This window comes from Triticum aestivum, chromosome 6D (assembly GCF_018294505.1).
Source record: "Triticum aestivum cultivar Chinese Spring chromosome 6D, IWGSC CS RefSeq v2.1, whole genome shotgun sequence".
NCBI classification, from domain to species: Eukaryota; Viridiplantae; Streptophyta; class Magnoliopsida; order Poales; family Poaceae; genus Triticum; species Triticum aestivum.
This window is the reverse complement of record NC_057811.1, coordinates 179,253,211-179,325,299: the sequence shown is the minus strand read 5'-3', so window position 1 is coordinate 179,325,299 and position 72,089 is coordinate 179,253,211. Positions and strand designations below refer to the sequence as shown.

General features: G+C 47.3%; 1 protein-coding gene and 1 long non-coding RNA gene across 2 annotated transcripts; one reads left to right on the top strand and one right to left on the bottom strand.

Annotated features, from left to right (window-relative positions):
* The first annotated feature begins 39,413 nt into the window (after positions 1-39,413).
* Positions 39,414-44,837, top strand: LOC123144381 (uncharacterized). Its single transcript, XR_006471400.1, has 3 exons — positions 39,414-39,648; positions 40,117-40,300; positions 44,610-44,837. It is a non-coding gene; the product is annotated as an uncharacterized lncRNA (long non-coding RNA).
* LOC123144379 (receptor kinase-like protein Xa21) lies at positions 44,140-47,796 on the bottom strand. Its single transcript, XM_044563498.1, has 2 exons — positions 44,661-47,796; positions 44,140-44,492 (listed from the first exon to the last, which is right to left on the bottom strand). Exons 1-2 carry the CDS (start codon positions 47,794-47,796, stop codon positions 44,266-44,268), a joined length of 3,363 nt encoding a protein of 1,120 aa, XP_044419433.1. The 3' UTR covers positions 44,140-44,265.
* Positions 47,797-72,089: the final 24,293 nt, after the last annotated feature.

The window sequence follows — 72,089 nt, the reverse complement described above, 5'->3', positions numbered from 1 at the left end:
ATCCATGTATGAAAACGAAGTATGGACTTTGACTGACTTGCCCGATGATCGGCGAGCCATAGAAAACAAGTGGATCTTTAAGAAGAAGACAGACGCGGATGGTAATGTGACCATCTATAAGGCTCGACTTGTCGCTAAGGGTTATCGACAAGTTCAAGGGGTTGACTACGATGAGACTTTCTCACCCGTAGCGAAGCTGAAGTCAGTCCGAATCATGTTAGCAATTGCCGCATACTATGATTATGAGATATGGCAGATGGACGTCAAAACGGCATTCCTTAATGGCTTCCTTAAGGAAGAGTTGTATATGATGCAGCCGGAAGGTTTTGTCGATCCTAAGAATGCTAACAAAGTATGCAAGCTCCAACGCTCAATCTATGGGCTGGTGCAAGCATCTCGGAGTTGGAACATTCGCTTTGATGAGATGATCAAAGCGTTTGGGTTTACACAGACTTATGGAGAAGCCTGTGTTTACAAGAAAGTGAGTGGGAGCTCTGTAGCATTTCTCTTATTATATGTGGATGACATACTATTGATGGGAAATGATATAGAATTCTTGGAAAGTATAAAGGCCTATTTGAATAAGTGTTTTTCAATGAAGGACCTTGGAGAAGCTGCTTATATATTAGGCATCAAGATCTATAGAGATAGATCAAGACGCCTCATTGGTCTTTCACAGAGTACATACCTTGACAAGATATTGAAGAAGTTCAATATGGATCAGTCCAAGAAGGGGTTCTTGCCTGTATTCCAAGGTGTGCAATTGAGCACAGCTCAATGCCCGACCATGGCAGAAGATATAGAAAAGATGAGTGTCATCCCCTATGCCTCGGCCATAGGGTCTATTATGTATGCCATGCTGTGTACCAGACCTGATGTAAACCTTGCCGTAAGTTTGGTAGGAAGGTACCAAAGTAATCCCGGCATGGAACACTGGACAGCGGTCAAGAATATCCTGAAGTACCTAAAAAGGACTAAGGATATGTTTCTCGTTTATGGAGGTGACGAAGAGCTCGTCGTAAAGGGTTACGTCGACCCTAGCTTCGACATAGATCTGGATGACTCGAAGTCACAGACTGGATACGTGTATATTTTGAATGGAGGAGCAGTAAGCTGGTGCAGTTGCAAGCAAAGCGTCGTGGCGGGATCTACATGTGAAGCGGAGTACATGGCAGCCTCGGAGGCAGCACAGGAAGCAGTCTGGATGAAGGAGTTCATTACCGACCTAGGGGTGATTCCCAATGCGTCGGGCCCGATGACTCTCTTCTGTGACAACACTGGAGCTATTGCCCTTGCGAAGGAGCCCAGGTTTCACAGGAAGACCAGGCATATCATGCGTCGCTTCAACTCCATTCGTGAAAGTGTTCAAAATGGAGACATAGATATTTGTAAAGTACATACGGACCTGAATGTAGCAGATCCGTTGACTAAACCTCTCCCTAGGGCAAAACATGATCAACACCAGGACGCAATGGGTGTTCGATTCATCACAATGTAACTAGATTATTGACTCTAGTGCAAGTGGGAGACTGTTGGAAATATGCCCTAGAGGCAATATTATATTTCTTTGTTCATGGTAATTGTCTATTGTTCATGCTATAATTGTATTGTCCGGAAATCGTAATACATGTGTGAATACATAGACCACAACGTGTCCCTAGTAAGCCTCTAGTTGACTAGCTCGTTGATCAATAGATAGTCATGGTTTCCTGACTATGGACATTGGATGTCGTTGATAACGGGATCACATCATTAGGAGAATGATGTGATGGACAAGACCCAATCCTAAGCATAGCATAAAAGATCGTGTAGTTTCGTTTGCTAGAGCTTTTCCAATGTCAAGCATCTTTTCCTTAGACCATGAGATCGTGCAACTCCCGGATACCGTAGGAGTGCTTTGGGTGTGCCAAATGTCACAACGTAACTGGGTGACTATAAAGGTGCACTACGGGTATCTCCGAAAGTGTCTGTTGGGTTGGCACAGATCGAGACTGGGATTTGTCACTCCGTGTGACGGAGAGGTATCTCTGGGCCCACTCGGTAATGCATCATCATAATGAGCTCTATGTGACTAAGGCGTTAGTCGCGGGATCATGCATTGCGGTACGAGTAAAGAGACTTGCTAGTAACGAGATTGAACAAGGTATTGGGATACCGACGATCGAATCTCGGGCAAGTAACATACCGATGGACAAAGGGAATTGTATACGGGATTGATTGAATCCTCGACATCGTGGTTCATCCGATGAGATCATCGTGGAACATGTGGGAGCCAACATGGGTATCCAGATCCCGCTGTTGGTTATTGACCGGAGAGGCGTCTCGGTCATGTCTGCATGTCTCCCGAACCCGTAGGGTCTACACACTTAAGGTTCGGTGACGCTAGGGTTGTAGAGATATGTGTATGTGGAAACTCGAAAGTTGTTCGGAGTCCCGGATGAGATCCCGGACGTCACGAGGAGTTCCGGAATGGTCCGGAGGTAAAGAATTATATATAGGAAGTCAAGTTTCGGCCACCGGGAAAGTTTCGGGGGTTACCGGTATTGTACCGGGACCACCGGAAGGGTCCCGGGGGTCCACCGGGTGGGGCCACCTATCCCGGAGGGCCCCGTGGGCTGAAGTGGGAAGGGAACCAGCCCCTAGTGGGCTGGGCGCCCCCCATGGGCCTCCCCCCATGCGCCTAGGGTTGGAAACCCTAGGGTGGGGGGGCTTCCCACTTGCCTTGGGGGGCAAGGCACCCCCTTGGCCGCCGCCCCCCACCCTAGATGGGTTTGGCCGGCGCCCCCCCTCTCCCAGGGGGCCTATATAAAGGGGGGAGGGAGGGCAGAAATATCTCAGCCTTGGGCGCCTCCCTCCTCCCCTGCTACACCTCTCTCTCTCGTAGAAGCTCGGCGAAGCCCTGCCGGCATCCCGCTACATCCACCACCACGCCGTCGTGCTGCTGGATCTCCATCAACCTCTCCTTCCCCCTTGCTGGATCAAGAAGGAGAAGACGTCGCTGCACCGTACGTGTGTTGAACGCGGAGGTGCCGTCCGTTCGGCACTCGGTCATCGGTGATTTGGATCACGGCGAGTACGACTCCGTCATCCACGTTCATTGGAACGCTTCCGCTCGCGATCTACAAGGGTATGTAGATGCACTCCTTTCCCCTCGTTGCTAGTATACTCCATAGATGCATCTTGGTGAGCGTAGGAAAATTTTAAAATTATGCTACGATTCCCAACATGAGGTTGTTTCCTCGGAAAGTGTATCGTATGCTCATTACCATTAATATGAAAAGTGACATTGCCTTTGTTGCAATCAATAACAGCCCCTGCAGTATTCAAAAATGGTCTACCAAGGATAATCGACATACTATCGTCCTCGGGAATATCAAGAATAACAAAGTCCGTTAAAATAGTAACATTTGCAACCACAACAGGCACATCCTCACAAATACCGACAGGTATAGCAGTTGATTTATCAACCATTTGCAAAGATATTTCAGTAGGTGTCAACTTATTCAAATCAAGTCTACGATATAAAAGAGAGAGGCATAACACTAACACCGGCTCCAAGATCACATAAAGCAGTTCTAACATAGTTTCTTTTAATGGAGCATGGTATAGTTGGTACTCCTGGATCTCCTAGTTTCTTAGGTATTCCACCCTTAAAAGTATAATTAGCAAGCATGGTGGAAATTTCAGCTTCCGGTATCTTTCTCTTATTTGTAACGATATCCTTCATATACTTGGCATAAGGATTCATTTTAAGCATATCAGTAAAACGCATACGCAAAAAGATAGGTCTAATCATTTCAGCAAAGCGCTCAAAATCCTCATCATCCTTTTTCTTGGATGGTTTGGGAGGAAAAGGCATGGGTTTCTGAACCCATGGCTCTCTTTCTTTACTGTGCTTCCTAGCAACAAAGTCTCTCTCATCATAACGTTGATTCTTTGATTGTGGGTTATCAAGATCAACAACAGGTTCAATCTCTACATCATTATCATTGCTAGGTTGAGCAGCAACATGAACATTATCATTAACATTATCACTAGGTTCATGTTCATCACCTGATTGTGTTTCAGCATCAGAGATAGAACTATGATTGGGGTTCTCAGGTGTGTCAGCAACATGTTCACTAGAAGCATGTGCTACCTCTTGAGCACTGCGTTGGTTTTCCCTTGAAGAGGAAAGGGTGATGCAGCAAAGTAGCGTAAGTATTTCCCTCAGTTTTTTAGAACCAAGGTATCAATCCAGTAGGAGGCCACACACGAGTCCCTCGCACCTACACAAACAAATAAATCCTCGCAACCAACGCGATAAGGGGTTGTCAATCCCTACACGGTCACTTACGAGAGTGAGATCTGATAGATATGATAAGATAATATTTTTGGTATTTTTATGATAAAGATGCAAAGTAAAATAAAAGCAAAATAAAAGGCAATGGAAATATCTTGTTGACGGGAGATTAATACGATGGAAAATAGACCCGGGGGCCATAGGTTTCACTAGTGGCTTCTCTCAAGAGCATAAGTATTTACGGTGGGTGAACAAATTACTGTTGAGCAATTGACAGAATTGAGCATAGTTATGAGAATATCTAGGTATGATCATGTATATAGGCATCACGTCCGAGACAAGTAGACCTACTCCTGCCTACATCTACTACTATTACTCCACACATCGACCGCTATCCAGCATGCATCTAGAGTATTAAGTTCATAAGAACAGAGTAACGCTTTAAGCAAGATGACATGATGTAGAGGGATAAATTCATGCAATATGATATAAACCCCATCTTTTTATCCTCGATGGCAACAATACAATACGTGCCTTGCTGCCCCTACTGTCGCTGGGGAAGGACACCACAAGATTGAACCCAAAGCTAAGCACTTCTCCCATTGCAAGAAAGATCAATCTAGTAGGCCAAACCAAACTGATAATTCGAAGAGACTTGCAAAGATAACCAATCATACATAAAAGAATTCAGAGAAGATTCAAATATTGTTCATAGATAAACTTGATCATAAACCCACAATTCATCGGTCTCAACAAACACACCGCAAAAGAAGATTACATCGAATAGATCTCCACGAGAGAGGGGGAGAACATTGTATTGAGATCCAAAAAGAGAGAAGAAGCCATCTAGCTAATAACCATGGACCCGAAGGTCTGAGGTAAACTACTCACACTTCATCGGAGAGGCTATGGTGTTGATGTAGAAGCCTTCCGTGATCGATGCCCCCTCCGGCGGAGCTCCGGAAAAGGCCCCAAGATGGGATCTCACGGGTATAGAAGGTTGCGGCGGTGGAATTAGGTTTTTGGCTCCGTATCTGGTAGTTTGGGGGTACGTAGGTATATATAGGAGGAAGAAGTACGTCGGTGGAGCAACATGGGGCCCACGAGGGTGGAGGGCGCGCTTGGGGGGGTAGGCGCGCCCCCCTACCTCGTGCCCACCTGGTTGATGTCTTGACGTAGGGTCCAAGTCCTCTGGAACATGTTCGTTCCGAAAATCACGTTCCCGAAGGTTTCATTCCGTTTGATATTCTTTTTCTACGAAACTTTGAAATAGGCAAAAAATAGCAATTCTGGGCTGGGCCTCCGGTTAATAGGTTAGTCCCAAAAATAATATAAAAGTGTATAATAAAGCCCAATAATGTCCAAAACAGAATATAATATAGCATGGAACAATCAAAAATTATAGATACGTTGGAGACGTATCAGCATGCAAAGTCCTATCATTTTTCTTTTTCTTCCTTTTAGAAGGACTAGGTGCATCAACATTAGTTGTCTGAGAATCTTGCTCAATTCTCTTAGGGTGGCCCTCAGGATACAAAGGTTCCTGAGTCATTTACCCCCTCTAGTCATAACTCTAATAGCATTATCATTCTTCTTATTATTTAATTCATTGAGCAAATCATTTTGAGCCTTAAGCACTTGTTCTACTTGAGTGGTAACCGTAGAAGCATGTTTACTAATGAGTTTAAGTTCACCTTTAACTCTAGACATATAATCACTCAAGTGCTCAATCATATAAGCATTTCGTTTCAATTGTCTACCAACATAAGCATTGAAGTTTTCTTGTTTAACAATAAAATTATCAAACTCATCTAAGCATTGGCTAGCAGACTTATAACGAGGAATATCACCTTCATCAAATCTATAGAGAGAATTTACCTTTACTACCTGTGTCGGGTTATCAAGACCATGTATTTCTTCAACAACCGGCAAATTAAGACCATGTATTTCTTCAATAGGAGGTAAATTCTTAACATCTTCAGTTTTAATACCTTTTTCTTTCATAGATTTCTTTGCCTCTTGCATATCTTCAGGACTGAGAAATAGAATACCCCTCTTCTTCGGAGTTGGCTTAGGAGTTGGTTTAGGTAGTGTCCAATTATTTTCATTAGTCAACATATTATTCAATAGCAATTCAGCTTGGTCAACTGTTCTTTCCCTGAAAACACAACCAACACAACTATCCAGGTGGTCTCTAGAAGCATCGGTTAGTCCATTATAAAAGATATCAAGTATTTCATTTTTCTTGAGAGGATGATCAGGCAAAGCATTGAGTAATTTGAGAAGCCTCCCCCAAGCTTGTGGGAGACTCTCTTCTTCAATTTGCACAAAATTATATATTTCCCTTAAAGCAGCTTGTTTCTTATGAGCGGGGAAATATTTCGCAGAGAAGTAATATATCATATCCTGGGGACTACGCACACAACCAGGATCAAGAGAATTAAACCATGTTTTAGCATCACCCTTTAATGAGAACGAAAATAATTTAAGGATATAGTAGTAGCGAGTTTTCTCATCATTAGTGAACAGGGTGGCTATATCATTTAATTTAGTAAGATGTGCCACAACAGTTTCAGATTCATAGCCATAAAAAGGATCAGATTCAACCAAAGTAATTATATCAGGATCAACAGAGAAATCATACTCCTTATCAGTAATGCAGATAGATGAAGTATCAAAAGTAGGGTCATATTTCATTCTAGCATTCAAAGACTTTTCTTTCAGCTTAGCTAACAATTTCTTAAGATCATTCCTGTCATTGCAAGCAAGAAAGTCTCTAGCAGTTTCTTCATCCATAACATAGCCCTCAGGCACAACAGACAATTCATATCTAGGGGGAGAATCTTCATCATCACTTTCATCAATATTATCAGTTTCAATAATTTCATTCTCTCTAGCCCTAGCAAGTTGTTCATCAAGAAATTCACCTAATGGCACAGTAGTATCAAGCATAGAAGTAGTTTCATCATAAGTATCATGCATAGCAGAAGTGGCATCATCAATAACATGCGACATATCCGAATTAATAGCAGAAGCATGTTTAGGTGTCACAAGCTTACTCAAAACAGAAGGTGAATCAAGTGCAGAGCTAGATGGCAGTTCCTTACCTCCCCTCGTAGTTGAGGGAAAAATCTTAGTTCTTTCATCTTTCAAGTTCCTCAAAGTGACCAGCAGATATAAATCCCAAGTGACTCAAAGAATACAGCTATGCTCCCTGGCAACGGCGCCAGAAAATAGTCTTGATAACCCACAAGTATAGGGGATCGCAACAGTTTTCGAGGGTAGAGTATTCAACCCAAATTTATTGATTTGACACAAGGGGAGCCAAAGAATATTCTCAAGTATTAGCAGTTGAGTTGTCAATTCAACCACACCTGGATAACTTAATATCTGCAGCAAAATATTTAGTAGCAAAGTAGTATGATAGTAGCGGTAACGGTAGCAAACGTAACAGTAGCAGCTTTGTAGTAATTGTAACAGTTGCAACGGAAAAGTAACTAAGCGGAGAACAGTAGGTGAAAAGCTCGTAGGCATTGGATCGGTGATGGAGAATTATGCCGGATGCGATTCCTGATGCAATAGTTATAACATAGGGTGACACAGAACTAGCTCCAGTTCATCAATGTAATGTAGGCATGTATTCTGAATATAGTCATACGTGCTTATGGAAAAGAACTTGCATGACATCTTTTGTCCAACCCTCCCGTGGCAGCGGGGTCCTATTGGAAACTAAGGGATATTAAGGCCTCCTTTTAATAGAGTACCGGACCAAAGCATTAACACTTAGTGAATACATGAACTCCTCAAACTACAGTCATCACCGGTAAGTATCCCGATTATTGTCACTTCGGGGTTAACGGATCATAACACATAATAGGTGACTATAGACTTGCAAGATAGGATCAAGAACTCACATATATTCATGAAAACATAATAGGTTCAGATCTGAAATCATGGCACCCGGGCCCTAGTGACAAGCATTAAGCATAGCAAAGTCATAGCAACATCAACTCAGAACATAATGGATACTCGGGATCAAACCCTAACAAAACTAACTCGATTACATGGTAAATCTCATCAAACCCATCACCGTCCAGCAAGCCTACGATGGAATTACTCACGCATGGTGGTGAGCATCATGAAATTGGTGATGGAGGAAGGTTGATGATGACGACGGCGACGGATTCCGCTCTCCGGAGCCCCGAACGGACTCCAGATCAGCCCTCCCGAGAGAGATTAGGGCTTGGCGGCGGCTCCGTATCATAAAACGCGATGAATCCTTTTCTCTGCTTTTCTTCTTCCCGAACGTGAATATATAGAGTTGGAGTTGAGGTCGATGGAGCACCAGGGGGCCCACGAGGCATCGGGGCGCGCCTAGGGGGGTAGGCGCGCCGCCCACGCTCGTGGACAGGGTGTGGGCCCCCTGGCCTTGAGTCTTTCGCTAGTATTTTTTATTAATTCCAAAAATATTCTCCGTGAAGTTTCAGGTCATTCCGAGAACTTTTATTTCTACACAAAAATAACACCATGGCAATTCTGCTGAAAACAACGTCAGTCCAAGTTAGTTCCATTCAAATCATGCAAGTTAGAGTCCAAAACAAGGGCAAAAGTGTTTGGAAAAGTAGATACGACGGAGACGTATCACGAGGCACTGGACCCCGTACCGTCAGCGCGTAACGCAGCTGACCGACCACCACGTGGCCGGGACAAAACGACAATTCAGGCCGAACACCAGCCCATACCACCTCGCCGTAAAGGTAGAGATATAACAGCTCGGGGATATACATATGACCTACGGCAGGACCTGGACAGTAGAGCAGGTCAGACCAGATCGATCTACAGATCGCGGGGGGGCGCCCCGACGCGCGAAGACGGCTATCTAGTCGGACACAACAAGCATAATCACGCCCGAGCCAAAAACTGCAAACGGACTCCATCCGAGCTACGTCGCGACTTGGCCCGATATAGAGGCGCCACACATCCCCTCTGCTTCACTGATGAAGTAATGGAGCACGAAATCCCAGAAGGGTTTAAACCCGTGAATATCGAATCATATGATGGAACAACAGATCCCGCGGTATGGATTGAGGATTTTCTTCTCCATATTCACATGGCCCGTGGTGATGATCTTCATGTTGGGGAACGTAGCAATAATTCAAAAAATTTCCTATGTGTCACCAAGATCAATCTAGGAGATGCTAGCAACGAGAGAGAGGGAGTGCATCTTCATACCCTTGAAGATCGCTAAGCGGAAGCGTTACAAGAACGCGGTTGATGGAGTTGTACTCGCGGCGATTCAAATCGCGGAAGATCCGATCTAGCGCCGAAGGGACGGCGCCTCCGCGTTCAACACACGTACAGCCCGGGGACGTCTCCTCCTTCTTGATCCAGCAAGGGGAGAGGAGAAGTTGAGGGAGACCTCCAGCAGCACGACGGCGTGGTGGCAATGGAGCTCGTGGTTCTCCGGCAGAGCTTCGCTAAGCACTACGGAGGAGGAGGAGATGTATGAGGATGATGGGCTGCGCCTTGCCAGGGGTGCGGCTACCCTCCCACCCCCTCACTATATATAGGGGGAAGGGGAGAGGGGGCCGGCCCCTCTAGATGGATCTAGAGGAGGAGGCGGCGGCCAGGGGAAACCCTAGATGGGTTTGGGCGCCCCCACCCCCTAGGAAACTTGCCCCCCAAGCCGGGAGGGGCGGCTGCCCTAGGGGTGGCGCCCCCACCTCTCCTGGTTACGTGAGAGGGGTTGGGAGGGGCGCACAGCCCCTTAGTGGGCTGGTTTGCCCCTTCCCCTTGGCCCATAAGGCCCCCAAACGCTTGCCGGGGCCTCCGAAACCCCTTTCGGACATGCTGGCCATAGCCTGGTACCCCCGGAACAATTCCGGACTCCAATACTCTTCGTCCAATATACCGATCTTCACCTCCGGACCATTCCGGAGCTCCTCGTCATGTCCGGGATCTCATCTAGGACTCCGAACAACCTTCGGTAACCACATACTATTTCCCATAACAACTCTAGCGTCACCGAACCTTAAGTGTGTAGACCCTACGGGTTCGGGAACCATGCAGACATGACCGAGACACCTCTTCGGCCAATAACCAATAGCGGGATCTGGATACCCATATTGGCTCCCACATGTTCCACGATGATCTCATCGGATGAACCACGATGTCGGGGATTCAATCAACCCGTATACAATTCCCTTTGTCTATCGGTATGTTACTTGCCCGAGATTCGATCGTCGGTATCCCAATACCTCGTTCAATCTCGTTACCGGCAAGTCTCTTTACTCGTTCCGTAACGCATGATCCCGTGGCTAACTCATTAGTCACATTGAGCTCATTATGATGATGCATTACCGAGTGGGCCTAGAGATACCTCTCCGTCATACGGAGTGACAAATCCCAGTCTCGATTCGTGCCAACCCAACAGACACTTTCGGAGATACCTGTAGTGCACCTTTATAGCCACCCAATTACGTTGTGACGTTTGGTACACCCAAAGCATTCCTACAGTATCCGGGAGTTGCACAATCTCATGGTCTAAGGAAACGATACTTGACATTAGAAAAGCTCTTAGCAAACGAACTACACGATCTTGTGCTATGCTTAGGATTGGGTCTTGTCCATCACATCATTCTCCTAATGATGTGATCCCGTTATCAATGACATCCAATGTCCATGGTCAGGAAACCATAACCATCTATTGATCAACGAGCTAGTCAACTAGAGGCTTACTAGGGACATGTTGTGGTCTATGTATTCACACATGTATTACGGTTGCCAGTTAATACAATTATAGCATGAACAATAGAAAATTATCATGAACAAGGAAATACAATAATAACCATTTTATTATTGCCTCTAGGGCATATTTCCAATACTTCATGCCATCAAATACCTCCCGCTAAAACTCAAGGGACCAGCTCGACACTGGTTGAACAGCCTGCCTGAAAACTCCATTGGCAGCTGGGAGGACTTGGAAGACGCCTTCCGCGATAACTTCCAAGGTACATAAGTCCGACATCCGGATGCCGATGACTTAAGTCACATAGTTCAACAGCCCGGAGAGTCAGCCAGGAAATTCTGGACTATGTTTCTAACTAAAAAGAACCAAATCGTTGACTGTCCGGATGCCGAAGCCCTAGCGGCCTTTAAGCATAGCATCCACGACGAATGGCTCACCCGACACCTCGGCCAGGAAAAGCCGAAGTCCACGGCAGCCCTCACAACACTCATGACCCGCTTTTGCGCGGGCGAAGATAGCTGGCTAGCCCATAGCAATAATAATTCAAGCAAACCAGGCACCTCTAAAGCCAGAAGTAGCAACGGCAAGCCCCGACGCAACAGGCACAAGCGTCGAAATAACGGTGACAATACCAATGACACGACGATCAACACCGGATTCAGTGGCTCCAAATCCGGCCAGCGGAAGAAGCCATTCAAAAGGAACAATCCGGGCTCATCCAGCTTGGACCGCATACTCGATCGTCCATGTCAGATCCACGGCACCCCCGATAAACCAGCCAATCATACCAACAGAAACTGTTGGGTCTTTAAACAGGCCGGCAAGTTAAATGCCGAGAACAAGGAGAAGGGGTCGCAGAGTGAGGACGATGACGAGGAGCCCCGTCCACCGAACACAGGGGGACAGAAGAAGTCCCCCCCAGGTTAAAACGATGAACATGATATACGTTACCCACATCCCCAAGAGGGAGCGCAAACATGCGCTCAGGGACGTCTATGCGATAGAGCCAGTCGCCCCAAAATTCAACCCATGGTCGTCCTGCCCGATCACTTTTGATCGCAGGGACCATCCGACCAGTATCTGTCATGGCGGTTCAGCCGCACTGGTCCTTGACCCAATCATTGATGGATTCCACCTCACGCGAGTCCTCATGGACGATGGCATCAGCCTCAACCTGCTCTACCAGGATACAATCCGCAAAATGGGCATCGATCCATCAAGGATCTAACCCACAAAATATACCTTTAAAGGAGTAATACCAGGTGTAGAGGCCCGCTGCACGGGTTCAACCACATTGGAAGTTGTCTTCGGATCCCTGGACAACTTCTAAAGCGAAGACTTGATCTTCGACGTCGCCCCTTCCGCAGTGGCTATCACGCACTACTCAGACGAACTGCATTTGCTCGATTCAACGCGGTGCCACACTATGCTTATCTCAAACTCAAGATGCCCGGACCACGCGGTGTCATAACAGTCAATGGAAACACGGAGCGCTCCCTCCGTACCGAGGAGCACACCGCGGCCCTAGCAGCGGAAGTACAGAGCGGCCTTATCAAGCAGAACTTTAATTCAGCGGCCAAGCTCCCGGACACTGTCAAACGAGTCCAGACTACTCTGCAGCACGACAGTCCAGCTCGTCAGGAGTTGGACTAGCAATTCGGCCTACGTCTCAATCCCGACCAAATGGTGGCATACGTACCACGCATACATAACTACGCACTCAAAATAGCATGGGCAGAGACGGAGGCACAACTAGATGGTGGTCCATAATACGGCTTAACCTAACCTGGGCACACATGCTTTTCCTTTTCCTTTTTTTTCTCTTTTCAGGCTTCTTCTCTACAGGCCCCTCCCTACGGCCTGATCATCGGTCCTTTCGAAGGATGGATATACCAAGGCGGCAGGCAGCACAGACGTGTGGGGGAATCTCTAGATGTTCTTCTCGACGATCACTCTACCTGTTTTGAGGACCCGCACGCAGCCCCCCCTTGGTCTTGGCATGATAGCCTTATTGCTTATCGCACTATTTGTATGAATACGCTTTTATGTATTAATCAAATTATAATGGAAACAGTTTGCGGCCCAACTTATGTGGCACTAGCTTACTACTTCATTTTATTTCGCTATTCTTATCGATTGCACCCGTACACTTTGGTACGCTTTAATTCGCCAGGGGCTTCATTGTGCTCCATACTATGGCAATAAAGTCCGAACACTTTTTACAGTACAGTTCGGCACCCTGAAGTTAGCGTTATATGCATCGGCTCCGAATCATGTCTTTGGTCAATAGTTGGGTTGCCCGGCTCCTGTGCTTGCTACCTTACGTTCCGTCCTATCGGCTAAGGTAGTAAAGGGAGAACTACTGCGATTGTGTTTCTAGTTTATCCGAGCAAACACCTCAGTAGAGAAAGCCGAAAACTGACTGTCATGATGCGGCAAGAGCTGGTCAGCTATTCGGAGGTTAAAAATCTTTTGCGATTTTTTCCGCATTATGCGACGATTCGGCCTCTACCCGATCAGGTGTCTACAACACCCTAGTCCGGACTAAATACCAACTAGGCGCTGCACCTACATTTCTATTGTCAAACTCCTATGGCTAAGTGAGGGTGATAAAGCCATATAGTCCGATCGCCTGGTTCGTTGCGCTAAACACCTCCTTCAAGGGCCAAAATCTTGGATCAAGAGTGTTTATATTCCATCCCGAACACCCCCGTACTACCTACGTGGGGGCTGAAGCCGACGACTTGCCAACTCTCAGATTTAACAAAACGGCCGCACAAGAGGTAAAATTTAAAACAACAAATATTATATTACATAACGGCTTTGTTTCATAATACAGGAAGGGATAACATGAATGACTTCATTCAAAGATAATGTCTTCTGAACACTGGCCCTCTACAATACGGGATCCCTTCAGGACATCATCAAAATACCGCTCGGGCGTACGGTGTTCCTTGCCCGCGGGCAGTCCCTCGGTCGCGAGCTTGACGGCGTCCATCTTCACCCACTGCACCTTGACACGGGTGAAGGCCATTTGCGCACCTTTGATGCAGACCGACCGCTTGATGGCATCAAGCCGAGAGCAGGCATTGACGAGCCGCTTCACGAGCCCGAAGTAGCTGCTGGGTATGGTTTCGGCAGGCCATAAACGGATTATCAAATCCTTCATGACCAGTTCGGCCACCCTATGCAGTTCGGTCAGCTGTTTCAGCTGATCGCTAAAGGGCACTGGATGCTCTGGCGCAAGGTATTGTGACCAGAACAGCTTCTCTGTTGAGCTCCCCTCTTCGGCTCGGAAGAACTCCGCTGCATCAGCAACACTGTGCGGCAGGTCCGCAAACGCTCCTGGAGAACTCCAAATCGGGGTGAGTAAGAGGTACCTTTTCTTCACAAATTTGCTCTTCATAATAAAGGCCTTACCCGCCGCGATGTTCCTGGCCTCCTGGATTTCCTGGAGGGCTCCCTGGGCTTCAACCCGGGCATCTTGTGCGCTTTGGCGGGCCTTGGCAAGTTCGGACTCTTGATCTGCAATATTGCGCTCCAAGGACTCGCATTTCTTTACGGTGTCCTGGAGCTCCTGTTGGACCTCACCGACCCTGGCCTCGTGTTTCTCGCGAGCGGCTTGTTCCTCTGCTGCTCTCTCGTGGGCTTCGGCCAGCGCCTTCCTGAGGGTCTCCACCTTGGTCGCCGCACCTACAAAATACAATGGCACTATGGTCAACACAAATCATTCATCCTTTCTGAATCTACACAAGGTCATTGCATACCTTGATTGTCCTCCAGCTGTTTTTTCACACGGCCGAGCTCTTCCTCGGTCTGCTCCAGACTCTGCTTCAGTCCAGAGACTTCGGCAGAATGGGAGGTCGCAGCCAGCAACGACGCCTGCTTATTCACATAGACATGTATGGTTAGTCTCCTACAAAAATTATTTGATCCTCTGTCCGACTTTTCTTTCCGAACACCGGACTGAGTCTCAGGGGCTACTATCTATACTATGGCATTCTTTTTGCATAATTACGTTGCATACCTCAAAGCCTGTTAGAAGGCTGGTGCAGGCTTCAGTCAGTCCGCTCTTAACGGACTGAACCCTCTCAACCACCGTACCCATAAGGATATGGTGTTCCTCAATGATGGAAGCGCCTTGCAGCGCTTCCAGTAGAGTATCCGGTGCCTCTGGATATACAGAGGTCACCGGCGGAATAGGCGCACCTCCTTCTTTCGAAGGAGGCTGCTCGCCTGATTTCGGAGCCGTATGGGTCTCCGAAATTGTATTCGGCTGGGGGCCGAATTGGATATGGCCCCCATCGCCAGTCTCCATGGGGATCTGCTCCCCCATGTGTCCGGAGGCCGAGGTTTCACCTTCTGGCACCACCCTGACGGCCTCCTGCGTCTCTCCCTGGCCTGGGGAGGTCCTTCGGGACAGCACCTCGGTGTCATCCATGGACTTGGGAGAAGAGGCCGCCGGAAGGGACCCGCTGTCCATCACCTTCGGATCCAGCGAATTCCCCGAAGATGAGGATCGCTGGAGGTCGGAACGAGCCGGACTGCAGCGCATGATTCAACATGTCAAAACCATGGAGTAAAGGAGCTGGATACATGTGCGTGTCTTTGAGTACTTACGATTCGGCTAGGGGCTTATCCCTGGGGCGCCACTCGGAGCTGCTATCGATGTCCCACGCGGAGTTATCCGCGAGGGAGACCTTCCCCTTCTTGGATGCCTTTGCCTCCAGATGCGTGGAGGCCACCCTTTTCTTCCTTCCCCCCTCCGGGGGAGAGTTGGTTTCTTCCTCCTCGTCGTCATCCTCGGTGGGGGAGGAGTGGGTCTTGGCGTCTTTGTACATCACGTCCGAAGTGCCCTTACGGCGGAGGCCACTCCTGGTCTCCTTGGCCTTCTTCTCCGGTGCTTGGTAGGGCGCCGGAACCAGCATCTTCGTCAGAAGCGGGATTGCTGGGTTTTCGGGCAGCGGAGCTGGACACTGAACCCGCTCCGTCTTCTTTGTCCAGCCCTGAAAAAACAAATAGGGAAGCTTAGACATCTTCCTTGAGTATGCAAGTAAAGGATACACCTTGGAATACGAAAAACTTACCGGATTGGCATGATGGGTCAGGTTGTACCCATGATCCTCGGTCGTCTTCGGCCATGTCTTGTTGGCCTTGAAAAGTACCTTCCAGATGTCTTCGTGTGTAGTGCCGAAGAACTGTTGCAGGGTCTGGTACTCGGCCAGATCGAACTCCCACAAATGGAAAGTCCGGCTTTGGCACGGAAGGATCCGGCGAAAAAGCATCACCTGGATCACATTGACAAGCTTGATGTTCTTGTCTACCATGCTCCTAATGCGCGTCTGAAGCGCGGTCAGCTCGTCCGACGAAGACCAGTCCAGGCCCTGCTACCTCTTGAGCACTGCGTTGGTTTTCCCTTGAAGAGAAAAGGGTGATGCAGTAAAGTAGCGTAAGTATTTCCCTCAGTTTTGAGAACCAAGGTATCAATCCAGTAGGAGACTATGCTCGAGTCCCACGCACCTACAAAAACAAATAAGAACCTCGCAACCAACGCGATAAAGGGGTTGTCAATCCCTTCACGGTCACTTACGAGAGTGAGATATGATAGAGATGATAAGATAATATTTTTGGTATTTTTATGGTAAAGAGTAAAAGTAAAGAAAGCAAAATAAACGGTAATAGAAATAGCTAGTGATTAATATGATGGAAAATAGACCCGGGGGCCATAGGTTTCACTAGTGGCTTCTCTCAAGATAGCATAAGTATTACGGTGGGTAAACGAATTACTGTCGAGCAATTGATAGAATTGAGCATAGTTATGAGAATATCTAGGTATGATCATGTATATAGGCATCACATCCGTGACAAGTAGACCGCTGCATCTGCTACTATTACTCCACACATCGACCGCTATCCAACATGCATCTAGAGTATTAAGTTCATAAGAACAGAGTAACGCTTTAAGTAAGATGACATGATGTAGAGGGATAAACTCATGCAATATGATATAAACCCCATCTTTTTATCCTCGATGGCAACAATACAATATGAGCCTTACTGCCCCTGCTGTCACTGGGAAAGGACACCACAAGATTGAACCCAAAGCCAAGCACTTCTCCCATTGCAAGAAAGATCAATCTAGTAGGCCAAACCAAACTGATAATTCGAAGAGACTTGCAAAGATAACCAATCATACATAAAAGAATTCAGAGAAGATTCAAATATTGTTCATAGATAATCTTGATCATAAACCCACAATTCATCGGATCTCGACAAACACACCGCAAAAGAAGAGTTACATCAAATAGATCTCCAAGAGAATCAAGGAGAACTTTGTATTGAGATCCAAAGAGAGAGAAGAAGCCATCTAGCTAATAATTATGGACCCGAAGGTCTGAGGTAAACTACTCACACATCATCGGAGAGGCTATGGTGTTGATGTAGAAGCCCTCCATGATCAATGCCCCCTCCGGCAGGACGCCTGAAAAGGCCCCAAGATGGGATCACACGGGTACAGAAGGTTGCGGCGGTGGAATTAGGTTTTCGTGGGCGCTTCTGATGGTTTGGGGGTACGTAGGTATATATAGGAGGAAGAAGTAGGTCGGTGGAGCCACGAGGGGCCCACGAGGGTGGAGGGCGCGCCCTGGGGGGTAGGCGCACCCTGGGGGGTAGGCGCACCCTGCCTCGTGGCCTCGTCGGTGATTTCTTGACGTCCACTCCAAGTCCTCTGGATCACGTTTGTTCCAAAAATCACGTTCCCGAAGGTTTCATTCCGTTTGGACTCCGTTTGATATTCCTTTTCTGCGAAACACTGAAATAGGAAAAAAACAGCAATTTGTGTTGGGCCTCCGGTTAATAGGTTAGTCCCAAAAATAATATAAAAGTGTATAAATAAGCCCATTAAACATCCAAAATAGAATATATAATAGCATGGAACAATAAAAAATTATAGATACGTTGGAGACGTATCAAGCATCCCCAAGCTTAATTACTGCTCGTCCTCGAGTAGGTAAATGATAAAAACAGAATTTTTAATGTGGAATGCTACCTAGCATATTCCTTAATGTAATTCTCTTATTTGTGGTATGAATATTCAGATCCGAAGATTCAAGATAAAAGTCTAATATTGACATAAAATAATAATACTTCAAGCATACTAACTAAGCAATCATGTCTTCTCAAAATAACATGGCCAAAGAAAGTTATCCCTACAAAATCATATAGTCTGGCTATGCTCTATCTTCATCACACAAAGTATTTAATCATGCACAACCCCGATGACAAGCCAAACAATTGTTTCATACTTTTGATGTTCTCAAACTTTTTCAATCTTCACGCAATACATGAGCGTGAGCCATGGACATAGCACTATATGTGGAATAGAATGGTGGTTGTGGAGAAGACAAAAAAAGAGAAGATAGTCTCACATCAACTAGGCGTATCAATGGGCTATGGAGATGCCCATCAATAGATATCAATGTGAGTGAGTAGGGATTGCCATGCAACGGATGCACTAGAGCTATAAGTGTATGAAAGCTCAACAAAAGAAACTAAGTGGGTGTGCATCCAACTCGCTTGCTCACGAAGACCTAGGGCATTTTGAGGAAGCCCATCATTGGAATCACTACAGGAATCAGCTATTTTGCCGTCTGCCACGGCGGACGGCAAAGGCATGAACGGCGGACGGCAAAGGCCTTTGCCGTCAGCCGCGGACGACAAAAGGCTCCGGCAAAGTAGGCTACGGTAAAGAGCTACTTTGCCGTCTGCTTCCTGGCGGCTGACGGCAAAGGGCCTTTGCCGTCTGCAGCGGACAACAAAGAGAGCAGACGGCAATAATTGCGCTGTCAGTCCGTTAAGTGGCTAACGGCAGGCCTTTGCCGTCCACCGCTGACGGCAAACTTTCTAGTGTCTTTGCCGTCTGCCACTGTAGGCAAACTTTCTACTTCTTTTCGTTTCTTCCTTTCTTCTTCTTCTACTTCTTCTACTTCTTTTCTTCTTCTTCTTTTTACATCTTTTTTGTACTTCTTTTCTTTTCTTCCTTTCTTCTTCTTCTACTTCTTTTCTTCTTTTTCTTTTTTCATCTTTTTTCTACTTCTTCTCTTTTCTTCTTCTTCTACTTCTTCTACTACTTCTCATTCTTTTCTAACACTAACACTAACACAATCTAGCACTAACAATTAAACAAAAAATGATAAAACAGAAAAAAAAGCACTAGTCCCTCACCGGAGCAATGGGACGGTCGGCGGGGGGGGGGGGGGGGGGGGGGGGTGGGGGCGCCGGGCGGCGGGGGCGGCGGGTGGCAGGGCGGCGGGGCGTCGGCGGGTGGGGTGGGGGCGGAGGGGTGGGGGGCGACGGGGCGGCGCCGGGCGGCGGGTGGCGGTGCGACGGGGCGTCGGCGGGTGGGGTGGGGGCGGAGGGTGGGGGGCGACGGGGCGGCGCCGGGCGGCGGGTGGCGGGGCTGCGGGGGCGGCGCCGGGCGGCGGCGGCGGCGGTGGGGTGGGATGTGGTGGCGGGGCGCGTCGGGGAGGAGAGAGGGAGAGAAGAGAGAGTAACGGGCGGGGGGGGGGTAGGGGCCGTTAGTTAGTCTCCTCTTTGCCGTCCGCCAATCTTTGCCGTCCGCCTTTATGTCTCTTTGCCGTCTGGGCGTTAAGTTTTTCTAAACGGGCGGGGGGTGGGGGGGTGGGGGCCACCTCTCTCTTTGCCGTTAGCCAGCGGACGGCAAAGATTCTTTGCCGTCTGCTGGCTGACGGCAAAGAGCCGGCAGATGGCAAAGACCTGTTTTGTCGTCTGCCATTTCTTTGTCGTCTGCTTTTGGGTAGCTGATGGCAAAGAGCTTCTTTGCCGTCAGCTAGCAGACGGCAAAGAGCTGGCAGATGGCAAATTAGCTGATTCCAGTAGTGAATATACAAGGCAAGTTCTATAATGTAAAATTCCCGCTAGTATATGAAAGTGACAACATAGGAGACTCTCTATCATGAAGATCATGGTGCTACTTTTGAAGCACAAGTGTGGTAAAAGGATAGTAACATTGTCCCTTCTCTCTTTTTCTCTCATTTTTTTTATTTGGGCCTTTTCTCTTTTTTATGGCCTTTTTTTTATATTTTTCATCCGGAGTCTCATCCCGACTTGTGGGGGAATCATAGTCTCCATCATCCTTTCCTCACTTGGGACAATGCTCTAATAATGATGATCATCACACTTTTATTTACTTACAACTCAAAAAATACAACTCAATACTTAGAACAAAAATATGACTCTATGTGAATGCCTCCGACGGAGTACCGGGATATGCAATGAATCAAGAGTGACATGTATAAAAATTATGAACGGTGGCTTTGCCACAAATACGATGTCAACTCCATGATCATGCAAAGCAATATGACATGATGAAGCATGTCATAGCAAACGGAAGGTGGTAAGTTGCATGGCAATATATCTCGGAATGGCTATGGAAATGCCATAATAGGTAGGTATGGTGGCTGTTTTGAGGAAGGTATATGGTGGGTGTATGATACCGACGAAAAGTGCGCGATATTAGAGAGGCTAGCAATGGTGGAAGGATGAGAGTGCGTATAATCCATGGACTCAACATTAGTCATAAAGAACTCATATACTTGTTGCAAAAATCTATTAGTTATCAAAACCAAGCACTACGCGCATGCTCCTAGGGGGATAGATTGGTAGGAAAATACCATCACTCATCCCCGACCGCCACTCATAAGGAAAGCAATCAATAAATAAATCATGCTCCGACTTCATCACATAACGGTTCACCATACGTGCATCCTACGGGAATCACAAACTTTAACACGAGTATTTCTCAAATTCACAACTACTCAACTAGCATGACTATAATATCACCATCTTCATATCTCAAAACAATTATCAAGCATCAAACTTCTCATAGTATTCAACGGACTTATAAGAAAGTTTTTACTAATCTTGGATGCCTATCACTTTAGGACTAATTTCTCAATTTAAGCAAATTACCATGCTGTTTTGTAGGACTCTCAGAATAAATATAAGTGAAGCATGAGAGAACAATAGTTTCTATAAAACAAAACCACCGCCGTGCTCTAAACGATATAAGTGAAGCACTAGAGCAAAAACTATATAGCTCAAAAGATATAAGTGAAGCACATAGAGTATTCTAATAAATTCTGAATCATGTGCGTCTCTCTCAAAAGGTGTGCACAGCAAGGATGATTGTGGTAAACTAAAAATCAAAGACTCAAATCATACAAGACGCTCCAAGCAAAACACATATCATGTGGTGAATAAAAATATAGCTCCAAGTAAAGTTACCGATGGACGAAGACGAAAGAGGGGATGCCTTCCGGGGCATCCCCAAGCTTTGGCTTTTTGGTGTCCTTAGATTTACCTTGGGGTGCCTTGGGCATCCCCAAGCTTAGGCTCTTGCCACTCCTTGTTCCATAATCCATCAAATCCTTACCCAAAACTTGAAAACTTCACAACACAAAACTTAGCAGAAAATCTCGTGAGATCCGTTAGCGAAAGAAACAAAACACCACTTGAAGGTACTGTATTGAACTCATACTTTATTTATATTGGTGTTAAACCTACTGTATTCCAACTTCTTTATGGTTTATAAACTATTTTAATAGCCATAGAGTCATCAAAATAAGCAAACAACACACGAAAAACAGAATCTGTCAAAAATAGAACAGTCTGTAGTAATCTGTAACTAACGCAAACTTCTGGAACTCAGAAAAATCTACCAAAATAGGAAGCCCTAGATAATTTGTTTATTGATCTGATGAAATTGGAATCAATATTTTATCACGTTCTGGTGATTTTTAACAATTGTTTTCGTGAACAGAAAGTTTCTGGAATTTTCAGCAAGATCAAATAACTATCATCCAAGAAGAGCCTATAGGTTTAACTTGGCACAAACACTAATTAAAACATAAAAACAAATCTAACCAGAGGCTAGATCAAATATTTATTCCTAAACAGAACCAAAAAACTAAAAACTAAAAATAAAATTGGGTTGCCTCCCAACAAGCGCTATCGTTTAACGCCCTAGCTAGGCATAAAAGCAAGGATAGATCTAGGTATTGCCATCTTTGGTGTTGGGGAAGAAAAGAGAAAATTTATTATCTATAGCATTTATCTTTCTATTTTGATAAATCACGTGGCCATTAATGGTGGACGAAAGATTAAGCAAGCTACGGAAATTTGCATCTAAGCTAGTTTTCATCTTTTCATAGGTATCTATGGGATCCCCTTCAAGAAAACCCTCTTCAAAAATAGAATCTAAAACTTGCTTGAACGAAGCGGGCAACCCAACATAAAAGCTTTTTAGATATACCTCAACTTGATATTGGGGCACATAACTAGCTCGGATCCTTAAAAGCCTATCACACGCATCTTTCAAAGACTCATCAAGTAAATAACAAAAAAATCCGGGATCATCTTCATCGAAATTATTCAAACCCTCATTGATAACCCCGGTAGGTCTTTCCATAGCATCATTATTTATGAGCTTAGAGAGGACAGAGGGGCTATCCAAAGTAAAACCCTGGAGAGAGCCCTTAGCCCTTTTTGATTCGGCCATGGCAAAGGAAAGGCGAGCAAAGAGAGGGCAAATAAAACGGCAAGGGTGAAGTGGGGGAGAGGAAAACGAGAGGCACATGGCAAATAATGTAATGCGAGGGATAAGAGTTTGTGATGGGTACTTGGTATGTCTTGACTTGTGCGTAGACTCCCCGGCAATGGCGCCAGAAATGGCTCGTTGTCGGGAGAACAAATCTTGACTTGACTTGGCGTAAGCCTCCCCGGCAACGGCGCCAGAAATCCTTCATGCTACCTCTTGAGCACTCGTTGGTTTTCCCTTGAAGAGGAAAGGGTGATGCAGTAAAGTAGTGTAAGTATTTCCCTCAGTTTTGAGAACCAAGGTATCAATCCAGTAGGAGACTACGCTCGAGTCCCACGCACCTACACAAACAAATAAGAACCTCGCAACCAACGTGATAAAGGGGTTGTCAATCCCTTCACGGTCACTTACGAGAGTGAGATATGATAGAGATGATAAGATAATATTTTTGGTATTTTCATGGTAAAGAGTAAAAGTAAAGAAAGCAAAATAAACGGTAATAGAAATAGCTAGTTGACGGAAGATTAATATGATGGAAAATAGACCCGGGGGCCATAGGTTTCACTAGTGGCTTCTCTCAAGATAGCATAAGTATTACGGTGGGTAAACGAATTACTGTCGAGCAAATGATAGAATTGAGCATAGTTATGAGAATATCTAGGTATGATCATGTATATAGGCATCACGTCCGTGACAAGTAGACCGAAACGATTCTGCATCTACTACTATTACTCCACACATTGACCGCTATCCAGCATGCATCTAGAGTATTAAGTTCATAAGAACAGAGTAACGCTTTAAGTAAGATGACATGATGTAGAGGGATAAACTCATGCAATATGATATAAACCCCATCTTTTTATCCTTGATGGCAACAATACAATACGTGCCTTGTTGCCCTTGCTGTCACTGGGAAAGGACACCGCAAGATTGAGCCCAAAGCTAAGCACTTCTCCCATTGCAAGAAAGATCAATCTAGTAGTCCAAACCAAACTGATAATTCGAAGAGACTTGCAAAGATAACCAATCATACATAAAAGAATTCAGAGAAGATTCAAATATTGTTCATAGATAATCTTGATCATAAACCCACAATTCATCAGATCTCGACAAACACACCGCAAAAGAAGAGTTACATCAAATAGATCTCCAAGAGAATCAAGGAGAACTTTGTATTGAGATCCAAAGAGAGAGAATAAGCCATCTAGCTAATAACTATGGACCTGAAGGTCTGAGGTAAACTACTCACACATCATCGGAGAGGCTATGGTGTTGATGTAGAAGCCCTCCATGATCAATGCCCCCTCCAGCAGGACACCTGAAAAGGCCCCAAGTTGGGATCTCACGGGTACAGAAGGTTGCGGCGGTGGAATTAGGTTTTCATGGGCGCTTCTGATGGTTTGGGGGTACGTAGGTATATATAGGAGGAAGAAGTAGGTCGGTGGAGCCACGAGGGGCCCACGAGGGTGGAGGGCGCGCCCTGGGGGGTAGGCGCGCCCCCTGCCTCGTGGCCTCCTCGGTGATTTCTTGACATCCACTCCAAGTCCTCTGGATCACGTTTGTTCGAAAAATCACGTTCCCGAAGGTTTCATTCCGTTTGGACTCCGTTTGATATTCCTTTTCTGCGAAACACTGAAATAGGCAAAAAAACAGCAATTTGGGCTGGGCCTCCGGTTAATAGGTTAGTCCCAAAAATAATATAAAAGTGTATAAATAAGCCCATTAAACATCAAAAACAAAATATATAATAGCATGGAACAATAAAAAATTATAGATACGTTGGAGACATATCAGGCCCTTCTCTAGCCAGGAGGTGAGCCGTATCGGGGCTCCGGACTGGAATTCGGGAGCCGCGGCCCAGGTGGCGTCGCGAGGCTCTGTGACGTAGAACCACTGCTGTTACACCCTTTGACGGTCTCCACGAAGGTACCTTTGGGCCATGAAACGTTGGGCATCTTGCTCACCATGGCGCCTCCGCACTCTGCGTGTTGACCACCCACCACCTTCGGCTTCACATTGAAGATCTTTAACCACAATCCGAAGTGGGGTGGGATGCGGAGGAAGGCCTCACACACGACAATGAATGCCGAGATGTTGCGGAAGGAGTTGGGGGCCAGATCGTGGAAATCCAGCCCGTAGTAGAACATGAGTCCACAGACGAATGGGTGGAGAGGGAATCCCAATCCACGGACGAAGTGGGGGATGAATATGTAGGGGATCGTAGCAGAAATTTAAAATTTTCTACGCATCACCAAGATCAATCTATGGAGTCATCTAGCAACGAGAGAGATGAGTGCATCTACATACCCTTGTAGATCGCGAGCGGAAGCGTTCAAGTGAACGGGGTTGATGGAGTCGTACTCGTCGTGATCCAAATCACCGATGACCGAGCGCCGAACGGACGGCACCTCCGCGTTCAACACACGTATGGAGCAGCGTCGTCTCCTCCTTCTTGATCCAGCAAGGGGGAAGGAGAGGTTGATGGAGATCCAGCAGCACGACGGCGTGGTGGTGGAAGTAGCGGGATCTCGGCAGGGCTTCGCCAAGCTCAGCGAGAGGGAGAGGTGTCACGGGAGGGAGAGGGAGGCGCCAGGGGCTGTGGTGCGGCTGCCCTCCCTCCCCCCTCCTATATATAGGCCTCCTGGGGGGGCGCCGGCCCTGGGAGATCTGATCTCCAGGGGGGCGGCGGCCAAGGGGTGGCTTCCCCCCCAAGCCAAGTGGGGGGCGCCCCCACCCCTAGGGTTTCCAACCCTAGGCGCAGGGGGAGGCCCAAGGGGGGGCGCACCAGCCCACCAGGGGCTGGTTCCCCTCCCACTTCAGCCCATGGGGCCCTCCGGGATAGGTGGCCCCACCCGGTGGACCCCCGGGACCCTTCCGGTGGTCCCGGTACAATACCGGTAACCCCCGAAACTTTCCCGGTGGCCGAAACTGGACTTCCTATATATAATTCTTCACCTCCGGACCATTCCGGAACTCCTCGTGACGTCCGGGATCTCATCCGGGACTCCGAACAACTTTCGGGTTACCGCATACTAATATCTCTACAACCCTAGCGTCACCGAACCTTAAGTGTGTAGACCCTACGGGTTCGGGAGACACGCAGACATGACCGAGACGACTCTCCGGTCAATAACCAACAGCGGGATCTGGATACCCATGTTGGCTCCCACATGTTCCACGATGATCTCATCGGATGAACCACGATGTCGAGGATTCAATCAATCCCGTATACAATTCCCTTTGTCAATCGGTACGTTACTTGCCCGAGATTCGATCGTCGGTATCCCAATACCTTGTTCAATCTCGTTACCGGCAAGTCACTTTACTCGTACCGTAATGCATGATCCCGTGACCAACCACTTGGTCACTTTGAGCTCATTATGATGATGCATTACCGAGTGGGCCCAGAGATACCTCTCCGTCATACGGAGTGACAAATCCCAGTCTCGATCCGTGTCAACCCAACAGACACTTTCAGAGATACCTGTAGTGTACCTTTATAGTCACCCAGTTACGTTGTGACGTTTGGTACACCCAAAGCACTCCTACGGCATCCGGGAGTTACACGATCTCATGGTCTAAGGAAATGATACTTGACATTGGAAAAGCTCTAGCAAACGAACTACACGATCTTTGTGCTATGCTTAGGATTGGGTCTTGTCCATCACATCATTCTCCTAATGATGTGATCCCGTTATCAATGACATCCAATGTCCATAGTCAGGAAACCATGACTATCTGTTGATCAACGAGCTAGTCAACTAGAGGCTCACTAGGGACATGTTGTGGTCTATGTATTCACACATGTATTACGATTTCCGGATAACACAATTATAGCATGAACAATAGACAATTATCATGAACAAGGAAATATAATAATAACCATTTTATTATTGCCTCTAGGGCATATTTCCAACAGTCTCCCACTTGCACTAGAGTCAATAATCTAGTTACATTGTGATGAATCGAACACCCATAGAGTTCTGGTGTTGATCATGTTTTGCTCTAGGGAGAGGTTTAGTCAACGGATCTGCTACATTCAGGTCCGTATGTACTTTACAAATATCTATGTCTCCATTTTGAACACTTTCACGAATGGAGTTGAAGCGACGCTTGATATGCCTGGTCTTCCTGTGAAACCTGGGCTCCTTGGCAAGGGCAATAGCTCCAGTGTTGTCACAGAAGAGAGTCATCGGGCCCGACGCATTGGGAATCACCCCTAGGTCAGTAATGAACTCCTTCATCCAGATTGCTTCTTGCGCTGCCTCTGAGGCCGCCATGTACTCCGCTTCACATGTAGATCCCGCCACGACGCTTTGCTTGCAACTGCACCAGCTTACTGCCCCTCCATTCAAAATATACACGTATCCGGTTTGTGACTTCGAGTCATCCAGATCTGTGTCGAAGCTAGCGTCGACGTAACCCTTTACGACGAGCTCTTCGTCACCTCCATATACGAGAAACATATCCTTAGTCCTTTTCAGGTACTTCAGGATATTCTTGACCGCTGTCCAGTGTTCCATGCCGGGATTACTTTGGTACCTTCCTACCAAACTTACGGCAAGGTTTACATCAGGTCTGGTACACAGCATGGCATACATAATAGACCCTATGGCCGAGGCATAGGGGATGACACTCATCTTTTCTCTATCTTCTGCCGTGGTCGGGCATTGAGCCGTGCTCAATTGCACACCTTGCAATACAGGCAAGAACCCCTTCTTGGACTGATCCATATTGAACTTCTTCAATATCTTGTCTAGGTACGTACTCTGTGAAAGACCAATGAGGCGTCTTGATCTATCTCTATAGATCTTGATGCCTAATATATAAGCAGCTTCTCCAAGGTCCTTCATTGAAAAACACTTATTCAAATAGGCCTTTATACTTTCCAAGAATTCTATATCATTTCCCATCAATAGTATGTCATCCACATATAATAAGAGAAATGCTACAGAGCTCCCACTCACTTTCTTGTAAACACAGGCTTCTCCATAAGTCTGTGTAAACCCAAACGCTTTGATCATCTCATCAAATCGAATGTTCCAACTCCGAGATGCTTGCACCAGCCCATAGATGGAGCGCTGGAGCTTGCATACCTTGTTAGCATTCTTAGGATCGACAAAACCTTCCGGCTGCATCATATACAATTCTTCCTTAAGAAAGCCGTTAAGGAATGCCGTTTTGACGTCCATTTGCCATATCTCATAATCATAGAATGCGGCAATTGCTAACATGATTCGGACGGACTTCAGCTTCGCTACGGGTGAGAAAGTCTCATCGTAGTCAACCCCTTGAACTTGTCGATAACCCTTAGCGACAAGTCGAGCCTTATAGATGGTCACGTTACCATCCGCGTCTGTCTTCTTCTTAAAGATCCATTTATTTTCTATGGCTCGCCGATCATCGGGCAAGTCAGTCAAAGTCCATACTTCGTTTTCATACATGGATCCTATCTCGGATTGCATGGCTTCAAGCCATTTGTTGGAATCCGGGCCCGCCATCGCTTCTTCATAGTTCGAAGGTTCACCGTTGTCTAACAACATGATTTCCATGACAGGGTTGCCGTACCACTCTGGTGCGGAACGTGTCCTTGTGGACCTACGAAGTTCAGCAGTAACTTGATCTGAAGCTTCATGATCATCATCATTAACTTCCTCCCCAGTTGGTGCAGGCACCACAGGAACATCTTCCCGCGCTGCGCTACTTTCCGGTTCGGAAGGGGTGACTATCACCTCATCAAGTTCCACTTTCCTCCCACTCACTTCTTTCGAGAGAAACTCTTTCTCCAGAAAGGACCCGTTCTTGGCAACAAAGATTTTGCCTTCGGATCTGAGGTAGAAGGTATACCCAATGGTTTCCTTAGGGTATCCTATGAAGACGCATTTTTCCGACTTGGGTTCGAGCTTTTCAGGTTGAAGTTTCTTGACATAAGCATCGCATCCCCAAACTTTTAGAAACGACAGCTTAGGTTTCTTCCCAAACCATAATTCATACGGTGTCGTCTCAACGGATTTCGACGGAGCCCTATTTAAAGTGAATGCGGCAGTCTCTAAAGCATAGCCCCAAAATGAGAGCGGTAGATCGGTAAGAGACATCATAGATCGCACCATATCCAATAGAGTGCGATTACGACGTTCGGACACACCATTTCGCTGAGGTGTTCCAGGCGGCGTGAGTTGTGAAACTATTCCACATGTCCTTAAGTGTGTGCCAAATTCGTGACTCAAATATTCTCCTCCACGATCTGATCGTAAGAACTTTATTTTCCTGTCACGTTGATTCTCAACCTCACTCTGAAATTCCTTGAACTTTTCAAAGGTTTCAGACTTGTGTTTCATTAGGTAGACATACCCATATCTACTCAAGTCATCAGTGAGAGTGAGAACATAACGATAGCCACCGCGAGCCTCAACACTCATTGGACCGCACACATCAGTATGTATGATTTCCAATAAGTTGGTTGCTCGCTCCATTGTTCCGGAGAACGGAGTCTTGGTCATCTTACCCATGAGGCATGGTTCGCACGTGTCAAATGATTCGTAATCAAGAGACTCCAAAAGTCCATCTGCATGGAGCTTCTTCATGCGTTTGACACCAATGTGACCAAGGCGGCAGTGCCACAAGTATGTGGGACTATCGTTATCAACTTTACATCTTTTGGTATTCACACTATGAATATGTGTAACATCACGTTCGAGATTCATTAAGAATAAACCATTGACCAGCGGGGCATGACCATAAAACATATCTCTCATATAAATAGAACAACCATTATTCTCGGATTTAAATGAGTAGCCATCTCGAATTAAACGAGATCCTGATACAATGTTCATGCTCAAAGCTGGCACTAAATAACAATTATTGAGGTTTAAAACTAATCCCGTAGGTAAATGTAGAGGTAGCGTGCCGACGGCGATCACATCGACCTTGGAACCATTCCCGACGCGCATCGTCACCTCGTCCTTCGCCAGTCTCCGCTTATTCCGCAGCTCCTGTTTTGAGTTACAAATATGAGCAACCGCACCGGTATCAAATACCCAGGAGCTACTACGAGTACTGGTAAGGTACACATCAATTACATGTATATCACATATACCTTTGGTGTTGCCGGCCTTCTTGTCCGCTAAGTATTTGGGGCAGTTCCGCTTCCAGTGACCACTTCCCTTGCAATAAAAGCACTCAGTCTCAGGCTTGGGTCCATTCTTTGGCTTCTTCCCGGCAACTGGCTTACCGGGCGCGGCAACTCCCTTGCCGTCCTTCTTGAAGTTCTTCTTACCCTTGCCTTTCTTGAACTTAGTGGTTTTATTCACCATCAACACTTGATGTTCCTTTCTGATCTCCACCTCCGCTGATTTCAGCATTGAATATACCTCAGGAATGGTCTTTTCCATCCCCTGCATATTGAAGTTCATCACAAAGCTCTTGTAGCTTGGTGGAAGCGACTGAAGGATTCTGTCAATGACCGCGTCATCCGGGAGATTAACTCCCAGCTGAGTCAAGCGGTTGTGCAACCCAGACATTTTGAGTATGTGCTCACTGACAGAACTGTTTTCCTCCATCTTACAACTGAAGAACTTGTCGGAGACTTCATATCTCTCGACCCGGGCATGAGCTTGGAAAACCATTTTCAGCTCTTCGAACATCTCATATGCTCCGTGTTGCTCAAAACGCTTTTGGAGCCCCGGTTCTAAGCTGTAAAGCATGCCGCACTGAACGAGGGAGTAATCATCAGCACGTGACTGCCAAGCGTTCATAACGTCTTGGTTCTCTGGGATGGGTGCTTCACCTAGCGGTGCTTCTAGGACATAATCTTTCTTGGCAGCTATGAGGATGATCCTCAGGTTCCGGACCCAGTCCGTATAGTTGCTGCCATCATCTTTCAGCTTGGTTTTCTCTAGGAACGCGTTGAAGTTGAGGGCAACGTGGGCCATTTGATCTACAAGACATATTGTAAAGATTTTAGACTAAGTTCATGATAATTAAGTTCATCTAATCAAATTATTCAATGAACTCCCACTCAGATAGACATCCCTCTAGTCATCTAAGTGAAACATGATCCGAGTCAACTAGGCCGTGTCCGATCATCACGTGAGACGGACTAGTCAACATCGGTGAACATCTTCATGTTGATCGTATCTTCTATACGACTCATGCTCGACCTTTCGGTCTTCCGTGTTCCGAGGCCATGTCTGTACATGCTAGGCTCGTCAAGTCAACCTAAGTGTATTGCGTGTGTAAATCTGGCTTACACCCGTTGTATTCGAACGTTAGAATCTATCACACCCGATCATCACGTGGTGCTTCGAAACAACGAACCTTCGCAACGGTGCACAGTTAGGGGGAACACTTTCTTGAAATTATTGCGAGGGATCATCTTATTTAAGCTACCGTCGTTCTAAGCAAATAAGATGTAAAACATGATAAACATCACATGCAATCAAATAGTGACATGATATGGCCAATATCATTTTGCTCCTTTTGATCTCCATCTTCGGGGCGCCATGATCATCTTCGTCACCGGCATGACACCATGATCTCCATCATCATGATCTCCATCATCGTGTCTTCATGAAGTTGTCACGCCAACGATTACTTCTACTTCTATGGCTAACGTGTTTAGCAATAAAGTAAAGTAATTTACATGGCGTTATTCAATGACACGCAGGTCATACAAAAAATAAAGACAACTCCTATGGCTCCTGCCGGTTGTCATACTCATCGACATGCAAGTCGTGATTCCTATTACAAGAACATGATCAATCTCATACATCACATATATCTCATTCATCACATCCTTTTGGCCATATCACATCACAAGGCATATGCTGCAAAAACAAGTTAGACGTCCTCTAATTGTTGTTGCATGTTTTTACGTGGCTTCTATAGGTTTCTAGCAAGAACGTTTCTTACCTACGTAAAACCACAACGTGATATGCCAATTTCTATTTACCCTTCATAAGGACCCTTTTCATCGAATCCGTTCCGACTAAAGTGGGAGAGACAGACACCCGCTAGCCACCTTATGCAACTAGTGCATGTCAGTCGGTGGAACCTGTCTCACGTAAGCGTACGTGTAAGGTCGGTCCGGGCCGCTTCATCCCACAATGCCGCCGAAACAAGATAAGACTAGTAGTGGCAAGAAAATTGACAACATCTACGCCCACAACAAGTTTGTGTTCTACTCGTGCATAGAAACTACGCGTAGGCCTGGCTCATGATGCCACTGTAGGGGATCGTAGCAGAAATTTAAAATTTTCTACGCATCACCAAGATCAATCTATGGAGTCATCTAGCAACTAGAGATGAGTGCATCTACATACCCTTGTAGATCGCGAGCGGAAGCGTTCAAGTGAACGGGGTTGATGGAGTCGTACTCGTCGTGATCCAAATCACCGATGACCGAGCGCCGAACGGACGGCACCTCCGCGTTCAACACACGTACGGAGCAGCGACGTCTCCTCCTTCTTGATCCAGCAAGGGGGAAGGAGAGGTTGATGGAGATCCAGCAGCACGACGGCGTGGTGGTGGAAGTAGCGGGGATCTCGGTAGGGCTTCGCCAAGCTCAGCGAGAGAGAGAGGTGTTACGGGAGGGAGAGGGAGGCGCCAGGGGCTGTGGTGCGGCTGCCCTCCCTCCCCCCTCCTATATATAGGCCTCCTGGGGGGCGCCGGCCCTGGGAGATCTGATCTCCAGGGGGGCGGCGGCCAAGGGGTGGCTTCCCCCCCAAGCCAAGTGGGGGGCGCCCCCACCCCTAGGGTTTCCAACCCTAGGCGCAGGGGGAGGCCCAAGGGGGGGCGCACCAGCCCACCAGGGGCTGGTTCCCCTCCCACTTCAGCCCATGGGGCCCTCCGGGATAGGTGGCCCCACCCGGTGGACCCCCGGGACCCTTCCGGTGGTCCCGGTACAATACCGGTAACCCCCGAAACTTTCCCGGTGGCCGAAACTGGACTTCCTATATATAATTCTTCACCTCCGGACCATTCCGGAACTCCTCGTGACGTCCGGGATCTCATCCGGGACTCCGAACAACTTTCGGGTTACCGCATACTAATATCTCTACAACCCTAGCGTCACCGAACCTTAAGTGTGTAGACCCTACGGGTTCGGGAGACACGCAGACATGACCGAGACGACTCTCCGGTCAATAACCAACAGCGGGATCTGGATACCCATGTTGGCTCCCACATGTTCCACGATGATCTCATCGGATGAACCACGATGTCGAGGATTCAATCAATCCCGTATACAATTCCCTTTGTCAATCGGTACGTTACTTGCCCGAGATTCGATCGTCGGTATCCCAATACCTTGTTCAATCTCGTTACCGGCAAGTCACTTTACTCGTACCGTAATGCATGATCCCGTGACCAACCACTTGGTCACTTTGAGCTCATTATGATGATGCATTACCGAGTGGGCCCAGAGATACCTCTCCGTCATACGGAGTGACAAATCCCAGTCTCGATCCGTGTCAACCCAACAGACACTTTCAGAGATACCTGTAGTGTACCTTTATAGTCACCCAGTTACGTTGTGACGTTTGGTACACCCAAAGCACTCCTACGGCATCCGGGAGTTACACGATCTCATGGTCTAAGGAAATGATACTTGACATTGGAAAAGCTCTAGCAAACGAACTACACGATCTTTGTGCTATGCTTAGGATTGGGTCTTGTCCATCACATCATTCTCCTAATGATGTGATCCCGTTATCAGTGACATCCAATGTCCATAGTCAGGAAACCATGACTATCTGTTGATCAACGAGCTAGTCAACTAGAGGCTCACTAGGGACATGTTGTGGTCTATGTATTTACACATGTATTACGATTTCCGGATAACACAATTATAGCATGAACAATAGACAATTATCATGAACAAGGAAATATAATAATAACCATTTTATTATTGCCTCTAGGGCATGTTTCCAACAGAATACCACCCTCTCATGGGGCTTCGGGCTGGGGATGATCTGCCCCTTTGCTGGAAGCCGGTGGGCGATTTCCTGGGCTAAGTACCCAGCCTCCCGGAGCTTGGTGATGTCCTTCTCCTTAACGGAGGAAATCATCCACTTGCCCTGCGCTCCAGATCCGGACATGGCTGGAGTGCTTTTTTGAGGTGGAAAGGATGGAAGCTTGGGCGCTGGAGCTCGAGAATGGATGGGCAGAGAGAAAGAAGGCGTGGGTGAAAAGGTGAAATCCTTATCCCTTTACAAAGGGTGCGAATATCAAGCGCCTCCCCACTCGCCTTAAAACTCGCCTAGTCCCCGAGGGCCGTGCAGACGGCGTGGTTCGATTACCCACGCCCGTATCGATGAGAATCCCTCAATAAGGGGACACGATCTCTGCTTCGACAAGACGTGGCAATAAAACCGCATCTTGAAACATGGAGCGGGAGGCTAAAAAACGGTTCGAAATAATAACCGGGCAGCAACGTGATGTCACGCTGCAAAAGTTGTCAGTGGATTGGACTCGTGAAATATTGTACTCTCTGCGTGTGTGTGTGGTACTTGTTTTGCAGAGCCGGACACGTTTTCTATGTTCGAAGGTTGCTTTGGAGTATTCGGAGGAGGAACCCGCCTTGCAATGCTGAAGACAATCTGCGCACCGGACACATCGTCATTGAAGCCTGGTTCAGGGGCTACTGAGGGAGTCCTGGATTAAGGGGTCCTCGGGCGTCCGGACTATGTAACATGGGCCGGACTAATGGGCTAAGAAGATACAAGACAGAAGATTTCTTCCCGTGTCCGGATGTGACTCTCCTTTGCGTGGATGGCAAGCTTGGCGTTCGGATATGTAGATTCCTTCCTTTGTAAACTGACTCGGTACAACCCTAAGCCCCTCCGGTGTCTATATAAACTGGAGGGTTTAGTCCGTAGAGGCAGTCATAATCACAATCATACAAGCTAGACATCTAGGGTTTAGCCATTACGATCTCGTGGTAGATCAACTCTTGTAATCCTCATATTCATCAAGATCAATCAAGCAGGAAGTAGGGTATTACCTCCATCAAGAGGGCCCGAACCTGGGTAAACATCGTGTCCGCCGTCTCCTATTACCATCGACCTTAGACGCACAGTTCGGGACCCCCTACATGAGATCCGCCGGTTTTGACACCGATAGTGGGGGAGTGGCAGCTTCGGTCGAGCGTGGGGAGAAAAAGATTAGGCTCGAATCGTTTTCTTTTGTGGGGTCGTTCAATTCAGGCCAAATCGGAGGTGTTGGGCTCCGTATCGTGTGAGGCCTCAGCTAGTGGGATCGATTTTGTCGCTGTATTGGGTTGATTTCAGACCGTTGTTTCCATGCGCATGCCAAACACACGATTTGGTGGATTGGGAATACCAAATCCAATTCGAGACCCTAATACAGACATCCAAACACAACGTTAACCAGTTCTTTCTAAAGAAAAACCTCCGCCTCGACGTTTTTCACAACTGAAGTTGTCATCCGAAAAGAAAAAACAAACCAAAAAAACTAAAACTTGCCATCCGGAAAAAAAGTTGTCGTGCTTCACAACTAAAGTTGCCATCCTCGTGTCACTAAACTTGCCATAAAAAACATTCGGAGTTGCCATGTGTTCGTGCCACACGTGCGGCACTTATAAGGTCCAAGAAAAAACAAGGAATTTGAACGAATTTTACGAAAATTTCACCTGAACTGCCCACCTTTTCTTTTATTTTGTGAATAGCGCGTGATTTTAAACTTTCCCGTTTCATAAAGGGCACATGTACACATATTCAATACTAAGAAAATTGTACTTAGCCATCTTTGTCTGAAAAGCTTTCAATGCCTTGTGGTATACTAGTTGTTCTGATATATGTAGGTGTGCTACTAATGCTGAACAAGACAATGGAGAAGAAAATTCATGAAACAATCAATCTTTATCAGTTTTGAAATTGACTGAATTATGACTTTAATATGATAAAGTGACATTTGTTGCATTTTAGACCATACTAGCACAGTGCCCGTGCGTTGCTACGGAGCTATTAAAAAGAGAGACGTTAGGGCACCAACTTAGGTGATGATCAAAAGATTTTAGTACCTTGCACGATTCATGATAATAAGAAGAGCAAAAATATATTAAGAGGGATGAGGTAGGGGTCGAAGAATTTGATGTAACCGTGGTAGGTCCTTTAAAAGATTTATAGTGAGACAACATTTTGGATTTGAAAACATGGGAGAATAGGCATTGCAATTTGTTCACTCTCCTATGGCATGATATAAAACTTGAAAATTTTGTTGGGAAGAGATACTAAAAGTAAAATCGTGATTTTAAGTTGGAGTCGTAATTTTTGCAATTTTTTTGTGCCTTCTACATGAGTGTTGGTTTTCTGTTAAAGTAGTAGTGTATTTGTTTTTTATGTCTCTTGGAAGTTTGCTATACTTCCATATGTGAAGAGGAAGAGGAGTGTATTTGTTTATTGTGAAGGTTGTTGGCCCACAAGTGAACTCACCACCAACTCCAACATTTATAAATAGGAAAGATATTGTTGTTTGTTGCAAGTAACACCAAACTGATATGCACCAAATTTGTGATTTGGACTAGGTATTATTGGTATCTGTTGCACATAACACCAGGGTTGCATACACTAAAAGTACGATTGGGCCAGATAGAAAGTACGTTGGGCATTCATATGGCTATTTGTCAAGGGGCATCCGTTCGAAGTTGGACCACATCATCCCTACTCGAAGGTATCTTCTCTCATTGTTTTTCTCTCTTCTCTAGCAAACAGGGTGATGACTACAGTTAGGGGGCGACATGACGACAAAGACCATTTTCTTCTCTCGGGAGCAAGTCAACACAACTTTGCGTCATGAGGATGTCATCATGTGTCATGGAACCTTATGACAGTGAAAAACGTGCTTAAGCTTTCGATCAACCATGATGGTTCGTGTAGGAGCGGCTTCCACGACACCTTGTCATCCATACTGGAGTGGCTTCCTAAGCAACCACTCCAATTTTCTTCACAGAACCAACTTTCTCTTTTTAGCTTATGCCACAACTTTTAGATCCCCAGACGAGAAGAACTGAAAATTGTCTTGATGCTTCTCCATTAAGCTACTCCTGTTTTTCTAGTCATTTTTAGAGCATCTCTAACATACCCCTCATCGCGCGGACCCTTAAAGTCGTTATAAGGACCGAGAAAAACATGTTGTAAGGGCCGATTTTAGCTGCGGCCGAACATATCCCGTATAATCAACCCGTAAAAAAGAATATTCTCTAAATATACCAACTTTATAAAGCAGGGCCCACAATCGGCCCACTTTTTTTCTTGGCCACCCCTTCCTCACGCCCTCCTCATCTCCACCTCGATGCCGACACGACCCCAAGCAACGGCGACTCAGGAATCTCCCTCGAGGCCGGTGCGGCGAGCAGCATGGGGACGCCGCCAGCTTCGGCCGAGGAGACGCGGGCGAGCCACGGGCTCTGAACCCTTGAGACGAGGCAGCCGAGACGGACCGGGGCGGGTGGCGGCTTGAACTGCAATGGGAGAGACGCAGCCGGGCGGCGGCCGGGTCCGAGGACGGGCGGGGCGGCGCGGACAGGTCATGGGGATGTTTCCGTGGCAGTTGGGCTCCCGCCAACTGCTTTCTCCCGGTACAGGGCAACGTAGAAGCGGACGCGGAAACTATATTTTTGCAGATCGAGAGGAGCTTTTTACCGCACCCTTAATTTTTTAAAGGCCGAAGATGTATAAGGTGTCTATTCGGGCTACCTTTCCCGTCCAAAATAAAAAATTGACGGTTATTTTACAGTTCGATGGGATATAAAGGGTCTGCTAGAGATGCTTTTAGAATGTTGACACCCTTTATCAAACCAATAAAACCAGACATGACGTCCAACAAAAATAAATATGTTTAGCTAGTCTATGAGTTTCCTATTTAATCCCTTCCTCTCCTGGCGACCACGACCTTATTGAAAACCTTCAACCTTGCTTTAATTTTCTTTGTCACCACAACATAAGAGGATTTAATATTCTCTCTGATCATGTTAACTACCCTCAAACAGCCAATTGCCATAAAAATTCTCATGATGGTTAAGTCAGCTCCTGAAGCAAGGGCCTCTAGACTATGCAACATCTTTCAAAGTTCTAGGATCATATTTTCCAGTAATCACACAGCCAATGCACCAAGGAACATGCCCATCTTATTATGAGTGATCATCATTACTGAATCTTAGGGCCAGTTCTTTTGACAGCTTAAAAAATAAGCCTTCTCCTCTTCAGTTTTTTCCATAAGCCGTCTCCCTCATTTATTGGAGCTTCTGAACTAGTTATGGAATAACTAATATAGAAATCTCAATTAGGAGCGACTTATTTTTTAAATTGAGGAGAGGTAGCTTATTTTTTTGGAAAAACTAATGCCCACACGTGTGGGTGTTTGCAGGTCGCCCACACGCCTTCATCATCACTCATTTTGCCACGTATGAATAGGTGACATCAGCAGAAATCTTTTTGGTTTTTGTCTTAAAAATGTTTTATCTTCTAACTAAAAAAGCGAACTAAAAATCCGTTTTCACCATTAAATCCGTCTCGACGAGATCTTCAAAACTAGACCCTATGTTGATATGTTTCGACGATTTTTTTGCCTAGAAGTTGCCATGATGTTTTCACTATAGTTGCCATAGTGCTTAAACTAAAGTTGCCATGTGGCAATTTTAGTTTGTAGATCATGGCAAATTTTGTTTTTTGATGATGGCAATTCCAGTATTTTGACCATGAAAATATTTTTTTATTGAACCATGACAATTTTAAGTGCATGTATCATGGCAATTTTTAGTTTATGATGCATGGCAAGTCTAGTTTCTTGATTCTCTGTTTTATAATATGTTAAAATTTAGTTTTAAATGTAAAAGAAAATAGTTGAAACATATCATGACAACTTCAGTGTAAATATCATGGCAATTCATGTGCAATAGACATGGCAACTTTTAACTAAAAAAAATCGCTGAAATATATCGATATGAGATCTAGTTTTGAAGATCTCGTCGCGAGGGATTTAATGGTGAAAACGGATCTTCAATCGGATTTTTCATTTAAGAGATAAAATATTTTAAAAACTGAAAATCCAAAAAAAAATTCGCATGCATGCATGCGATGACGTGGCAATCTATTTGCATTAGAGTCGTATGGTGCGTCTTCTTTCCTACCACACGTGTGGCAGTTATCGACGTTCTATTTTTTAAGCCCTCAAAAGAATTGGCTCTTAATTGATTTTTACACTAATGGGCAACAGGATCGATGCATCCGTTAGTACAACTTCTTTTTAAAGCTAAACGTGCTCTTTTTTTTTGGAACGCTCCACTTTACCAATTGATAACAATATTAAATTTTTTTGAGGGAATGATATTATTGGGATATATACTTGAGATCAGGAGATCGAAGAAAGACCACTGTTTTTTTTGAGACTAGCAATGTGCCCGCAGTGGATCTAAAGTAGAATAATATTTGTTCACAAACTTGAAAGAAAATACTCTAGTTTTGATATACATATTTTAAAATATATATATTATATTTCACTCAAAATATATTCCTCGGGCTGTTTTGATGAGGTGAGGGAGGGATGTGGTTGGTTTCAAGATATCAAAGGGTTTTCTGCAAATTGGAGCAGAAAATAGGCTATTGTTGTAAAAAGGCCATAACTTATCTCTTAGTCGTCAGATGCAGATCTAATAGTCAGAAATGACGGATGACTCATCAGCAACTAAGTCTTTTATAGAAGTAGAGACACGAAAGAAAGACCACTGGTACAGCTGCATACACTGTGGCCCGGGAAGAAGGTACAACCAATATAAAACGAAGCCCACATAAGACAGAACTAGTGAGGCCCATGTTTAGCTTCCCTCGCTCAGAGTCACCGTTCCACCGCCGGAATCCGGTCGGCCGCCGCCGTCCCCCCACACGCCCCCATGCTCCACTCCGCACCATCTCGCCAGATAAGGGTCTAACTGGTGACCTTTACTCCTGCATCAGTTTCTCTCACCTCCTCCGCCTGCATCTAATGGTATGTATGACCTGAAACCGAAGGAGAGAAGAGCTATTTTGTTCTTTCTTATAAATGATGCGATTGCATTATTATTTTCTGTGTGGGTTCGGCGGTTCAAGCACGATCTAGAAAGAATAACGTGCAAATTTAGGACCCGAAATCGTTGAGGCAGGGGCTTGCAATGCATTGTGCCGAGTGATGGATGTCTGATATCAGTTCCAGATTGCCTTTTTTTTGCTCAGAAATACTACACCATTTCATGATTAATGTTTAGGTACCATAAAATAAAAATAATATTGTTGTTATAAACAAAACGGGGAAGGGTTAATGAATTATGGCACTATATCACTATCCACTGAACCTGTTTCTTTTTGTTATGTGGCGAATTTAAATCATATGTGCAATCAGGCAGTTTACGCTATATACTTGATGAATGATTAGTTTCACAATGATTCTTACATCGATTCAAAACCCGCGCACCCTCAGTTTTATGCAGCTATATATGCGAATATCATGAAGATTGTTTACAAACCGAAGACATGCTGATAAAGCTTAACTGGCTGCAGTAAGAGCCCCCATCAAAGAAGGTGTCACCTAGGTCAATTTTCCATGGAACTTGATCTCACTGCCCTCTCTATCAGTTGCAATTTATAGAGACTGGTGTGATGTGGTAAGTGCAACAGCTTATTGGAAGGATGGTATTCCATTCGTTCATTGTTTGCCTGGATAATACTTTGATTTGTCATGTGCTGTCTCTACATCTAACTGGAACATTCAGCTACCTTGCTAAAAAAGTTATCGTTACAGATATACTACCAGTAAATTTGCATGTTCTAGCAGGATGCTCTTCATTTCCAAATACAACTTGGATATCACAACACATGCAACAGCTATTCTCATATCTCTAGTGTTGTTAGAACCTGCCATTCTTCCTTTGAAACAAATATTCATATGTTTTAGTAGGAAGCACTTTTTTTCGAACATGATATTCTAGCACGGAAAATCAAACTGATACTTACGATTCTCATATCTCGAGTGTTGTTAGAACCTAACATTCCTTCGTTTGCCATCTTCAGTTAATAATAGTGGTTGTTGATCTAATCTTCTTCAACTTGATCTGGTAGTGACATCTAGATTTACTAACAAAGGCTAGAATTTTCTCCACATTTCGTGTACCTCAGTCATTGCACACTGAGCCATCTGACCTGAGAGCTGAGACGGGTCACTCCTTATGAGTAACATGAATGACTGGAGTGCAAGTTAGTCAGTTAAATAGTTGTACCACTTCTTTGATCATCAGCTTGCGTTGTACTGATAAAAGAATGCAATAGATAGGAAGGTTAGCAAGAACGATTGATGGGTTTCCTGCTGGCATGCTGTTTTTTTGTTCCTTCAATGGTTTCACTGCTGGCATGCTGTTGAATTGTGTTCATTTCAAAGGCTACAAATGCATTTATTTGGCTGAAAACTGAAGTTTCAGACGGAAGGCCGGAGTGTTGCAGAAGGCAAGAGGAGAAGGGACAGCAGATTTGAGATGAGAGACGAGAGGCGATGTCTCTCCTGGGTGTAGAGTAGTAATCAATGATGGGTTGGACAGTGGTAAGCAGTAAGCGCTTATGTAGGGCAGTAGGGGTGTTCATCATGGTTTCAGTGGTTTGGCCAAACCATTGAAGCATGGATGGTAGTATTAATTGAATACTACTTTTGGACGCATCATGCATGCTCATGTATGATTTTTTCTTAGTCGGCTTCAATAGTTTGGAAACCGCATTTGAATACCACCGCCCTTATGTTTGACCAGAGGTCACTGTTGAATAGGTAAGCAAAAGTGTCAACAAACGGCACTAAAATACTGAACAAATAAAAAAATAATGGCCTGCCAAGTTCTCAGTATATCCTTGAGTTTGCTTCCACCCCCAAATGAGTAGTTTGAAAGAAAATATTTCCAACTAATCATTCATCAAGTATAATGACAGTCTTGACTAAACGGTTAGCTAATCATGATTCTTTGGCGATGACTTCCATTGTTTGGTCCATTGATGCTGACTGCTGACATCTTTGATGTAACCTAGTCAATCAGATAGCTTTTAAGGAAAAGAATAACCACTCGGCTATGTTTCTTTCAAAGGAATAAACCACTTGCCTTGTCACTTGAACAAAATTCGGATATATTCTTGTTTAGTAAGTGGGTGCATGCTGTGTTTAATAAATCATGTGGCAGAGGGAGGGCAGCTACTTTACTCTATTCAGTACCTCATCCTTCCAAAATATGTATGGTGTTGGATAAACTCTGCATCAGACTCTCAGTATGGAGGTAAGTCTTCAAGAATATACATCATCTCTTGGACTATCAGCAATGTCATATGATATTGTTTGTGATTAGCCAGATAACTTAGAGCTTAGCTGCAACTCTATTGTGCAGTGAAAGGGTTTGAAACTTATGCAAGTTCATGTAGATCTTAATGATATATAGCGCCACTCTAGCCCAAAATGCTGCTAGTTAAGTAAAAGAGAGAAGTAGGTGCGTGTCATTCTTGTTCCAGAGTCGCTTAATAATCAATTGGGATGTGGTTCATTTGCCTTTTTTCTTTTCTTTTATGAACGGCAAACATCGAAATACTAAGAAACCTGAAAGTTCATTTTCCTTCCTGTTGGCAAATGGGTAAAAAACAAAAAATACATGTATAATATCACACAATTATTCCATGTCTCCATATCTTACATGCAAAAAACATGCTACATCTGTAGCAGCTAAGTATATTTTTTGTAGTGGATAGCCGCGATAAAGGGGCACAATATGCTCAGTTGTATTTTAGTAAATTCAAAATCAAATAAAAATTTGTAAAGTAAAATGAGTTATATTTTATTAGTCTGGATAACGGTGGTGTACAGGCAGTTGGCAACTTGGCACGACATGCTCAGATACCTTGTAGGAATAGAAAATCACCCCTTTTCAAAAAGGAGGTTGAAACCCCCGGCTTCTGCATTAGTAGATGCACACATCCATCTTTATTAAATTATTCACCAAAGTTCTGACAAAAACATACATCAAACAACCCGAAGCCACCAACTACACTTATAAACTCAATAATGGGGAATGCCATCACTCCCCATCATCTAGAACCGGGATCACCGCCGATCCGTCTGCATAACGTACCAGGAGCATACACCCGGTGCAGCAGACCCAAAGCGTACACCACATGTACGCACTTTAGAAGCCGCCGCCGCCACCATCGAACCGCTGATCCTTCTCCAGGAAAAAGATCAGCATTATCCTTGTCAGTCCGGCCGTCCGTCGACCCTGCCACGGCGCCAAACAGCGCCACCACCCCGCGCTCGTCCATCCAGACGCATCCGTCGCCGAGACTTAGCTGCCCCATGCCGCCAAGACCCATCATCATCGACGCGGTAGATGCCACACCGCTCCACCTGCCAACATCACACTACTGCCGTCGCTCGAGCCCTTGCCCGGAGCCACCGCCCACAAGCACCCTCTCCCGAAAATCCGAGCCTCCCAGGACGGCGCTTCCATGGAGGGTACGACGCGCATGGCGCCGGCGCCGCCCAATCCAAGGCGGATTTTGGACTTTCATCCGGGAGGGGGGTCGGGGTGGATAGGAGGGACCTCGGCTGCGCCTCCAAGGAGGAGAACGACACCAGAAGACGTCGCCGCTGCCGGGCCGAGCCCGCCGACCAAAGTTTCTTCCGGTCCCAATCCTACACCACCAACCTCCGTTTGCTCCGCAACCGAGCCGCAACCGGAACTTGCAGGGAGGAGAGTGCCACGGGGAAGAACTCAACCCTTCCTATCCGGCAATGAGGAAGGTCGCTTGGCTCCGCGCTTGCCACCCGCTGGCACCTCACCACCCTCGTGGCCAAAGGCACCGGCCAGAACCATCGCCGCGAACGCCGTCAGCCGCGGGGACGGCGCCGCCTCTCCGACCAGGGCTGCCGAGGGACGGAGCGACGAGATCCCCGCCGCCACCTTCACCGGAGACCGTGCGGGCTTGCCCAGCAGCCTCCTCTGGTGGCGGCGCGGGGGGAAACCCTAGTCACCTCCCGTGTCGCCCGAGAGGACGACGCGGGGGCGGGGGGGGGGGGCATAAACTAGCACGTAATGTGATTTATTTGCAATAGCTCGGACAAGTGATTGTAGGAAAGATATTTTGTGAACAATTACAACATCTAGAAAATCACCTAGAAAACCAAATCAAACAATTCTGAAGTAAAATGACCTATTTTGCATTAGGGCTACATCTTTTTGTGCATCTGAAATGGTAAGAATATTTTACGAACAAATAAGATCATATGTAAACTTGAAATGTCATTTATACCAGGGCGCTGCTAAACACCACTATAGTGGCCATATTGGGCAGCTGGAGCCTGGAGGCTCTACTATGCCTCAAGCCCTCAACTCAATAGTACCATCAAGATCAAATATACACGAGACATATAATCCTTCAATTACTTTACAATTGTTAACTTGAAAGACACATTTGAAACTTGTCTCTTATTGTCAGCAACCCTTTTAAAGCATCTCCAATTTGCATGCGGTCTGTAGGAATTTCCTTTGAACATGATAGTCCAATATGCAGAATTGAAGTGATGCAAGCAATTGTTATTTCTCCTTTTAAGTCAGGGTTTGAGGTGTTTCTTTCTCCATCTTTGTCTTTTGTTAATAACTGGTGATCCACAATATTGATCACTCTGTCTGGAAGTGCCATCTGAACATATTTGTGAAGACCTAGAGCTTCTCCAAACTTGCCGTCTGTTGGTCTTTTTCCCAGTAAACATCTCCAGCAACAGCACCCCATAGCTATAGACATCACCCAGGATCGAAACTTCATTGCCTAAACCATACTCTGTAATCATCGAAACATAAGAATTAAAATACGGGATAGGTTTAAGCATTTGTATTATCTAAGTTGAAGAAATCTATGATTACATATTTATATGATGGTGTACTTTTGACATTTCAGGGATAATACAATAGATCAGGTGTGGGTAGAACCCTGGAACTGGAAGCATACCTGGAGCAGCATAGCCAACTGTTCCTCTCATTGTAGCCCAGCCACTTGATTTCTCTAAGAAATCACTACCCTCCTGACGCAGGGCTCTTGCAAGCCCAAAATCACCAACATGAGCAACCATGTTACTATCAAGGAGGATATTGCTTGGCTTGAGATCACAGTGAATTACTGGCAATGGCCTGTGTTGGTGAAGATAATCAAGTGCAGAACCTACATCAATGGTGATGCTGAGCCTTCCGATGAGATTTAGCACCCGGTCTCCATCATTTTCTTCATAAGGCTTCTGTATCCATTGGTCTAAATTTCCATTTGGTAGAAATTCATACACAAGAGCCTTGAAATCTTGGCTCCGGAAATCCATGCTTGAGCAGACCGTCAAGATCTTCAGAAGGTTCCGACGTCGAACACATCTCAGTGTCTCACATTCTGCAACAAAACTCTGAGATGCCCCACGTTGTTGGAGATTAAGCACTTTGACAGCAACAGTGACCTGTTGGTCGTGGATCATCATTCTTCCCTTGTACACCGAACCGAAGCTTCCTACTCCGATGAGGTTCTCAGAAGCAAAACCATTTGTCGCATTGACTAATTCAGCATAAGATACTCTGATGTGCAAGTCGTTGATGAGTGACAAGTCTGAGTTAGCTTGTTGTGACTTGGTCCTTCTGTACCAGAATGCAAACAATGCTAAAAGGACGATGATCAATAGGACTGCACTGCTTATGGAGATTATCATGATAAGCTTCGAAGACTGTTTCTTGTTGGTGTGGGTGGAACATGGTGGCAACTTTATTCCAGGGTTACCACCACACAGTCCTTGATTTCCCTCAACCGCGGTTGCGTTTACATCAAGAAATACTCCTTCTTTTGGGACTTCACCTTCAAAGGAGTTGAATGACAGGTTCAGACTACCAAGGCCTTTCATACTCCCAAGAAACTCAGGAATTTCTCCTGACAAGTTGTTATGTGAGAGATCAAGTACTTCAAGGCCTTTCAGCCGTCCCACTGATGCCGGGATTCTCCCTTGAAGGAAGTTCCTTTGCATCTTTAAAAATTGTAGGCTTTGGCAATCACCAATGGAGGCAGGGATCTCACCAGAAATTTGATTATCAGATAAATCGATGTCTGCAATATGTTTCAAGCTACCGATCTCCAATGGAAGTGACCCACTAAACAAGTTGCTTTGGAAGTACATGAAGTTAGACAAGGTGGATATGAGAAAGACTTCCTCTGGAATCGGACCTCTGAGCTTGTTGTGCTGAACAGCCAATAGTTCTAAAGGACAGTTGCTAAGACTGGATGGAACAGGTCCACTAAGTGAATTTGTTCCAAGATAGAGTTTATTCAGCAGTGTGAGATTGCCGAGGGTTGGTGGAATTTGCCCTGAGAGATTGTTCATACCAAGATCTAAGTAGCTCAGCCTCTGGAGTCTACCAAGAGAGGAAGGAATAGTACCCTCAAGAGAGTTGATGTTCATCAAAAGGTATGATAAATTAACAAGGTTCCCAATTCGATCAGGAATGTTGCCACTTATCATGTTGTTGGCTATGTTGAAAGCTTGCAGTTCTGTAGAAAGATTGGCTACTGAATTTGGTAGCTTGCCATGAAATCTGTTGCTGCTGAAATCCAAAATCTTCAGACGGCTGCTATTGGTTAAACTGGACAAGAAGTCCCAGCCATCATCTTCATTTGCCAGTAGTTGGTTTTGTCCAAGGGTCAGGATCGACAAGCTTTTCAGGTTATCTCCAAGACAAGGCGGGACCGTTCCAGAGATCATATTCACTTCTACTGCAATTTTGGTAAGCATGGAACAGTTGCACAGCCAAGGTGGAATAACACCCTGAAACCTATTTTCCCCTACATTAAATATGTCGAGTACTGGAAAGCTGACCTTTTTCCCAGTCGGCAACGATCCAGTTAGCTGGTTGAACTGTAGATTAAATATTCTTAGAGAGGACATGTTGAAAATGGAAGAAGGAACTTGTCCGGTGAGCTGATTTTTGTCGAGATATAAGTCGGAAAGAGCGCGAAGGTTTCCGAGGGAGGAAGGAATGGTGCCGGTAAGACTGTTTTCCGCGAGAACAAGACCAGATAACATCTGAAGGTTTCCTAATGATTCAGGAATATACCCAGTGAAGCTATTTCCTCCCAAGCTTAGGTATACCAGCGAGGAGAGGTTTCCTAGCCAGGAAGGGAGGCCACCATGAAGCTTATTTTCTTGCAAAACAAGGACAGACAGAGATGACAGTGCTTGCAATGGCACAATCTCCCCTTCAAATCCGTTGGTTCCAAGATTAAGAACGGCTAACGCCGAGAGGTTTCCCAGGAATGATGGAATTAGCCCCGTGAGTTGATTCCCTCTCACTTGCAAATTCTGGATTTTCTGAAGGCTACGAAGAGAAGAAGGGACTGAACCTGTCAAGTGATTGTAGTTGAGGTTAAGGCTTACTAGGTTGGTGAGGTTGCCAATTTCTGAAGGGATCATTCCTGTAAGTCTGTTGTTGGAGACATGAAGAAGCTCGAGGCCGCGTAACGAGCCTAACGAGCGGAGTATCGGGCCGTCGAGCATGTTGTACTGCACCTGGAGCCGGCGCATGCCGGGCAGATCACCCATGTCTGGAGGGATTCCCCCGGTGAGGTTGTTGTATGCCAGGCTGATGTTCTCGAGCTGATGGCACTGTGAGAGTGACGCCGGGATGCCGCCTTCAAGGGAGTTGTAGCTCAGGTTGACATGCCGGAGGTTGACGAGGCGGCCAAGCTCCGACGGTATGGTGCCAGCGAGCCGGTTCATGGGAAGATGGAGCTTTCTCAGGTAGGTGAGATTGCCTACCGAAGGGGCAATGGCGCCTGAAAGGCCAAGGTTGCTGAGGTCCAGGGCTACGACACGCCCACGATGGCTGCCCCGAGCGCCGCACGTCACGCCGCGCCACCGGCACAGCGGGAGCGATCGGTTGCCGCCCCATGACCATGAGGCCAGCGCTGACGACGGGTCGCTGGTTATCAGCGACTTGAATGACACCAGCGCAAGGTGGTCCGCGGCAGCCTCGGTGTTGGGCATGGAGACTGGCTGGCCATCAGCGACGAAACTCGCGAGGAGAAGCAGCATGAGCAAGCAAGAGTGCCCGGTGGCCGCCATTGCCAGGAACTGCAGAGGATGCTCAGCGTTACTGAGTGGAAGGCTGCTTGTTCTGTTTTTCTGGTCTCTCTGTATGACCATGGCAGGCTGGCCAGCTCGCTAAATGCAGGAAAAATATGGAGTAGCAGTCAAATTGCACCGGGCACTCCATTGACTATATTTCCTTCTCGTTTGCTGTCGAAACTTGGTCAGTCGGATACGGCTTGGTGCCATATCTCCGATCTCCCCGTTACTAGGAGTATAATACAAGTTGGTTGACCAGTCCAAGTGTGAGGTGTGCATCCTTGTATAAGTCCACTCATCTGGCTGCCTCCTTGGGATCTTCTGTTAGCAGCATTCTCCATCACTGTTCTTCTTCATGATTCCCTCTTGCAGGCAACTTACAATCTTACAGTGTCTTTTTTTTAAAGGGAAAAATATATTTTTCGTCCCTCGATTATTTCAAAAGTATACAAATGGTTCCTCGACTTCAAAACCAGCAAAACTTAATCCCTTAACTTTTTACACCGGATAAGTTTAGTCCTTGTGCAACTTTGGGTGGTTTTCTGCCGATCTTTGAGCGGTTTTTGACTCGGATTGGCAAAGTGTGGGCCCCACCATCTCTACCCATTTTTAAACTTTAATTCCTGTTGTTTATCCCTCCGACTTACCTATGGACCTCACTGTAATGAGCATCTTCAACCTCAAACAACACACGGTTCGTGTGTCGGCACCCTGGATGCCGGTGCTCTGAAGCTCGCCGATGACCAAGCCTGGCTCCGGAGGCGGCACGCGGCAGCATGCACTCCCTCGCCCGCTCCGGCCGGCGGCCGTGACGGCTCTATTTCTTGCGCTCAACGCTCCTTGTGGCTGAACGCGCGCACGGCCGTCGGAGGAACTTGCACGCGACGCACTCCACCAGGAGTTGATGGGCTGCTGCGCATTGAGTAGCTCTAGGATTTGTGCTTGTGTGTGTGCTACCGTTCGCGCTGAGTGTGCGTGCTCCATGCTGGGTTGACGTTGCTGCTCTTGTCTGTGCGCGTGATTTGCGTGATGCGCTCGGTGTGCGAGGGCGACGAGGTGGTCGCCCGTGATTGCTGGGCGTTGTGATGACGGGACTCATGAACTCGCGGGTGGCGGCAGCGAACGTGCACCACGGTGCGGGCCGGCGGGATGGCTGTAGGCCGGGTTCTTGATGCAGAAAAGGTGCAGGATGCCGAGGCATGGCGAGGTCAGCAGTGTTGGGACGGAGTTGTGCGTGCAGCCAGCGGGCGCAGACGCACGCGACAGCTTGGCCTCGGCATACATGCGAGCTCGTACAACAGCAAGGCCAGGGCGAAGCTGTGCGTGCGGCCGGCGGGTCGGACACATGAAGCGGGAGCCTCCTCGTCAACCCCGTGGGCGGCGCGCTACGGGAAGCGCCGGAGCGGCCTTACGGAGGTCTTGAAGGACTAGAGCCACCTCGCCGGAGGCCTCCATGCCCACGCCCTTCACCTGCTGCTGGACGCGCATCTAAGGGCGTGTTCGCTTGCTTTCGCTGCCGGGCCTGGCAAATAAGGTCAAAAACGTAGATGACCAGGTGATTAGTTGCCTGCATTAGGGGTCTTGTCGTCGAGATGCAATTTTCACCTGGCGTTTGGTTGCATACATGCATATGATTAGCAGCGTTAACAACAAAACTTAACAGTCAACAGATTGGGCTTGACATTTCGTCAAACACTTTGAGCGCGCCGGAGTGGCCGCGTCCGGCTCGCCGCGGTTGTGTAATGGGCTTCGGCCTGGCCGGAGAGGTCGCCGGGGAGAGGGAGGAAGAGGTGGGGCGTCGAAGCTGCCGCATGGGAGGAGCACGTAGATGAGGAGCCGCTCCTGGGCATGAAGCAGCCGAGGACGACCAGCAGCGACGCGACCGCAGCCGCGAAGGCGCCGGCCTTCTAGGGGCCGACGATGCCGTAGAAGGTGTCGGACTTCAAGGGCGGCACGCCGGAGGTGATCCAGATGAGCTACGCCGAGCTACACCGTCTCGTGGACCAGCTCGCCGCGCCGCTACGCTGTCTCCGCCTGCCGCACCGCGTCCGGCTCGCCCCGCCGTGCACCCGGCCGCTGCCATCCGCTCCGCTCCTCTGTGCCTCGCGCGCGTCCGTTGCCGGCCGGGTCGGGCGCCTCGCGCCGCCTGCGGCCTTCTTCCGAGCCGCCCCTTCGCGCCCATCGGTCGCCTCCGCCTACACACATGCTGCGCCGACCATGCTTCTTGGTCGAAGCCGGTGGGGTCCGGGTAGTAGTGGTCGAACGGGTCGACGCCCAGTCCGCCGGGGACAACGAAGCCGATGTCCATGATGCCGTCCAAGCCGAGGAGGTACATGGGCTCCGACCACTCCGCCGCCTCCAGACCGGACGCCACCGACGAGGAGTAGGACGGCGAGATGCCCCGGGCAGGGGAAACATAGCAGTTGCTGCTCGCGGCGGGCGTCGGCGCCGTGACCTCGTGCGGCTGGATCAGCGGGGCCACCTTCACGTCCTCGTCCTCCGCTTGCTGGGACTGCTCGGCTACCTCCTACTGCTGCCAGGCGGTGGTGGTGGTGGTCGGTGGCGGCTGTTCCGGCTGGTCGGCGGTTGTTCCGCCCCCGGGCACGCTGGCATCCGACATCGCGACACCAGCCGCATCCGCCCGCCTCCAGGTCTGCCATCTTCGGGTGGTCGAGGCTAGCGTCGTCGCCGTCGCCGCCGCCAAGCCGAGGGGCTGCTTTGACCACGACATGCAGCGGGTCAGCGGCGAGCTGCGGGTGGCGCTGGCCGCGGAGGAGAAGAACAAGCAGGCCATGGAGGAAGAGAGAGGGGATTGAGGATTAGGGAGAGAGAGGGGGATTAACTCGAGACATACGTCTCCAGAGAGCCACCCACGTGCGCCTGAAAGCATCGCTCGGGCATGGCTCTCGGGAAACTGCCGATTCGGCCGTGCCCAACGGGCCAGGCCTAGGGGTGCTTTAAGAACCGTGCTATGCAGGCTGAACAGTGTTTGCAGGCAACCAAACAACCGAGGCCCAAAAAGATGCTGCACCGCGCGGGCCTGGTTGGGCTCGATGCGGGCAACCAAACACGCCCCAACTGTTTGATGAAATGCCTAGCCAAGTTCGAATGATAAGGAACAAGAAGATCCACCTGGGATTGCCACGTGGACGTAGACCCACAAAGCAGCAGGAGGGACTAAAATTATCTGGTTTGAGAAATTGAGGGACTAAAATTTGCTGGTTTTGAAGTTGAGAAATCATTTTTATACTTCTAAAATAATTGAGCGATGAAAAATATATTTTCCCCTTTTAAAAATGGAAATTTGGGATCCTAACTTACGTAGGAGATTTACCCTAGTCTGCTAGTCGGTGAAGGCCTCCAGATCGTATTTGACATGGAGGTTCCTGCCGACGGGCAACTTAATTTGTATCGCACGACATACGCAAAGTGCTACTCCTTCCGTTCCACAATGTAAGACGTTTTTGCAAGCTAGTTTAGTTTGCAAAAACATCTTATATTATGGGACAGAGGGAGTAGTTGAGAAGCATCATCAAGATTGTTCTGCTTTTATGTTCCCCAGGGACTTTATTGGTTTTGTAGGGTACTTTTTACAAATGTGTTGAGCCTGTTGTGCACTGCCTCAAGGTGTGTGGGTTGGTATTCCAACTGTCGAGTGGTTCCAACTTTTCTCTCGCCCTCGCACAAGCGATCGCAAGGCGATCTCTGTCTCTTTTCTTCGCCGGTGTGGCTACGGGTCCTCGGCCCCTTCGGCTGCCACTCCGGCAGCCCGAGGGGCCGGGGACCCCGGCGGCTTCGCTCTGACGCCTAGATATGATAGACTTAGTTTTTTCTGAAGACGGTGCATTGGTGGTGGAATCAACGTCGCATCGGAATAAGATGGCTCTGCTTCTTCCACACCATGGTGATGCTTCAATTGCCAACGCCAGGAAGCATGTAGCCCTTGTGTCTCATCGAACTTTGGTCTTGACGATGTTAGATTGTGCTGGCCGGTGCTTGGTGTCTTCTCGGGCGACAGCATCGGCTGGGGCAGTGTGTGTCTTGGAGTGTGGTGGGCGGACGGTGGCTTGCGGCGACGCTTTTTCTTCTCCGATCATATGGATGAAGACGACACCGTCGGGATCTGGTAGACTTGAGGATGATCCTCGATCGACGTGCCACAAAGACTCGGTTCCATCGCCTTCGACGGGCCGTTTAATCGGTTCACAAAGCAGCGTGGTCTGCAATGGAGTTCTTCTAGATCTGGGTGTGAAGGCTACTTACGTCTTTCTTCGAAGATACTACAGTGATGGCGGTGATCGATGATGGGCGATGATTAGGTTAGGCATATGAATCTCTCAAAGTATTAATTGACACATTGTATTTTGTTTGTTTATTAATGCACATGTGGTAATCTCTCTCTAAAAAAACTAGATGATACCATGCACATTGTTGTAGGAATAGTTTGCTACTCCCTCCGATCCATATTAATTGACACTGCTTTAGTAAAACTTTTATATATTTTGATAAAATTGAAATATTAATATTTGATTATTGTATATATGTAAGCTATTTATGGAATACAAGTAGCATAGTACTCTCTCAATTTTGAATTATAAGTCGTTCCAACTTTTTTCCGAATCGAAGGTATATAGATATAGATGCGTCTAGTGTTTTTTCCCACTCATTTTAATCTGTATGTGTGCCCTGATTAGCAGCACAACCACGCTCCATGAGGCGAGGAGAAATGAGTTTGGTGCTCGAGCTCCATAAAGCCCCTTTTTCTTCAAAAAATCAAATTAAATGTTTTACTTAAAAAAATACACATTGTCGAGTACATATGTATATTGTACGCGTGCAAATTCGTACGAGAAAACACATTGACACGTGAGCTAAAATATGATAAATTGGTGATTTTGAAAATAGTGAACAACTTGGGCGACATAAAAGCAACTATTTTATACTTCCTTCGTCCGGAAATACTTGTCGGAGAAATGGATCAACTTTTTTGTGTGTATTGTATGTGTGCAAATTTCTATGAGAAAACACATTGACGTGTGAGCTACAGAGAAATGAGAAATTGGTGATTTTGAAAATACTACTAGTAAACAGTATGTTCCCTGTTCATTAGATAAAAACAATGATTGTCATTCTTTTTGTGTAGCTCGTGAATCAATGTATTTTCGACTGAAAATTTACACACGTGCAGTACACATCAGTATGTCAGCGTGTTTTTTTTTTCTTTTTACGATTTCTTCGGAACTTCGAAATGCGATTTTTGAGTGTTTTCAATGCGATTTCGGAGCTTGTCCAGGAGGGAGGCGCTATGTCACCTGATCAGTTCGGCATTATCACACACCCTGATCCGTTCGGCATTCTCACCCTCCCCGCCGGACAACCACCCTAGCAGCCGCCGCCGCAGTCGAACCCTCCATCCGGCGAAGAATGGGCGAACCGCGCGGCGATCCGACGGTGGATTCGCCGCCGACGCACCAGACATCGAGGACAACCGCTTCCGGCCCCATGTCTCTCACAATCAACGAGGAGCTCCCCAAGAGGCTGCGGCTGTCCTGCTTCCACGACGCCGGCGGCGAGGGGCAGGCGTCGATCCGCGCCGAGTTGGGGCGGCCAATGCAGATGGACATAATGCGCTTCTACGAGGAGGCGCTGGGCAGGCTCCCCGTCGCCGACATGCCGGAGGTTGTGCCGTGCGTCGAGCGCGGCGGCCACTGCATCGGCCTCATCGATCCGGTGTCCAACATCATTCTCAACGCCCTCAACCTCCTGTGCCGTCGCAGGTGCAGCGGGAACGTCAAGGGGAAGCGACCTTCTGCGGCGCAGGTCGGCAGCAAGAGGAAGGAGGGAGAGGGGGAGGCGCCGCCCGCCCAGACCCAGCCCCCGGTGTTTCTAGCTTTTTGTTCCTACAATGGCCTCCTTGCCTTCATGCGGATCTACTTCCGGTATCTGTCCGAGGGGCAGGCCATGCGCTACCTCCGCCTGGCCGGTGCCGACCTCGCTGTCGCAATCCAGCTCGGCGAGAACCAGCAGTTCGGCCCCGAGGACCGTCACACCACCGGCGCCCCCGACCTCCGCTGCGGCAGGACCCAGTTCGCCCTCAAGGTCGCCGCGGCCGTGGCAGGGCACCCCGTGCCGGACGACCTGGTGCGGCTCGCGAAGCTTCTCGTCCCCTTGAGAGACCACGATCGCACGCCCCTCGCTGCTGTGCTGGAGAAGGGCCGGCCCCTCAGCGTCGGCGACGTCGACGGCATCCTCAGTTTCCTTCGGCTGCAGCACCACGCGGCCTCCCCTGCCGTCAAAGTCGCCTTCCGGCGCAGCCCTGATACAGCTGACATGGAGATCGGGAGGAGCTTGTTTGGACTAGAAGCAGCAGGAGGGCAGGCGCTAGAAGCTGGTGAGCGGCCTGCCCGCTTCTTCTGCCCCGTCGGCGAAAACCACGTCGCCGAGGTAGTCGTCTCGCGCCGCCGTGATGGACATGTCTCTAGCATCTGCGACCTGCGGACTCCGGACAAGATGAAGCGGATGTTTCTCGACTGTCTGGATGCTGCTTGTAGAGAATGATTTGGTGCATCGATAATTGATTGATCGTGCACTAGGCATATATATAGGTACAATGGGTGCGACCGGTATCTTGTCTCCTAAGATACACGTACATACAGAGGGAGACAGATATTACAGGTACTGCATACAGAACCCAGACCTACGTACATGTACACATGTTCAACACCCCCCGCAGTCGAAGCGTCGCCGGTGACGCAAAGACTGGACCGAAAGCCCTCGAAAGTCGAGGTGGGTAGTCCTTTCGTCATCACATCGGCGAACTGCTGATCGGTGGGCACATGTAGAACACGAACACGACCAAGTGCGACGTGCTCCCGGACGAAGTGGATGTCGAGCTCGATGTGCTTCGTCCGTCGGGGATGGACAGGGTTGGCAGCGAGGTACACTGCGGAGACGTTATCACAGTAGACGAGCGTCGCCTTGGTGACCTCACATAGCAACTCCTGGAGAAGCTGTTGTAGCCAGGAACACTCCGCGACGGCGTTGGCCACGGCCCGATACTCGGCCTCGGCGCTCGATCGTGAGACCGTGTGTTGTCGTTTAGACGACCACGAAATCAGAGAGGGCCCGAGGTAGACGCAGTAGTCGGAAGTGGAGCGTCGAGTGTCGGGACACCCAGCCCAGTCGGCGTCGGAGTAGGCGACAAGGCTGGTGTCTGGCGAGGCCGTCGGGGTGAGACCCATGGCTGTGGTGCCACGTATGTACCGAAGTATACGTTTCACGAGAGCCCAATGGGTGTCACGAGGAGCATGCATGTGAAGGCACACCTGCTGGACAACATACTGAATGTCCGGACGCGTCAGTGTGAGGTACTGAAGCGCACCGACGATGGAGCGGTAGAAGGGAGCGTCGGACGCCGGAGAGCCCTCGACGGCGGACACCTTAGCCTTCGTATCGACAGGCGTGGAAGCAGGCTTGCAATTAAGCATGCCCGCTCGCTCCAGAAGCTCGTAGGCGTACTTCTGCTGGTGCAGAAAGAAGCCAGTAGCCCGGCGTACTACCTCGATGCCGAGGAAGTAGTGGAGAGCCCCCAAGTCCTTGAGGGCGAACTCGGTGCCGAGGCGAGCTGTGATCTGCTGAAGAAGCGCTGGCGAGGACGCAGTCAGGATGATGTCGTCGACGTACAGGAGGAGGTACGCGGTGGCGTGGCCCTGGTGGTAGACAAACAGGGAGGCATCGGACCGTGTGGACCGGAACCCCTGTTGCTGGAGGAAGGCCGCGATCCGCTGGTACCAGGCCCGAGGTGCCTGCTTCAACCCGTAGAGAGAACGGGAGAGCAGGCACACATGGTCCGGATAGTCGGTGTCGACGAAACCAGTCGGCTGCTGACAGAACACCTGCTCGTCGAGATGGCCATGCAAGAAAGCATTAGACACATCGAGCTGGTGGACAGGCCAAGCGCGAGAAACAGCAAGCTGGAGAACGGCGCGAATCGTGCCCGGTTTAACAACCGGGGCGAAGGTGTCGGTGAAGTCCACGCCGGCGCGCTGGCGAAAACCGCGCACCACCCAACGCGCCTTGTATCGCTCGAGAGAACCGTCGGGACGAGTCTTGTGGCGGAAGACCCACTTGCCAGTGATGACATTGGCACGGGGTGGCCGTGGGACAAGCTGTCACGTACGGTTGCGCTGCAGGGCGTCAAACTCCTCACGCATCGCAGCTAGCCAGTTCGAATCCCGAAGGGCTGCGCGAGCGGAGGTGGGGAGCGGTGACGGCGTCGAGGTAGAAGCCGCGCATGCGTACTCGTCCGACGGATAGCGCGTGCTGGGACGCAGGGTCCCAGTCCGAGCCCGAGTGACCACACCGGGGAGGGGTGCAGCCGTGGCGACGGGAGCCGCCAAGGGAGCCGCAGCGACGGGGGCCGCGGCGTCGGGGGCCGCGGGGGCGGCCGAGGAGGCCGCTGCGTCGGGGGCCGCCGGCGCGGGGAGCGCGGGCAGGGCCGGACCCGGGGCGCGGCTGGGCGGTCCGCCAAAGGTGGAGGTAGGGGCGAACCGCGCCGCAGGAGACTCCGAAGGTGACGGTACCTGCTGAAACGGGAACACGAGCTCATCAAAGTACACATGCCGCGAAGTGAAAACGCGGTGGGAGACTGGATCATAGCACCGGTAACCTTTGGTGTTGGGAGGATAGCCAAGGAAGATGCAAGGAAGGGACCGGGGCGCGAGTTTGTGAGGAGCAGTGGATGCGGTGCTAGGATAACAGAGACACCCGAAAATGCGAAGACCATCATAAGATGGAACCGCACCGAAGAGGAGCTGGTGAGGGGTGTAGTTCCAGCGGGAACGACAAGGGCGAATGTTAATGAGGAGGTTGGCGGTTGCGAGCGCGTCCGGCCAGAACCGAGTAGGCACGTAGGAGTGGAAGAGCAACGTGCGGACACAGTCGTTAAGCGTGCGAAGGACGCGCTCGGCGCGACCATTCTGCTGAGACGTGTAGGGGCAGGTGAGGCGAAAGATGGTGCCGTGGGACGCAAGTAAATTGCGGACGGCGAGGTTGTCAAACTCCTTGCCATTGTCAGTTTGCAAGGCGAGAATAGGACGACCGAACTGTGTGGTGACATATGAATAAAAAGCGATGAGTGTGGCAAGAGCGTCGGACTTGCGACGGAGAGGAAAGGTCCACACATAATGAGTAAAATCATCTAATATCACCAGATAGTATAAATAGCCCGTGTTGCTAGCAACCGGGGACGTTCAAACATCACTATGCAACAACTGAAACGGAAAGGTGGAAATGTGTGTAGACTGACCATGGCAACTAATTCTCAATGCCATATGGTATGACAGTGCATGCCCTCTGCTGGAGATAGATGCTGTGACTGAGCCGGACATTCTTGACACCCAATCTATGCTTCGCATGGTGGTCCGCTCCCTCGACAGCCTTGTTGCCATGGTCTGCACAGCCACCGGTTTTTCGGACCACATGGCCGTGGAATACCTTTGCCACAAGCAATGTGACCTATCTAAGGTTTTACAGACGGCAACGAAGAAGGTGTGCTATAATGCCTATGTTTCTGCTGGTCAAGCTGGAAGGCACCCCAAACATTTAGAGCTTGCAACATTTCTTGTGTCCATGGCCGATAATGTCCCTCAAGATACCCTGCTGACCCATGAAGCAATGGGGAAAGGCCATGTCATTTCTGATGCAGCTCTGGAGCAAGTGTCCAAAATAATGGAGGATCGAAGCTCATCCACTGCACCAGCAGATGATCACCCTAGGCTATGCCCATCGGCCTGGATGACGCTGGCATCAAGGAAGGGAGAATACGTGCAGAAGCAGAACTTCCTTGGTCAAGCCTTGGAACAATTGCTGCTTGATTACTCGAATCAACATCCGTGGGTAATTATAACTCAACTCTCTATTGCTTCTTGTAGTAGCTTGGACAAGTTCTATTGTTACCGGGGGAGGGGGCATTCTTTCAGAAATGTACGTATGTCATCTGAATTAAGTTTGGACAGAGTTTATATTCTTATTAGAAAAACTTCTTGAGTTGCTTCTTGTTGGAATATATTTTCCACTCAGTTAAGCTTGGACAGTCTATCCTTAGAAAAGTGTGCTTGGACTTTTAATTTCATCTGAATTAAGCTCGGATAACATCTATTCATGGAAAAAACTTTGAATTTCTTCTTGTAGGAACATGTTTTCTCCCCATTTGTGCAATTATTACAGCAGGTCCTTGTTTAAATATCGTTTTTGAATTGTTTTCTATTCGCAAAAAAGCGCTTGCTTTAGGAGCACATGCTATCTCTTGATTTGTTTATTTGGATTACACAAACTATAACCTTACCCTTCCTCACTTGACTCGAATGGATTGCTGTAGGAACCTGTTCCGAGGCTAGATGTCATATGTGGCGTGAAGAAACACGACCGTGGGCATCCAAAGTTCTACCATGTCAATTTCTTGGTCTATTATGATGATGTTTCTTCAGCACGTGTGCTCTTTTTCGCTGAAGTGTGGCAGTCGAGCTTTCGGGCCAAACAAATAAGATCGAAACCTAACACATCTGTAAATCTGGTTACTCGACCGTGCACTAGATACAGTCGCCGACTTGAATCTAGTGCACAATTCATCAAGGTTTACAGTAAATCTAGTCAGCAGGAATGGAAACAATCATTTTGTTGCCCGCTGCCTTATTACAGTCCGGACCATCCATACCTTGGTAAATGCATTCTATGAACTTACCGGAATGTAATGTTTAGATTGATTTCCTTTAACGAATCGATTATAACAGATTTGAGGTCATTGCTAGGCCTGCTTCATGCATGTCCTAATCTCCTTTTATCAATATGCAGGACGTTGCTCTATCTGTGAACCTATTTCGAGCAAAATTGTGCATCCACCATCCGGGAACCATATTGGGGCAGATAGCAGCCAACTTGGGGAACTCTTGGAATATTTGAATATCCGGGATTATAATCCTTCTGCTACTGATAGCATAACGGAGTCAGATTTTGTATACTTTGATTGCCATAGGGATGCCAAGTTTGCAGAAGTTCTCAATGAGAGACGCTCTTCGGAGGAGAAGAAGCCGATCATCCGCTGGTCCTAATTATGCCAAGTTTCCAGAAGTTGCAACAGGAGAGGTATCTATAGCACAATGCTCTGATTCCGACTTTCCCTCGAATCCTCGTGCATCAGTGATGGGTGCCAGTGTTCTCAAAGGCAGTCAGCAAGAGTCAGAGATCATTAGCATTTGCACGCACATTAATAATGAGACTCTACAGATAACAAGCTGCTAGTTTTTTGCAAATTCATATCCAGAAAAGAAATTCGACTTCATAAAAACTTGCATCATATAGATCTCCACCCAGCTTATGACAAGAAAGGAGATGTTTTAGGGCCTTGCAAAGATCAACGGATGCCCCTCTTTCACAATTAAAATATGATAAATGCACTACCCAGCTTATTTGGCTGAATTTCTTCAGTGTACCTTCGTCAAGAGCAGGAATTGAAACACCATGAGGAATGCACATAGCTACTCTGTGTTAGCAAACTGTGATCTCCACAGATAGGTTCAATGGATCATTCTTTTTAGAAACCTCGTGCAAGGGCAGGGGTTCCTGCATTTCATTAAGAAAAGAGTTGGTCCAGTTCATAAGAAAAACTGGACCAAAAAACCCAACATTCTCGGTTAATCAGGGAAAACCAAAGGAAAATCCAAAAAAAAGGAAAAAAAAAGGTACTAGAGCTTGGGGACAGGGACAAGATAAATGCAGTATCAAGGGACAGCGTCAGAACCAGACACCAGAGCGCCTAGGCCCAAAGCAGTTAGGCGAGGCTCAAGTGCAACCAAACTGACCACCACTCGCCGAAGAGTCCATATCGAACGACTCTTCTCTCTCGACCTCAAAGTATCATGTGCTAATATTATTGCGTGGAGAACATCCTGAAAGGTCCAACTTTAACTTGTGGATCATGAAAGCAATAACGTCTGTTATGTTGACATACTACTACATGTTGTTCAAAGAGCCAAAAACCAATATCAGACCACCATGCAAGATGAAAAATAGTTCCCTGCTGCATACCTTTTCCTTTTTGATGAATGGTCCTGCTGCATGCCTTGAATAGTAGCTGAATCATTTTCAAGGTGAAAATTTACAATGGGATTCGTGTAAAAAATAGTTTTTTAATCTTTCTTACATGTTATGTCACTTGACCGAGACTTGATTATGTCTTATCGACTGAGACTCAGCCACATCTTTTGCTAAATGAGTTTATTGTACCCAACACGGACAAGCTTATACATGGCAGCACTCCCACGTTCCATCAGCCACGATCACAGGTTCAGAGGCCTACAATAAGCTGGCAGTACAACACCAAGGTTAATCAAAATTTCAGAACATATTGAATAAATTTAAGAGTTAATTACCTTTATACCATATGGAAGAGAAAATACAATTGTTACACAAGTTTAGTTCAGTAGCAGGAGAGTGTGATCAGGAATCACAGGCAAAGTACACAAATCTCTGCAGAGTGTATAAAACTGATTATGCTTAGCCGTACTCCGGATACGGACAAATTTTAAGCAACTCATGTGAGAATTGTCAGCTCGATCTCATCATCTCTTCTAATTAAAAATTGATGGGTTGAACCAAAGGGGAATATGGCTGGCTCAAATGCCTGGCGTGATACCAAGAGGATTATCTGGGAGCTTGGTTTAAGGCAGCCGTGTAATGCGGAGGCCCACATACTCACATGCTTTATGGATGATCACGTGATGTGATTGTCCAGGACTACTGTGTAATATTGTATGTCCAACTATTAGAGTAGACCACTATTACAAAGGTAGAAAAAAAACTATTGTATGTGTTAGAAGGGAATAGAGAGGGATTGGTGGAGTTGATGATTATTGCTTGAGCCTCGTGGGCATATATATAAGAGTACAATGGTCAACTTGGGGTACAAGACAAAGCAGGACCAAATTCTAGTCTATCATATACTTCCTAATAATCATAATACTCAACATCCCCCGCAGTGACACGGTAGCGACATAGACGGTGAGACTGGAGAAGAATCTGAAGGCAAACCGACGACACCCTCCCATAGTCGTAACGGTCGATGCATCGCGGAAGTCATGACTGGAATGAAAACCGACGAGGTTGTTCAAGCAAGGTAGGCCTTTGTGCCGATGTCGATGTAGCCAAGGGCATAGGGCGGTGTAGCCGTGGTTGAACTAGTCGTGCAAATAATGCCGTGGTCGATGTCGAGTCGGGGTGGCCGTTGTCGAGGAAGTCGCCGTGGAGCCGCGGAAGAAGAGCACAGGCGGCGGCTAGGTTGGGAGCGCGGCAGCAATGCTCGAAGTAGGCGAGAAAGAACCCGACAGCGTGACGAAGACTGACGCGGACGGTGGTGTTCCTATTGAAATTTGCTAGTGGGCTTTTGGTCCAAAGCGCAACTAAAATTCTGAAATTCTCTTGGCCCATTCATGCACACATGTGAGTGGTGTTAGTGAGGCTAAAGTTTAGTCCCACCTCATAAGTCAAGAGAGAGTTGCACCTTTTTATAAGGTGAGCTCTTCTACCACTTGTATGAGCATGAGAAGAGGAGACGTACATGTGCGCTCCTCCTTCTCGCCCGCCTCGCCACGCCACGCCTCGTCACGACACGCTGCGGGTTGCGGGAATGAGCCGAGCCGAGGACAAAGCTATGCACGTTGTCTATATTTTTGCTGCTCGGGAAAAATTAATAAGTCATTAATTATTAATTAATGGACGCGTTAATTACTCAGCCGTTTCCGATCCTTTTGGATCGCGGGGCTGTTACTTGGACGTGGGTTTACTCCACGACCTACCCGGGCCGCATTATATAGTCAGGCAGACGTCTACCCTAGCCGCTGCCAGATCATATGGTTTCGCACCACCGTTCCAGATCATTGCGCCGCCAAGCAAGTCTTCTCCATCCCTCCTTTCGGCGTGCACCAGGAGAAGGGACAGCAGGCCTCCGGAACCCCGCCTCTCGTGATCCTGTACGGGAGAGGGGAGATCAGGTTTTTGGTGAGCGCACTCGCACGACTGCTGGCAGCGACGACTTCTTCCCCGACCTCGGCAACCTCATCCTCGACGACATAGGCGACAACAACAACGCCGGCGGTGCTTCTCCCGCTGCACCGTATGTCACTCTATCCATCTTGTTCGAGATCGTGGTAGAATTCATGTTTCTAGTATGTGCCCTAGATGTGATCTGTTCATCTACTATGCTAGTTCGCATGATTAGTTTAATCTCTGCTATTGTTGTCATGATTTATTTTCTGTTTAGTCGGATTAAATCTCGTAGTAATTTGCTCATATTTCCAACAATCCAAAAACCTGATTATAGGCAATTTACTCCGAGTGGTTTTGCTACGCATCTGAAGCCGCCTGCCTTTAAGGGGGTGCAATATAAGAGGTGGCGCACGAGAGCAGTTTACTGCTTTCACACCATGTGCTGCTATGACGCCACTAAGGGCAAGCCCGAGGGTGATCTTAATCCAGCACAGCTGGAAGCTTTTGAGAAGATCGATACTCTTTTTAAAGATGCCCTTCTGAGTGTTCTTGAAGATTCCATTGTGGATTCGTATATGTCGTTTGACAACGGCAAGGACATGTGGGCTGTGCTCGAGGCCAAGTTTGGTGCCTCGGACGCCGGCAGCGAGTTGTACGTCATGGAACAATTATATGACTACAAGATGACTGATGAGCGCTCTGTTGCACAGCAGGCTTATGAGATACAGTCGCTCGCAAAAGAACTTGAGTACTTTAAGTGTGTGTTGCCGAACAAATTTGTTGCCGGAGGCATCATTGCCAAGCTTCCACCTTCGTGGAACAATTTTGCTACTTCCCTGAAACACAAGAGATAGGAGTTTTCCGTTTCGGATCTCATTGGTAATCTTGATGTTGAAGAGAAGGCGAGAGCAAAAGACACACGTGCTCGAGTTGCTGAGGGAGCTTCTAGTGCCCACATGGTACAGAAGAAGAACTTCCAGCCCAATAAGTTCAAAAACAACAAGAACAAATGTAACATCCCAAATTTTCAATTTGGAATGTTATACATAGGTCATTCATGCATATCATATTTTGTTGCATTTCGTTTCGCGATCCTCGAAATTCTAAGCAACTCAAGGACCCTCGGAGAGAGTTGGGGATTTCAAGTTTTTCATATTTGACTTTTATCAAATAGCGAAACAAGGATCACTTTGGTTTATTTATTTTTCTCTCCAAAATATTTCATATAAAGAAATATAAGAGAGGAGATAATATGACTTCTCCAAAACAAATGAAATATTGGAGGAAAAATATTAAAATCAGATTAGTTTTTTTGGGTTTTTATTGGAATTTTATTTAAAAAAAGGTGCATTTTTCAAAATTGCATTTTAGGCCAAGAAAATGTTCACCCTGTTCTAAATATTTTATTTAGACGGTGAAAATTTATTTTGGTATTTTTTAGATTTTTATTTATTTTTCTAGGATTTTATTTCGGCGGAATATGTTTAAAAAAAAACTTCCGGGCTCGACTGGGCCAAGGCCCAGCCGAGCCAGGCCGGCCCGTGCCGCGCTACCGCCAGCCGCGCCGCCTCGCCACATCCGCCGCCGTGCCCGAGTCCGGCCGGGACACGGGGCCGCCGCCGTCGCTGCCTGGGACTCCTTCCGCCCCCTCCCGCAAGCCGTCCCGCCCTCTCCCTTTACAAGCCGCCGCCCCGCCCCCAAATCGCCACCCCGCCGCCGCAAGCAGCAGCAGCAGCCGAGCCGCAGCCAGCTGCCGCCGCCTGCCGCGCCCCGCCGCCACAGCGTCGCCCGCCTCGCAGCCGCACCACCCGCGCCACCCCGCCGTCGCCCGTGCCGCCGCCCCGCTCGCCGGAAGCCGCCGGAGCCGCGCCGGAGTTCGCAAATCTCGCCGTTCGGTTTTTTTTCGGATTAGGTAAAAACCGTCGGTTTTTTTAAAACCCTAGTTACGTTTTTTTGATCGGTTCATCGGTTTTCTCGGTTTAGTTTATTTAGCGGACGTTCATCCATACGTTCGTTTTAACGAACGGATTTCGCCCGTTAGTCACAGACAGCGAACGTTCGTTCGTTAGCCTGTCCGTCAATTTTTCTTTTTCTCGGGTTTTTCGCGATTATTTTCGATCGCGATTTCTGATCCGATTTTCGTTTTAGTTTATCTTTTCGCCCATTTATCGGAATCAGGCGATTCAAGCGCCTAGATCTTCGTCTCGAAACCCTCTTTCTGTTTAACCAACTTGAACAAGATTTTGGTAGTGTAAAATTTGACTTTAGTTCAGATTAGTAATCGGATCTTGTTTCCTTCGCAGTTTGAGTTTCGTTGCTCCGTTTGATTTGATTCTTTTTGCAAACCGGAGTTCTTAATTTGAACTTTCTGTTAGATCCTCTTATTTGAGTTTTACCCGTGCATCTTTGATTGATTGCTTATGTATGCTATTGTTTGTTTGCGATAGAATTCCCGGAGTGCGAAGCGTGCTACTACGAGTCCCTAGGTTTTGCGGATCGTCAGCAAGGCAAGTAACACATTGATCATACTCTTTTCATACCCAGTTTTTATGCATTAGTTCCAATCCTCAAACACTGCATGATTAGGATGTGATTAAATTGTGGGTTTGGGAAGTAGTTGATGAGGTAGAACCTATTGCCCTGTTTGTTATCAAACCTTGGGAGTTACTTCTACGTTATGCTTATATTGCTATGCTATGCTCATAGACGTGGATTGGGTTCGAGTGTATCCATGACAGATGTGAGATTGTTAATTAATGGTTCAACTTAAGGTGGCAACTTTAATACACATCTAGGTGGATTGCTTGTTTGGGCACCTGCAGAATCCAGTGTTGTCCTAGGATATCCCGGAGTACCCGTGTGATTTTCCTACGGTCCGCCACCCAGGCTCAAAGGGATCTTAAGATTATTCATGCTAGAAACTTCCGTGTGCAGCCACAAGCCATTATGGGCTCTGGCATAGTTTGAGTAAGTTGTGTGACCTCTTTCAGTGGTGGGCTAGCAGATGTAGAGGGAAAGTAGGTGTAACTGTCCACCCAGAGTAAAGAGTTAATACTTCCGAAAGACTGTGTCTCGGTCATCCGTTTCTCAAACACCATGTAGTGCGAGAACTCCAACGGAGGAGATCGAGTCTTGTGGGGAAAAGTGCGCAAACCTCTGCACAGTGTACAATCTAATCATGGTTAGCCGTGTCCCCGGTTATGGACATCTTGAGTATCTAGTACTTGGATTATCCTATTGTATCTCATCACTCTAATTTAATTTGTTGGGTTAATGAATTACTTTAATTGGGATTGAGTTGGAGGAACCTTCTCAATGATGTTTCAACTACCATGATAGTTAAAATAAAACTTATTCCTTTGTTGTAGGGAAAAATTGGCTTTTCGCAAAAACCTTATAACCATAGAGCCTCCACCAGCCATATTTGCATATAGTGATAGCATTATTCTGTTCATTGCTCTATTGTGTTACATCGCTAGCATATTCCATGTGCTGACCCGTTTTCGGGCTGCAACGTATCATGTTGCAGACTTTTCAGACGAGGAGTAAGGTTCGCTAGGTCGTTGCCGTGCAGCTTAGCTATGCCGTTGGAGTTGATGGACTCACTTTATCTTCCAAGCCTTCCGCTGTTATCGTATTAGATGGCCTTAAGCCATATTTATTGTAATAAGTTCTCTTTTGAGACATTCGATGTAATAAGTGTGTGATTGCTACTCTGTTATAAATCCTTCGAGTACTGTGTGTGTCAGCATTACCGATCCAGGGATGACACTGAAGCACAGAGACTTGACCGTTTGAGGTCGGGTTGCTACAAGATGGTATCAGAGCACACGCGAGTGTAGGACACGACCACTAAGTTAAGCCATAGGTCACTCTTCTCTACTCATTTCTGACTCCTCTCCATTTTCTACTCTCTAGGATGGCGGATTCGAGGAACAAGTTTGCACAACCGGATGAAGACACACCCTTTGGACGACACTTGAAGGAAGTCACTAGATACCTGAACATCGGAATACGAGGCTTCACCGGGACCTACAACGTCACATTACCAGAAGAGGAGCGCTGGATGATTCGAGTTCAAGTTCCAGGAAGGACGTTCACGCCAGTCACAGAGCCCATAAAGTTTTCCTTTGATGCACCAACCTGGAGTCTAGGAAAGAGCATGGCAGCTCACATCGCCATGGGACGCATCGGCGAAGTTTACCACAAGGACCTCAAGGACACCATCTACCAGATATGTGGGCGCCGAGATGAGCAATGGGAGATAGTCAGCACCAGGAAGGACAGGTCCATTGCAGCTTTCATCCAGGAGTTAAACCAGCACATTCGACGCCAGGAAAACCAGATGTGCGCAGACATGATAGATTTGAAGAAGGCGAAGATAAGGATCACCGAGCTTGAAGAGGAACTCAAGTCTACACGTGATGGATATGAAGAAGAAATCGCAACACTATTGGAGAAGAACGATGACCTGATAAAGAAGATCGGAGTATTCATGGGAGACCCTGCGCCAGGAGGAGAAGACGACGATTCCACCTGCCCGGAGAACTACATCATCATCGACGACACCGATTCCGACCCCGGCGATAGTGATGATGACTTTGATGACGAAGCTGGAGCGAATATCATGTAGTCTTCCACCGATCAAAATTTCTAGATGACCCCCAAATGATTAGTAGTATTTCCCCATGTATATAGTAGTAGTCCGAGCACTTTTACGATTTTCTAGACCGTTTGTATGCCCTTGCTTGATTGATTGAGTGATATGATTGTGTTTGTCTCATGTGCATATGGGTAGTGTTTTCTCACTAGACCTCCTTTTCTATTCTAATCTCCCCCTCTAAACCCATCAGATGCCTCCGAGACGTGACACCGGATTTGTCTTTCCACCGGAGATCACCCAGTTGATCCAGCAGCAGAATGCCTTAATGCAGATATTAGTCCAGAACCAGGGCAACAACAACAACAACAACCCTCCACCAGTTGACAACTTAGCTCGTTTTTTGAGGTTACAGTCGCCGGTGTTTTCCAGTAGCACCGAGCCAATAGTTGCGGATGACTGGCTACGCAGGATTGGAAGGGAGTTGACCACCGCAGGTTGCACGGATGCAGAGAAGGTGTGTTTTGCCGCACATTAGTTGGACGGACCAGCAACCTCATGGTGGGAGAATTACACAACCACTTTTCCCATAGCCAATGTCACTTGGGATCAGTTTCAGCAAGCATTCCGCACAGCCCATGTCTCAAATGGAGCTATGAGCATGAAGAAGCATGAGTTTCACAACTTACGCCAGGGAAATCGTACTGTGGCTCAGTACGTAGATGAGTTTAGTAAGCTATCTCGTTATGCCCCTGATGATGTGGCCACAGATGCCGCAAAGCAGGAGAAGTTTATGGAAGGGCTAAATGATGAGATGAGCATGCAGTTGATGGTGGCAACATTCAACAACTACCAGGAGTTGGTAGACAAGGCTCTTATGATTGAAGGGAAGCAGCAGCAGATTGAGAGCCGCAAAAGGAAGTATGGACAAGGAAGGTACAACTCAGGAGCTCAGCAAAAGCCTCGTTTAACCCCGAACTCGGGAGGACTTGTCCATAACCATGGAGGTCACACCCACAATGGAGGGAGTTCTCACAACCACAGTGGCCCCAAGAATGGAAACGGGAACGGAGCAGGTAGTAATCAGAACCGCTCTAACCCAGCCACACCCGCCAAGAAGGACCTAAGTCACATTACTTGTTTCAAGTGCGGGAAGACTGGACATTACGCCACTGAGTGCCCTGAAGCGAAGAATGGGAATGGCAATGGAAGCGCTGGGAAGAAGCCCAACCCTTTCAACAGGGGACAAGTGAACCACGTGAACGTGGAGGAGGTTGAGGAGCAGCCTGATGCCGTTATCGGTAAGTTTTTGGTTAAGTCATTTACTGCAATCGTTCTTTTTTATACTGGTGCATCGCATTCATACATATCAAGGGGATTCGTGGATAAGTATAAACTGCCCACTAAAGTACTCAGGACACCCATGTTAGTAAGTTCACCAGGAGCGGAGTATATGGCAAGCCAAGGATGCTTTCAGATGCCATTGACCATTGGAAGCCATGTTTTCCCCTCAGACCTGATAATTTTGGAGTCACAAGGATTGGATGTGATACTGGGAATGGGTTGGCTATCAATGTATGGGGGAAACATCAATTGCGCGAGTAAGTCGATTTTGCTCACCACCCCGGAGGGAAAAAGGATCAAGTATGTATCTAGGCATGCGCCTAGGAGGAGCCAAGTAAATTCCCTCACGGGAGTTGTTCAGGAGGAAGTGCCTGTAGTGAAGGATTACCCAGATGTTTTTCCAGAGGAGTTGCCAGGCATGCCGCCAGATCGAGACATCGAGTTTTTGATAGAGCTATTGCCAGGCACCGGGCCAATATCAAAGAGACCCTACCGGATGCCCGCAAATAATCTAGAAGAGATCAAGAAGCAGATTAAGGAGTTGTTGGAGAAAGGTTACATCCGACGAAGTTCATCACCATGGGGAGCACCAGTGCTCTTGGTTGAGAAGAAGGATGGATCGTTAAGAATGGTGGTTGATTATCGTGCGTTGAATGAAGTGACGATCAAGAACAAGTACCCACTGCTGATGATCAATGATTTATTTGACCAGTTGACAGGAGCTAAAGTGTTTTCGAAGATCGATCTGCGATCAGGATATCACCAACTGAAGATTCGAGAGAAGGATATACCTAAGACAGCTTTCACCACAAGGTACGGGCTGTATGAGTATATGGTCATGTCTTTTGGACTAACTAACGCCCCCGCCTATTTCATGAGTATGATGAACAAGGTGTTCATGGAGTTCTTGGATAAGTTCGTTGTGGTGTTCATTGATGATATCTTGGTATACTCGAAAAATGAAGAGGAGCACAAGGAGCATCTACGTATGGTTCTGGAGAAGCTCAGGGAACATCAGTTGTATGCCAAGTTCAGCAAATGTGAGTTTTGATTGAAGGAAGTTGGATTTCTTGGACATGTTATATTAGGAGAAGGTATAGCAGTGGACCCTACCAAGGTTCAGTCAGTCACTGAGTGGTTGGCACCCACCTCAGTTGGAGAGATTCGCAGTTTTCTTGGACTCACGGGATATTATCAGAGATTCATTGAGAATTTTTCGAAGATTGCGAAGCCTATGACGGCATTGTTGAAGAAGGACACTAATTTCCATTGGACGGATGAATGTGAAGCAAGTTTCCAGGAGTTGAAGAAACGTTTGACTACAGCCCCAGTGCTGATTCTGCCGGATATACGCAAGGACTTTCAAGTGTATTGCGATGCTTCACGCTTAGGACTTGGAGGAGTACTGATGCAAGACGGAAGAGTTGTTTCATATGCCTCACGACAACTGAAACCGCATGAGTTAAATTATGCCACGCATGATTTGGAGTTAGCAGCCGTAGTACATGCGCTCAAGACCTGGAGACATTTTCTCATTGGAAACCGTTGCGATGTATACACGGATCACAAGAGTTTGAAGTACATCTTCACACAGAAGGAGCTTAACCTGAGGCAGAGGAGATGGTTGGAGCTCATAAAGGATTATGATATGAAGCTGCATTATCATCCAGGAAAGTCCAATGTCGTAGCAGACGCTTTGAGCCATAAGAGTTATGTTAACACCCTCGTAAGCGGAGGGATGCCAAAGGAGTTAGCCGAGGATCTCAGGGAACTTCTATTGGAGATAGTTCCTAAAGGTTTTGTGGCAACATTGGAGGTTCAGTCAACACTATTGGAAAAGATTCGAGAAGCTCAGAAGGACGACAAGGAGATTGCTGAGATAAAAGAGAAGATGAGTGAAGGGAAAGCCAAAGGATTTCGTGAGGATGAGCACGACACCTTATGGTTTGAGGACCGTATATATGTGCCCAATAATGCAGAGATCAGGAAGTTGATACTACAGGAAGCTCATGACTCGCCATACTCGATACACCCCGGAAACACCAAGATGTATTTGGATTTGAAGGAGCGTTTCTGGTGGACTGGTATGAAGAAGGATATTGCCGAGTATGTAGCCGTATGTGATGTATGTCAGAGAGTGAAGGCAGAACATCAGAAGCCAGCAGGATTGCTACAACCTATGCCGATACCAGAATGGAAGTGGGATAAGCTTGGCATGGATTTTATCACCGGATTACCCAGGACCAAATCAGGATATGATTCTATATGGGTAGTAGTTGATCGCTTGACCAAAGTGGCTCACTTTATCCCAGTGAAAACCACGTATACAAGTGCGAAGTTGGCCAAGACATACATGACCAGGATCGTATGTCTGCATGGAGTTCCAAGGACCATCGTATCAGATAGAGGAACACAGGTTACTTCAAAATTCTGGCATCAGTTGCACCAGACCTTGGGTACCAGACTGGAGTTCAGTACAACTTTTCATCCACAGACAGATGGACAGACTGAGAGAGTCAATCAGATTCTGGAGGACATGTTGAGAGCTTGTCCACTAGACTACGGATCAAGTTGGGATGACAACTTGCCCTACGCAGAGTTCTCATACAACAACAGCTACCAGAACAGTTTGAAGATGGCACCGTTCGAAGTCTTGTATGGGAGAAGATGCCGAACACCGTTGATGTGGGATGAAGTTGGAGACCGCCAGTTGTTTGGACCGGATTTGATTAAGGAATCTGAAGAGAAGGTTAAATTGATTCGAGATAGACTGAAGGTAGCTCAGTCAAGGCAGAAGGGTTATGCAGATTCAAAACGCAAGGAGGTAGTCTATGAAATCGCAGACAGAGCGTATCTGCGAGTTTCACCCTTGCGAGGTGTTAAACGTTTTGGAGTTAAGGGAAAGTTAGCCCCGAGATTTGTGGGACCATACCGTGTTTTGGAACGCATGGGAGAGGTTGCCTACAAGTTGGAGTTACCCGAAGGACTGTCAGGAGTTCATGATGTGTTTCACGTTTCCTAGTTGAAGAAGTGCCATGCTGAGATGGCCGATATACCGCTGAGAGATACCGAACCCCTGGAGGCAATTCAGTTGGACAGTGATTTGACCTATGAAGAGAAACCGGTCAAAATTCTTGAGTTTGCCAGCCGAGTCACTCGCAGCAAGGTTATCAAGTTTTGCAAAGTTCAGTGGAGCCACCATACCGAGGATGAAGCCACCTGGGAACGAGAGGATGATCTTCGCAAAGACCACCCACACCTATTTTCTAGCCAACCCGAATCTCGAGGGCGAGATTCATCTTAAGGGGGGTAGGTTTGTAACATCCCAAATTTTCAATTTGGAATGTTATACATAGCTCATTCATGCAAATCATATTTTGTTGCATTTTGTTTCGCGATCCTCGAAATTCTAAGCAACTCAAGGATCCTCGGAGAGAGTTGGGAATTTCAAGCTTTTCATATTTGACTTTTATCAAATAGCGAAACAAGGATCACTTTGGTTTATTTATTTTTCTCTCCAAAATATTTCATATAAAGAAATATAAGAGAGGAGATAATATGACTTCTCCAAAACAAATGAAATATTGGAGGAAAAATATTAAAAACAGATTAGTATTTTTTGGGTTTTTATTGGAATTTTATTTGAAAAAAAGGTGCATTTTTCAAAATTGCATTTTAGGCCAAGAAAATGTTCACCCTGTTCTAAATATTTTATTTAGACGGCGAAAAATTGTTTTGGTATTTTTAGATTTTTATTTATTTTTCTAGGATTTTATTTCGGCAGAATATGTTTTAAAAAAAACTTCCGCGCCCGACTGGGCCAAGGCCCAGCCGAGCCAGGCCGGCCCGCGCCGCGCTACCGCCAGTCGTGCCGCCTCGCCGCCTACGCCGTCATGCCCGAGTCCGGCCGGGACACGGGGCAACCGCCGTCGCCGCCCGGGACTCCTCCCGCCCCCTCCCGCAAGCCGTCCCGCCCCCTCCCTTTATAAGCCGCCGCCCCGCCCCCAAATCGCCACCCCGCCGCCGCAAGTAGCAGCAGCAGCAGCCGAGCCGCCGCCAGCCGCTGCCGCCTGCCGCGCCGCCCGCCTCGCCGCAGCGCCGCCGCACCACCCGCGCCACCCCGCCGTCGCCCGTGCCGCCGCCCCGCTCGCCGGAAGCCGCCGGAGCCGCGCCGGAGTTCGCAAATCTCGCCGTTCAGTTTTTTTTCGATTTAGGTAAAAACTGTCGGGTTTTTTTTAAAACCCTAGTTACGTTTTTTTGATCGGTTCGTCGGTTTTCTCGGTTTAGTTTATTTAGCGGACGTTCA

Bases quoted from the DNA above. Each gene is read 5' to 3' on its own strand.
- LOC123144379 (XM_044563498.1), bottom strand. From the start codon at position 47,796: ATGGCGGCCACCGGGCACTCTTGCTTGCTCATGCTGCTTCTCCTCGCG. The intron at 44,493-44,660 runs GTATGCTTCCAG...CGATGATTACAG, and splicing joins AGTTGGCTATGCTGCTCCAG to AGTATGGTTTAGGCAATGAA.